Source organism: Candoia aspera, chromosome 10 (assembly GCF_035149785.1).
Source record: "Candoia aspera isolate rCanAsp1 chromosome 10, rCanAsp1.hap2, whole genome shotgun sequence".
Taxonomy (NCBI): domain Eukaryota; kingdom Metazoa; phylum Chordata; class Lepidosauria; order Squamata; family Boidae; genus Candoia; species Candoia aspera.
In genome coordinates, this window is record NC_086162.1 from 23,204,655 (window position 1) to 23,262,915 (window position 58,261).

The following is a 58,261-nucleotide window of genomic DNA, read 5'->3' on the forward strand; positions in this document are numbered from 1 at the left end:
ATTAGTTCAATTCACACATTGCAGTAAGCCATGGTGTGCTGGATTTCATTTCGTTCATTTAGTGTATTGCACAACCCCAGTCATTGTACAGCAGAACCACCGTTTAGGTCTTAAAGTGATGTACAGTATCAACTAGCCAGTTGTGGTTTATTAATAAATCATGGTTTAGTTCAATGCCTAAATCTGATCAGTGTGAACCCAGTCTAGCCAAAGCTACTCTATATTAAAATTCCATTTTGTTCAGTGGGAGAAATAAACTCTACAAGGTATTTAATTTTGGCTACCTTTTGCCCGATTTGGGGATGATATTACCTTCACAATTACATAATTCACCTTAAGCTCTGTTAAAAAGAAAAGCAGGATATATATGATATATAAAACAAAATATTATATAATTATATATTATAATATTTAATAATATTTAAATGTTATATATCCTTATATATATTTTATATAGGATATACATATAAAGAGATTAAAAAAAAACCTCTCGTTTTGGCCTGACTCAGCCTTTCTTAATTTGTTGTCCTCCAGATGTGAACTTCAACTCCCATCATCCCCAGTAAACAGAGGGAGGAGACCGGGCTGGGGGAGCTTACGCAAGCCTCAGCCAATAGAAAAGAGAGGGAAAAGTCCCTCCAGAAACAAACAAGCCCGCATTTCAGCCAATGAGAAGTTAGGAAGGGAGAGGCCTCGGGATTCGCCTCCAGGAAGATAGTCCAGCCTCCCTCCTTCGTCAGTCAGTTGTTTTTCCTCCTCCTTTCCCTGGCCAGTTTCAGAGAAAGTGAAGGCGGGGAGGAAACGAGCCATTTTTAGCCAATGGGAATGCTCTTTATAGATTGACCCTTACGGTTGCCCAATGGGCGAGCTTGTTTCACAGGCCGGGAATGAGCGGGAGACGGAGGGAGAGAGAGGAGGGCGCAAAGGCGGGGGACGCTTCGCCCAATCAGGGAGCGCCTCTTATTCCTCTGCTGCCGGGCCGGCCAACCGGAGAGCCCGTTGCATGGCGGGGGTTCGGCGAGAGCGGCCATTTTGAGCCGAGCCCGGAACGGAGCCTCGATGGCCGGGCAATCGCGGGCCTGCGGCCGGGACTGAGCGCGCCATGGACGTGCGGAGGCTGCGCGTCAGCGAGCTGAAGGAGGAGCTCGGCCGCCGTGGCCTCGACACCCGCGGGCTGAAGGTCGAGTTGGCCGGGCGGCTGCATGCGGCGCTAGAAGCCGAGCAGGCCCGCGGAGCGCCGGGACTGGGCTCCGGCGGGGAGCCGCTCTCCGACGGACACTGTAAGCGGGCCGGGGGAGGGTCGCGGCCGCCCTCGCTGGGGAGGATGGGTCTCCGGGGAGCCTCAGGCCGTGGAGCATGGGCCGGGAGACGCAGCCCCTCGCGGGGGAACGCGGGCCTGTGAGGAGACACCCCTCGCTCGGGAGGATGGGCCTCCGGGGGGGACGTTATGGCCGTGGAGCGTGGGTCCACAGGAGGCAGTCCCTCGCTGGGGAGCATGGTCTGGGAGAGGACGCCTCCTAGCTGGGAAGCATGGGTCGCCGGGGAACCTCTGGCCTTGGGGCATGGGCCGTACGAGGCAGACCCTCGCTGCGGAGGATGGGTCTCCGGGGAAACCTGGCCGTGGAGCATGGGCCGGAAGAGGCAGCCCTTCGCTGGGGAATATGGTCTATGAGAGGGTGGCCCTTGCTGGGGAGGATGGGTCTCCGGGGAACCACTGGTCGTGGAGCATGGGCCATAGAGGCAGCCCTCGCTGGGGAGCATGGGTCTGCGAGGAGACGCCCCTCGCTGGGGAAGGTGGGTCTCCGGGGGGACGTTGTGGCCGTGGAGCATGGGTCCACAGGAGGCAGTCCCTTGCCGGGGAGCACCGTCTGGGAGAAGACGCCCCCCGCTGGGGAGCATGGGTCCTCGGGAGGTAGTCCCTCGCCGGGGAGCGCGGGCTGGCGGGCGGAGAACCCCCGGCCGAGCAGCCCGGCCTCCCGAGCCTCCTCTGCCGGGCGGGATCTGCCCCTGCCGGCGGGCGGCGTCCTCCTCCTGGCGCCGGCGCGGGTGGCCCGTCCTCGGCGGAGATCCGGGGCGGCGGGCGGACGCGTTGCCGGGCCGCCTCGTCCGGCTGCGGGGGTCCGCGGGAGGGGCCTTGGGCGGCCGCCGCTCCTCCCGCCGCTGGCTCCGAGCTGCTCCCGCAGTCTGTCCGCGGAGGGCGACCCCGGGCGCCGCGCCGCCCGGCCTCCCCGCCGGGGGTGAGCGGTGCGCTGACTGGCCGTCTCGCAAGACCCGTGGGGCGGTTTCCACCTAGCAGGCTTTCCGGCCCGGAGGCCCGTGGGCGAGCCGGGCCGCGCCTTGGGAAAAGCCCGGGGCTTGCAGGGATTCCCAGCGCGCGGTGTTCTTTCTCCAGCAGCCCAGCACTTGTTTTCCGTGCTGCGGCCCTTTGTTGCCAGGCGACTCCCTGGCCTGGGCGCTTGGGATCCCCTTGCCGTAAGGGAAGCTTTAGCACCGCTGCTGCTTCCCAGGCGAGGGGATGAATCCCAGGACAACCAAGGAGCACCTGGCAGGTGCTGAACGGTGGGTGTGAGGGGAGTGCAGTTGACACTTACGGATAATTCCAGTGATTTTGGCCGTTCACTGCATGTTTGTTCTAAACTGGCCAATTCGTTTCTCTGTTCAACATACAGATATTATAACAAGAGATAATATTATTCCAGCCATCAAAACAAGGGAGACGAAATAAGTGTGCCCAGTCTGAGTGGGGAGATTTCTGCCTCTGCTTCACTGTGGGTTTAAAATACAGGGTTTTTCTACTTCAAACACAATTGGTTTGTGTCGTGCAGAGGACGTGCTGCGCCCTCTGGTTTCCTGTGTTGTTTAGCCTTGGCATTCATCCTTGACATAATCAAGGAGTGAACCCTCTCCTTAGCAGCACTATTTTGATCCTCCCCTGGGGTGGGAGGAGGGCCTCTTGTATCCAGAGGAAAGCAGCATTGGAAAGCAGAGGTGCGTAGAGTAATCTTCCTGGCATTTCAGTTTGCTACCCAGTGTAAGCTGCTTCTCAGGATGGAGCTTTCTCACATGAAACCCTGCCACTTGTCTTCCCCATCTGCCTTCTGAATTGTGTTACAGGTAGTCCTCGCTTAATGACCACAACTGGGAACCAGAATTCCGGCTGCTTAGTAAAGCAGTCGCTAAACGAATCCAACCCAATTTATGACCTTTTTTGCAGTGGGTGTTAAGCAAACCATATGGTCGTTAAGTGAATCATGCAGTTCCCCATTGATTTTGCTTGCCAAAAGCTGGCTGGGAAGGTCGAAAATGGCGATCACGTGACCACAGGACGCTGCAACAGTCATAAATGTGAACCAGTTGCCAAGCACCCAAATTGTGATCACATGACCACGGGGATGCTGGAAGTCATAAGTGTGAAGACTGGTCATAAGTGTGAAGACTGGTCATTTTCAGCATTGTTGTAAGTCCAAACCATCACTAAACAAATGATTGTTAAGTGAGGACTACCTGTACTCCGGAAACAGCTTCAGCCACTTAATTGTGCTGAAGGTATAAACTGATCTGCAGTCATCCAGGCAAGGGTGGGTTGACTAGCTGGGATTGCTGCTCACTCCATTTGGCCCATCTTTCTGACAGCGAAGGAAAATAAGAGCATTTGCTGCTGCTTCAAAATAGCATGAAATAGTGACACTAATCCATCTTCTTGTAATTCCTGTTTTCAAGATGGCATCCGTGACAACACTCACCAAGACAACCTGCAAGGATACCAGCCTTTTGAGCATTTCAATATTAAACAGGAGAATGAATTGGGTTTTGAGCGGGCACCTCTAGGCCAAGATCGATCAGGTAAAAACAAACGTTGGAAAAAGAGCCTTTGTTATTTTGTTGAGTGGATAGCATTTCCAATGGTCTGATAGGAACTTTTGGAATAGCACTTACTAGGATGCCTTAGTTGTTTCTTGCATTAATGAACTTTAGAGGTTGGATATGCAGAGTGATACTTTTTACTGGAGAAATGCACCAATATGCAGTATGTAAAAGACCTGCACATGGTTGAAGTCCTGATAGATTTCTGTTCATTTTTCTTTGAAGGGAATCATATCGTTAACTAATTGTTTTCACTTTGCTTTATGTCTATAAAGCAGTGTTTCTCAACCTTAGCAACTTTGAGCGTGGCTGGCTGGGGAATTCTGGGAGTTGAAGGCCACACATCTCAAAGTTGCCAAAGCTGAGAAACACTGCTATAAAGGGAAATGTAATGGATTTTTCTTGTGTGCTGTTGATTGTGAACCTATAGCTTCTCCCTTTTTTGAACCCACAGTTAAGGTGAGGGACAGATTTTGTTTCCTTTTGGCTCCACTTGGGATCACTGCCCCTCATTGATTATTCCATTGTTCCTCTTAGAATTCTCTGTCTGAATATCCCTTTCGTTGCTGGCTTAATCATATCTCCGTGTTATTCTAATAGAATCTGCAGATCTTAAGAACGGAAGCGAGAGAATACTGGGGATTAAATAGATACTTCAGTCGTTTTGGTTCTGGCACATAAATCCGAGCAATAATGAGAACATTTCCTTGCAAGTTTATTGCTGATCATCTCTTCCATAGTACTTAACTGTTGGCTGGCTTAGAGCCAAGTCATTTGGCAATGAAATTGAAAGAGAGCTTTCTTTTTGGGGTTAGCGCAATGGATGCTGCTTTTTCAGAATAAATAGTAGCAGCAGTTTCTTTTTCGTGTGGACTTCTTTACCCAGTTAAATGTGTATATTGTGTTTAAATGCAGAAATGAAGACAGAATTAAAACAGGAGGAGTCAGCTCCCAGCCACAACATATCAGCATCTGGTTACGCGGCGCCCCCCTCCAACTACAGTTCTTCCGGTTCTGGCTACGGTGCCTCTGCTTCATTTTACAATCCATCCCCTTCCATTTATAACACCTCAGACTCCTCTCAGCCCTGGCAGCAGCAGCAGCAGCAGCAGCAAGGTCACAAGAGGTCATTTGAGGATTCACGGGGGCGCGGGTATTATGAATATCGCGAGGATAAAAGGTATGTTCAGACAAGGATCTGGTGCATAAGTTGTTCTAGCTTGTTTTGTATTTCCAGAACACTCTGGAAAGGAACTGAGTTCCTAGATGTCACTGAGGGCAGAATCTGTCTAGGGGCATCTGGGAATTTGCCCTGGGCAATTCCTTTATATATTTCTCCATCTTAGCAATACACTGGATTTTACTAAGTTGTAAAGTTGATAAACTTCATTGGATGAAACCTTGGGCATTAAGAGTGGCTATTTCTTAAACCTTACAGTAAAATGTCTATTTGGTTGAAATGAGCAGCTTGTAAATGCAGATTGTCATCTGGTATACTGCTTCTTTTTCATTGAGGCAGCACTATAGAACCTACACGGTGTTCCTGAACTACAACACCCAGCATCCCTCCCTGTTGGCCGTGTTTCCCAGGGATGGTAGGAGTTGTAGTCCAGACAATTTCTGGAAAGCTGAAGATTGCCTATCTCTGAATCAAGGGCAGCAGTAATGGGAAAGCCATTTGTTGACTTGGAGAGGAGCTTCCAAATTGTTCCCAATTGCATGCTGAGGTAACTGGGGGGCGGGGGGGGGGCAGGTTTCCTGGAATTAGTCATTGCGTTCCCTTTCTCAGACTGCCTTGCAGGCCACATCTCAGTTGCCTATGGAACCTGCATTTGCTGCATCTCTTCCAGGGGTCGATCTCCTCAGCCACCTGCTGAAGATGATGAGGATGATTTTGATGACTCGCTGGTGGCCATTGATACGTGTGAGTTATGGAGATTGCTGCATTATGCTGCCCTTGGAAAGGCTCCCCCTTGCCTGACCTTGTTCATTTGCAGAGTCAACATATAGCAGACTTCCCCTTCAGCTCTATCCCTGTGTCCTCCAAGAATGTCACATCTGCGAGGTGTAATGAGATAATAGCAGCTGGGTCAGAGGGATGCTTGGGCATCAGTCGTCATATTTGTAATTCAGTGAAAGGAGTCGAGGAAAAATCCTGTTAGACCAGTGTTTTGCAACCTCAAGCTGTATGGACTTCAGCTCCCAGAATTCCCCAGCCAGTTACACTATTGGTTCCCTGCCCAATAATAAATATTGCAAATCTGACCCTACTAACAGGAAGGCTTAAATTCAGTTTTTTTGCAGTTGCATATTTTAGTTTGGATCATGAGTGGGCCACCCCCACCCTATTTGTAGCCCCCTGAATAGGTGAGGTTTGAATGTTTTTATTTTTGGATTTTGTGTGGGGATATTTAGGGGTGGTTGCTACGTGGTTTAAGTGGTGAAATAGGTGCCTTAGATATTGGAGAGTTTTAAGACATTGATTTCTCCCTTAAAAAGTACAAGCCCACAAATGGGCTGATTTAGTAGTCCTAACTGAATCGAAGAGCCATCTCAGTCTCACTCTAAGCCAGCTGCCATCCTGTTACGGCAAGTGGTGAAAATGACCCAACAGAGGCTTCTTTTGGCTAGCTTGCAAGGCAGAAGTGATTTTTTTTTTTCAGGAGGAGTTCTCCATTCCTATTCCATTTCAGTTCTGCCTGCTTTAATACAGCCATTTGCATGCAGCAATTTTGCTACCAGAAACGAGTGAGCTAGCTAGCTCTTGCGTGTTTTCCTAGCTTAACACCCCTGAGAGTCATTTCCCCTCAAAGAGGGCATCACCTTAATCTGTTGGCAGTGATCCGTACTGGGTTTTAGCCTGCAGGTGCCTTTACTGTAAATCTGCTTTGGCTTTCATGGACTGCTTCATTTGCTTTGCTTTTCAGACAATTGTGATCTCCATTACAAAGTTGCCCGTGACCGATATAGTGGCTACCCTCTGACCATTGAAGGATTTGCTTTCCTCTGGTCAGGCGCACGAGCGACATACGGTGTGCGACGTGGAAGGGTGTGCTATGAGATGAAGGTGAGGGAACCTGCATCCCCACTGCAGAGTTGCAGAGAAGTTTATATGAAAAAGAGGATTGCTAAAATGTCTGTGTCAGTGTTTCTCAGCCTCAGCAATTTTAAGAGGTGTGGACTTCAACTCCCAGAATTCCCCAGCTGGGAATTCTGGGAGTTGAAGTCCACACCTCTTAAAGTCGCTGAGGCTGAGAAACACTGATCTACATTATATACAGGCAGACTTCTGAGCGTAGGAGTCTGCTGGTATCTGGGGACAGAGGGAACAGGGAGGTTGAGGGATAGCTGTGGCAGCTGCGTAAATGCTATTAACCCTTAATTCCCCTGCAAGATTTTTGAACCTTTTGGTATTTTCTGGGAGGACAAAACTAGTGGCATCCTGAGGGTTGATGTTTGCTCAGGGCAGTTAAAATTCTCATTACCTGGAATTCAGCCTGCATTCAAACATTTTGCTCGTTCACACATTACTTCTTGAAAGAAACTTACTTGTAGCTCCATGTTCTCAGCAACCTGCATTTATTTACCAGGCCATAAGAATACAAGTAAGAACCAATAATTATGACTCAGTTTATCATAACAAAAACAGGGATAACCCTTTTTTTCCTTATTGTTTAATTTCATTATTGTAATGTTAACGGTTGCATTACAGAGGATTAATATAGGGGCAAAGATTATCTATGACCTTATTTGCTGATGGTATGATTATAATCCTTGCTAATGAAATACAGCTTATTAAAAAAAGAATTCAAGAATTCACTTGAGTCTCTGGCTTAATAGTCAGTTTTAAAAATTGAATTCATAGTGCTATAAACAAAAAATAGATATCCAATATTTTAGAAATTCCTCTTGAGCATAGAGCCTTTAAATATCTAGGAATTAATATATTGAAGAATTTAATAGTTGTTCCTGAATAGTTTATGTAACCAGCCCCTGGTCTTGTCATCAACGCTGGCAATCTTGTAATAAACAGTCTCTCCTAACCAGGTGCTTTCCTTTTGTCTTCAGGTCAACGAAGAGATCTCTGTCAAACACCTTCCTCCCAGTGAACCAGATCCCCACGTAGTGCGTATCGGTTGGTCACTGGATTCATGTAGCACTCAGTTAGGTGAGTAGCTTTAATTGCTAAACCTAAGAAGAGCTCAGGGTACATACTGCAATCTTTACTTTTTAGTATCCTTTGCTTAAACAGGAGCATTTGAATTAGGAAGCTTCTGCGCTTAAGTAAAATCACACTGGGGATATCGACAGTGCTCTGCCCCACTAAAGCCACCTGGATCTCCCATGGCAGATGTGGTGGATTTTAATAATGCTGCTGGTTCTCAGGAAGGAGGGAGCACTTTCCAAGGAGGTGGAAGAGATAAGTGGAGGCACAGTCCGGGAGGCGATGGTGGGAAAACTAAGAGGTTCAGGATAGTCTCACCCTAGAGCCTTCCCAGGTTATTTCCCCTCAGGTTAGGTAGGGGAGCTTTAGTCTGGCAAGATTCTGTTTATCCTGTGTGAGCAAATAAAGAACTGGAGTTTGGCTGGATTGATTTGTCATTCTTTGGCTGGGCCTGGCAGCAGTGATGCTCAGATCTCTGACCAATTATCATTAGGCGAAGAGCTTTTCTCCTATGGCTATGGAGGTACTGGGAAGAAATCCACCAACTGCAAGTTTGAAAATTATGGTGAATCCTTTACTGAGAACGATGTCATCACTTGTCTTGTGGTGAGTGCAGCCTTTGTGGTTTCAGAAGCTACACCTCTGCCTTTTCCACAGCATGGCAGCGATTCACTTAACTGAACCGTGGTAGTCCTATGTGCTCAAAATGCATGCTGTGGAATAATCTTTTTTGCATGGAGTTTTCTCACTGTGGGAAAAGGGAAGGTTTTAGGCCTCAGTTAGCCTCAGTTTTCTGCTCTGATTGATGATTCCTTCCCTGTTAGGACTTCGAGTGCGGTGATGATGTTGAAATGTCCTTCATGAAGAACGGGAAGTGGCTAGGGGTGGCCTATCGCCTGCGGAAGGAGATTCTGGGAGGCCAGGCCCTTTTCCCCCATGTCCTAGCGAAGAACTGTGCCATCGAGTTCAACTTTGGCCAAAGGGAGGACACCTTCTTTCCAGTTCCACCAGGATTCACCTTCATCCAGCACCTTCCCCTGTCCGAACGAGTTCGGGGCACAATTGGACCAAAGAGCAAAAAGGAATGTGAAGTAGGTGCCCCAGATGAATAGCAAGCAGTGGCAGGTTCTGGAGCTCAGTAGACAGGTTCCCTCGCCAATTGGTGACTGAGTGGGTCAGGACTCAGCCCAGAGCAGTTTTTTTTCCCTCACAAGTAGTATTGCATCAACCGGGTTTAAGATCGGTGCCTTAACTTTGCATATAGAAAATTCAGAGGTTAACCCCCATCCTCTCAATTTGTCAGTGGTAGAAAGGGCCAGTCAGAGACTAAGAGATTCAAACACTATGACCAAGATGGTTATCATCGTTGAGTGGATGTTAGACTGATAAAATTATATCTCTTGAAAGACAGTATAAAGGTTAAAGATGTTGGTTCTCTGTACCTCTGAGGGCTAGGAGGTGCCTGTAATCTCAGATTTCTGTATCCAGAGTGGACTGTCCGTAGGAGGGTGCCACCCAGCAGAGCAAAGTTACTATTTTTCTGACTCGGTTTGTAAAGGGGAGATTGCCTTTGGAAAACTGGTTGGGGTCACATTATTGGTTTGCAGCAGGCGTTAAAACAACACCATGTGTTTCAGATCTTGATGATGGTGGGGTTACCTGCCGCTGGGAAGACTACGTGGGCCATTAAGCATGCTGCAGCCAATCCAGGCAAGAAGTATAATATTTTGGGAACAAATGCCATTATGGACAAAATGAGGGTAAGCTTTGGAGGCAGAGAATGCCAGTTTCCCCGTCTGCTTCCTCATTTGTGGCCGGCCTCTCTATTTTCCTTGTCTGTCAAACTTAGATTGGTTTGCTGTCTTTTTTTAAAATGAAGATTTTTCTGGCCAGGCTCTCACAGAATAGGCTTTCTTTTGTAGCAGGTGCGTCTTTCTTTAATAAGGGAAAATTCCAGTTCTCCAAATGGCTCCAGTTACACGTGTGTGTGTGTGTGAGAGAGAGAGTTTGTGTTACAGATTCACAGCAGCACCCAAAGTTTGGATCGCTGACAGGCTTTCCAACTTGCCGCCCTCCAAGTGGGTGGATTGCAGTTCCCAGAATTTCTAGCCAGCCCTTCCTAGCTGGGGCTCCAGGGGATCGCAGTCCCAAAACATCTGCAGAGTGGCAGGCTGGAGAAGACTGCAGTGTCCTCCTTGAGAGTTGACTGTAGAATTGCTGCCGTGCGGCGGCCTTGGTACAAGAAGCTCCTAGTTCCAGGCGTTATGGGAGGGAAGCCAGCTTATTCTCTGGCAGCCAGACATCAGGAGAAGCCTGGTAGCGCCTTTCTGGCTAACAGTACTAAAAGGCATCAGCTTTTGTGAGCTTCAGTTGGAAAAGGCGCCACCAGTCTCATTCCCAGTGTCTCCTTAATTCCCGTTGCTAAATAAGCATGGGCAATTTCATCCTCTCTCAGCTTCAGCCTTTTGCCTGTGGTAAGAAGGCACTCGCACTCACACTAGCTAGCCCCTGCCTTGCAGGGCTGCTGTAAAGGTTGAGGAGCAGTGGAAGCCTTTTAAAAAGCCTTCGCAAGACAAAGTCTTACCACCTATAGCTGCTCCATGAGCTCCCAGGAGAGGTAAGATTTTAGCTCCAGATTTCCGGGCTCTTTTGATTATATAGACCAGCTGAAGGCAGCTTATGACAAGCTTCGTCCAGTTTTGGGACTCGTCAGCTGAACCTAGCCAGACCTTACAGGTAATCCTTGGTTAACGGCCACTTGTTCAGTGACCATTCGAGCTTTTGACTGGTCCTTAAAGTTCCAGCTGTTGCAGTGTCCCTGTGGTCACGTGGTCACGATTCAGGCGCTTGGCAACCAGCTTGCACTTATGGCGGTTGCAGCGTCATACGTGCAACTTATGCACTTATAAGTGCAACTTATGCACCATTTGCGACCTTCTCTGCCGGCTTCTCACGAGCAAAATCAACGGGGAAGCTGGCCGGGAAGGTCGCAAGTCGCTCGGGTAAGTCCCCTCGGCCTTCCTGCGCTTGGGCCTGCCGCACCATCCGTCTTCTGGCCTTCCATGCGTCTTGGGGTTACAACAGCAACTGGGATTGTCGCTAAGCAATGTGGTCACATGATGTGCTTTATGACCACATTACTTAGCGATGGCAATCCCGGTCCCAATTGCCACTGTAACCCAAGGACTACCTGTATTCTAGGGGAGTCAGGCCCTCTGTCCGTACATGGAGATTTGACATGATGTGACCTCTGTCTGTCTGTCTGTCTGTCTCTCTCTCTCTCTCTCTCTCTCTTTCTTTCTGAGACCTTAAAGGAAGTGGACTGCCTCTACCATTCTTACAGTCTCCTTTAACAACCCTTCCTGTTTCAATCACCCTGTGACACCCTTCAGGCCAAATGCCAGAAGCGAGGCCTACTTCAGGCCAGCTACTGGGGGGGGGGGCGCTATTGCTGTGGCTTCCCCCAGCCGCCCTAACCACCCTGCCTTTTCTCAGGTAATGGGACTCCGACGGCAGCGCAATTACGCTGGCCGCTGGGATGTTCTCATCCAGCAAGCGACACAGTGCCTGAACCGCCTGATCCAGATTGCAGCACGGAAGAAGCGGAACTACATCCTGGACCAGGTACTGCACACCTCCCTCTTCTTCACCGGGACAGGCAAGAGGGGTCTGTGGGATTGCATTTGCAGCCAGAGTTGTAGCAAGCGGGGCCGGCCAGGGTGGGTGGACGGGCATGCGCTCTGCCCCCCACCTTTTCCACCCAGACCACAGAGATGGAAGGCATGTAATGTTTTCAATGGGTGCAGCAGGGTAGAAGCCCACTTAACACATCATTCAAGAGAACCAGGTGTGCCTTTGGCAGCTGGTCTTGAGACTGGTAAGTTTTATAGGTGGGCGGCTGGTACGTGCTGGGTTTGAAGTGCTCCCAGAAAGGGTCAAATGAGGTTGCTTCAGGCGGATTCTCAGAAATTGGTGACTCCCTGGTTGGTTTTTGAGGATGCTGATACACGCGCATAGATGTAGATTGGTCATACTTAAGCTCAGAAAGAAAGAGAAAATAATACAAATGAGAGGTAGCCCTGTTTTCCACATCCTGCAGAGCAAAAAGTAGAGCTTAAAAAACCTCAAAACGTCATATATGTAAAATACTGCTTAAACAGCCACCATGTAACTCAAGCGTGTGTAGAATGTAATGTAAAGTTGGCCTGGGTGAGCCAGGTGATTAAAGGCATGATGGAATAACCTGGAATGCTGCTGTAGCCTATCCCTTTCCTGTGGGCTCCAACTCTGGGGACCAAGAATGGTAGTTGGATTCCCTGTGAAATACCTTTCTGGTCACTGGAAGATGGACCCAACCTCCCATCCTAAGGGACCCAAGGATCCAGCTTCTTCTGTGCCCATTGCCTTACAACTGGAAGTTCGTTGTTACCGTGGAGTGCACAATAAAGGAGGATTTGAATCACGCTCAGCTTAAGTTGCACTCAGTAGTGCAATGGAAGGGAGGAGGCTTCCTCCACAGGACAGGAAGAAGCCTTGGCATCTCCTCCTGGGCCATCTTCCGGTGACCAGAAATGCGTTTCCCAGTAAGCCCAACTGCCGTTGTTCAACCTTTATTCTAAAATCAAAGCAAACCAACTATCCTTGCTTCAAATTACAGGAATGGCATGATTTGATCAGGTTTTTTCCTTCTTCCTTCTTAAATCTAACCAACCTTTCTGAATCTGATGTCTTTCAAGCATATTGCATTCAGGTTGTTTCACCCTCCCTGCCCCCCGCCCCCGCAAAAAAGTCTGGAGCCCACTTACTATTAACGGGAGTGCTTAGATGGCTGTAATATGTAAACAGTGCGTCTGAATGAATGGATTCTGAATATCCTGTTGCTTTGTTTCCCACTCACAAGGTAAACTGCACTTTTTCTGAACAAAGCAGCCACTGTCCTATTAACCTAGCATTCTAGGAGATTTCGTTTGAATTGCAAAAAGGTGCAAATTACCGTTGGGTCTTGCTGTTTTCATCCTTGACAACTGAGTAACTCTTCAAGGTAGCTTTGTTGTCAAGGATGGCTGTCATCCTTTTCCATCCGTGGGTGGGCAGGAAGCCAGTGCTCCTCTGACTGGAAGTCCTTGTTCCACGGGGAGGGGGAGTCCTAAAGTGGTGAATAACAACCAGCTTTTTTTTTTTTAAGCTCTTCTTTATTACCATTGCTAGACAAATGTTTATGGATCTGCCCAGAGACGAAAAATGCGCCCTTTTGAAGGTTTCCAACGCAAGGCTATTGTAATTTGTCCCACGGACGAGGATTTAAAAGATCGGACAATAAAGCGGACGGATGAAGAGGGGAAAGATGTGCCCGATCACGCAGTGTTAGAAATGAAAGGTAGGATCCTAGAAAAAAGGAAACCCAAACACTGCACAGGTCATAAGGGGAAAACCCAGCATGACTCTGTGGACTTTTGCTCAAGGACTTTTTAAAAGGGGTCCTTTAGATCTTCCTAGTGCTCCCTTTGTCTTCCTCCTCTCTTCAATATCCTAAGCTCCCACCACTCCCATACCTACGATGCTTTATGTCCGCCATTGTCTTGGTATGAAAATCCCACCCATGTCCAAAGCCAGCCCCCAAGTTCATCCTGGCTCACAGCTGCTGTTCTTCCCTGGGGGAAAAAAACCTGAACAGCAAAGAGCTTGCAGCTTTTATGCTGTGAATGTTCATTTAAAAGTAAGCCCAGCTAAATGCAGTGGGGCTTGCTTGGAAGTAACTGTGCCTTTACTCTGGAGCCTCAGAAGCAAAGAGCAGGCTGGCTCTGCTCTTTCTTGCTATGCCAGAGCTGGAGAGAAGGTGTTTTCTCCAGCTTTGGCAAGAAGGCAGGCAAAGTCTCACTGCAGCCCACTGTGGCACTGGCTGGCCAGGATTGCCAGAGCTGGTGTGAATGTTTGGCATTTGGAATCTCTTCTCAGCTTTACAGAGCCAGCATCTTAAGGAGGAGCCTTAAAAGCTGGAAAAAGAAATATTTAACGATCCTGTTGGCTAGATAAGCAGTTCTAAAATGTATGCCCTGTGTGAGTTAGGTTAGGCTGAGAGAAAATGACTTGCTCCGCATTAACCAGGGAGTTTTTCAACTGACCACAGAACCTGGGCATGGTTCTCTGGTCCCAAAACCTGGCCAGAGGCCGACATGGCCTTTGGGTGGCCTGCTGGGGGCTGCAATGGAAAAAGGAGTGGATGGGACAAGACAGAAGCTGAATTTGGTTGGACATACCTTTGGGTGTGATTAATTGGTTACTCCCCCCGACACATTTAACACTTTTCCCTGTTCTGCCACGTTACGAATTTGTTCATAAGTTTACAGGCCTCTGGGAGCCACCTGCTTCCCAGGGCCTCCAGTTGGGCCCCTCTGGCCTAAACACAGTTCCTTTTTGCAAATGCCGAGATGGACGATCTCTCGATTAGGGGAAAACGAAGAGGCTTGGAAAACTGTGTGACGCGGAATGCAGGTTAGGAGCAAGAAACCGAACTGATGATGATCACTTGCACTGCTGCTAGCCCTGTGCTTTGGTGAGGGGAGCTGAGAGAGAGAGTGCTGTTGGCTGTGTTGCAGTAAGGCCTTCTGCTTGAGGCCAGTATTATGCTCCCTGGCTGTCGAATGGCACAAAGGGAGGAATCCCCCTCCCTGCTTGTGGTTTAAGAAGTGTTCCTGTAATGGTATGTGAGAATGGCCTTGGGAGACGGGGAAGGAGATGCTGCCTAGGGAGCAGTCAGGTAAGAGGGGGCGTAGCCCGCAGCTGGATAGTGGGCGGGGCAAGAGGCTTAGAAGGGACCCTCCCTGGTTTCTCGGGCTGTAAAGGAGACGGGGTGGGGTGGGGTTGTACTTCCAGGCTCACAAGCTTCTGTTAATGTAGCTTTACAGTAAAGCAGAATTAGCTCATCTGGTTGTGTTTCCTGTCTGGTCTACCTGGGAAGGCTGACCGTTCCTCCTTTATCTGCCCTCTTGTTGCTTTTCTCCTCCCCCTCCTCTCTGCCATTCCTGAATCCCTGGAACTCAGCCCCATTTTGTCCCCTCCGCTATACCTCGCGGTGTCCCTGCCCCACCCCCGTGAGCAGCGACTGACGGGCCTCCTGTTTTCTTTTCCGGCAGCCAATTTCGCCCTGCCGGAAGCTGGCGATTTCCTCGACTCGGTGATCTACGTCGAGTTGCAGCGGGACGAGGCAGAGAAACTGGTGAGGCAGTACAACGAGGAGGGCAAGAAAGCGGGCCCGCCCACCGAAAAGCGTTTCGACAGTCGGGGCAGTGGGGGCGGCTTCCGCGGCCGAGGGGGCGGCGGCGGCGGATTTCAGCGCTTTGATAATCGAGGCCCGCCCATGGGCAACCGAGGCAGCTTCCAGAACCGAGGCGGTGGAAGCGGCAGCGGCAGCGGCGGTGGTACCGGTGGTGGTGGAGGTAAGGCTGGATGAATGGCCTCAACGAGATGAGAAAACTTGTTGCCCCGGTTATCAGCACCTGCTAGAAAGGAAGCTGAGCCTTACTGCACGAACCTAAAGCCATGTCAGGACAGGAACCCTGGTTTGGGATCCTGGTTTCCCTTAACCGAGGTGGAGCCCGGCATTTGAATGCCAAGTAGTGGCTTTGAGAACGATGACATTCCGTGGCTTTGATCTGGATTTTTTTTTCCCCCCGGGATCGGCCCTCTCTTGTCAGCTTGAATGCTTAATCTATCGCAGCAGGGTTTTACAGCTGCAGTAGAGGACGTCCAAATCAGGAGCCTTTCTCTCTCTCTAAAGCAGCCCACACCCCACCCCGATCACGACTGTGGAGGACTGACAGTATTCAGAGCAGACTGCCAGTGGGCAGCTAAGGGAGGGAAAAAGTTCACATCTAACCCAGCTGGAAATCCATTGGGATCCATACAGGTAGTCCTCGCTTAACCACAACAGGGACTGGAATTTCAGTCACTAAGCGATGTGGTTGTTAAGCGAGGCGCCGTGTGACCTGACCCAATTTTACAGCCATTTTGTGGAGGTTGTAAAGTGAATTGTCTTAAAGCAAATCAATTGTTTCCAATTGATTTTTTGGGTCGGAAGCCAGCTGGGGAGGTCACAAATCGTGATCACGTGACCGCAGGATGCTGCAAACGGTCATAAACGTGAGCCGGTTGCCAAGCTCCCAAATCACAATCGTGTGACTGCGGGGGTAGCACAACAATCGTAACTTTGAGGACAGGTCGTAAGTAACTGTTTTAGGCCCATCGTATCTCCAAATGAATGGTCATTAAGCGAGGACTACCTGTAATTTGAAATACACTTCATTACCTTGTTTCCCCAGAAGTTATTTCTTGCCCCCTGATCTTACTGTACACGGTGGGTGGGGTCTTAATTTTGCCCTTCCGCGCTTGGGTTGTTTCTTTCCTTCCAATCCATTTCAGTTTTACTAACACTTTAGTACACCTTTGTAGGGAGGGGAACACTAGGAATTAACTGCCCGATATTTTGGGGTAGCTTCAGCGGGAGCTCCCAACTGTGGCTTTCCCATTCAGGCTTCAACCGAGGCGGCTACACCCAGAATCGCTGGGGAAGTGGAAACCGAGACAACAACAACAACAGCCGGGGCAGCTACAACCAGAACAACCAGCAGCAGAGCAGCTACAGCCCGGCCCGGGACCAGAACCCGTACAAGGGCAGTGGCATTGCCCCTGCCCCCCCGGCCCTGGCCCCGGCCCCTGCCACCAACCCCCCTCCAGGCTCATACAGTCAAGGGCCACAGGTAGGGAGTGCTCAAGGTCAGGCTCAGGGTGCTTTTTGGGAAATGCTGAAACCCCTCCAGGCAGGGGGAAGCTGCCTTAAATCAGGACTGGGCGCCGCTCTCCATCCTTCCTCTTCTGGTGCTTCTCGACCAACCCCCACGCAGAGGGTCCGTCTCCCTGCATAGGGGTTGGCCAAGGTGTGATTCCTGGTTCTGGGGCCCACAGAAGCTCACAGAAGAATAAATGTATCTGGCATTAGTGAATTTTAGGGAATAACTTCAGGGGCTTTTATTTGGGGGGTGGGGCGGAGGGAGTCCAGCCGAGGGTGGTGCATCTTGGCTGCCTGCTAGCTGCTTAATCCTTCCCTTGTTTGGAAAGCGTTGACTCCATCTCCTGGAGCTGATAAGTAGAGTTTATGTAAATCAGGTTTGTGGGCTCTTCTGGGTTTGTAGGGAAGTCCCAGTTTCCATTCCTTGCCTGGTTCCAAGGCCCTCTCATCGTTTCTTCAGGTTGGGGTCCTGTTTCCCCCCAGAACGACCACACAAGATTTAGTTGGGGTAGGGCAAGGGAGAGAAGCCAGGCAGGCTCAGAGCAGTTACGGTTTCACTGTTCCCCGTGGGGGCAGTCAAGGTCTGCTAAGGGCAGTAGGTAGCCCCAGTGAAACATTTTTCAGAAGCCTTTTGGCAGAGGACCATTTTACTGGATGCTTGCAAATGCAGGAGGTGGCCGGGCTGAAGCCAAAATAAAGGCTCTGGGGCAAAAAGGAAGCTTTTCTGCAGATGATCAGGGCAGCCGAGGAAGCGTCCCCAGGCGCAGCTTGGGGGATGCAAGGAAAGTTGAGGAACAGCAGGATAGGCGGGTTTGGCACAGTTGATACCTATCCATAGGACATCTTTTTAGGCCCAGTGCTCCGTTAGCCCTCAACACAGCAGTGTGTTTCAAACGCAGCTCTCTGAAGGCACCTTCTGGGCCAAAAAGGGTGTTGGGTAAGAAGAGAGAAGGATTTCATTCTGGCAGATTGTGCCTATGAGCCCAATAAGGCTTTAGGTGTTTGAGGGGCCCACTTCTGGGCGGGTCCATTCACCAGTTCCAATGGGATTTTTGTGACTTTGTAATCCACAGCAAAGCTACAGCCAGCCCTACAGCCCCCCCTCCAGCTACGGCCAGGGGGGCTACGGAGCTCCCAGTTACAACTATGGAAGTTACGGCAGTTACAGCCAAAGTTACACCCAGCCTCCGCCGCCGCCGGCCCCCACCCCACCAGCCTACAATCAGCCCAACTACAACCAGTACCAACAGGTAGGTGTGGCAAGCAAGAGTATCCTTGTGCATTGAGAGGATGCCGTGGGATAGATCTAACAGCTTTGCTTCCTTCCGTTTTATGAAGGAGAGGAGCGGCTTCTGTTTTTGTACTTGTAAAAGATTAGTCAGAGGGGCAAGAGCAACTGAATCGACCTAGGAAAACCAGGACTCAGAATATTGCTCAGTCAAACTAGGAAACTTTGTCAGGTCTCAGTTACTCCTGGTTGGCCAACTCTGAAGAGTTGATTGCAGAATGAATTTACAAAGGGAGCAAATGAAAACTGAGCAGCGGGGCTGTCTTCAGGCAATACTCTACATGTTCAAGTGCCGACACTCTCTTTTTGCATCCAGGAAAGGGGTGTCAGCTTAGCTATTCCCCAGCCCAAGTAAGATTCCCGCTGGAGGAAAGGCAAAACTGTTAGCACCCTCCTTCTTTTTGCCCCCCCCCCCATTGGCAAAACAGGATGAACTCAGCTCAATTCGCATCATTTACCCTGATCGTGGAATTCAGCACTCCAGAATGCAGTTCCGGGTTCCTGCAACAATTGAGTTTGTAAAAATGGGGTGGTGTCGTTTGTGCGTCAGCTGGTTGTAGGAATCCAGTCCTCGTTTTAGCAGTTAGTGTGAATTAGGCCACAATGCGGTTTCTTTGGGCATCGTACAGTGTTTCTCAGCCTTGGCAGCTTTAGGCTGGGTGGACTTCAACTCCCAGAATTCCCCACCCAGCTTAAAGTTGCCAAGGCTGAGAAACATGGCCTAGTGTGTTATAAAAATACAGCAGTTGTTTCCTCCTCCTCCTCCTCCTCCAGATAGATGGTTTAATATGTTGCACAAACACAGCTACTTAGTCTGCATAACATCCTGTCTTGGTGGTTTTGCCCCTAGCAAGGAAGAGTTTGCCAGTCAGCCTTTCTGTGAAGAGGGACCTCAGAGGGGAGAAAACAAACTTGTCGCACAATCTGAGATGGGTCTGCAGGGCCTTAATGGCACTGCAGGGGGGTGGGGGTGTTACCCGTCCGCTGAACGGTTTCCTCCTTTTCGCACAGTACACCCAGCAGTGGAACCAGTACTATCAAAACCAGAGCCAGTGGCCTCCGTACTACAGCAGCTACGACTACGGGAGCTACACGGGCACCTCGCAGGGAGGCTCGAGCACGCAGTGATCGCCTGGGGTCGTTCCCCCCCCTCCCACCGGGGAAGGGAGCAGCAAGTTCTTAACGATGACGGGCATTTCTGAGTCTCGAGGGATCTGGGAGGGAAGTTGGTCGTCAATGCCCTGGTTCCCTCTTCATAGTTCTTGAGGATGGTTGCATTTTTACTTGTACAGCTAGGCATGTTTCCCCACTTTGTACCATCCCTCATGAGGAAGTTACATGGTTCCTTGTCTCTCCTTGTTGAAGACCATTTTACCCCCCCCCCTTTATTTTTTTAGATTTCTTTTATTCCAAAAGAAGCGAGCGTCTTCAACGTCATACCCTTGTACTTTTTAGGCCAGGACCCATCCAGGTATCTAAACTTCCTACAGTAGTTATGGGCAGCATCGGAAGGGGTGTGGTCAGAAAAGTCAAGAGGGCAGTCACACTGCACATAAAAAAATCGGCGGAGCTTGGATCACGTTGTCGTGGCCACCCTCTTGACCTTTTGGACCACGTCCTGCCAACCCTCCCAACTCTCTCTTTTCCACCCCACCTCACACAATCTGCTAGTGACCCTAAATTTCAGACATTTTGGAAACTTCTTGCAGTTTGGCGTCACCTGTCTTTGAGGTGTTTTTATCTGTCTTTTTTGCAAATAACCATTAAAACCGGAGAGGAGAAAACATGGCTCTTATGATAATTATGATTTTTTTTTAAAAAATATTTTTTCTGTAACTTTTTACTGTGGGTCAGTAGCTGTTAATACCTTCATCGAGATAACAATTCTTTTTGTTCAATACAGGAGAGGAAAAAACAAACAAGGGGGGGAAATCATCTTAAATGTGTAACTTTTTATACAATGTTTCAGTTTCTGTAACTCTGAACCTGCTTTGTGTTGAGTTGAATTGTAACAGCTTTTTGTATTTGAAGAAAAAGAATGAATATTGAACTTTACACTGTGGGGTGTTTTGTTCTTTCCGTCTCTACCCGCGCGTTGTAGCATTTAAAAACAGTCCACCCCAACATTGCAAGAGCTTCATCTTTAGATCCTTTGCTTTGTTAAAAAACTGTTCTCTCACCTGCTGCAATAACTGAAGTAATGCAGACTGTGTAGAGGCAGAATGGGATGAGAATGCTGCTGAGCTTTTAAAGACACTGCCCCTACCTATAAAGAAAGGCCTAGAAACCTTTTTTATACCTTTAATTACCAGTGCTTTATTGCTGGAACTATCAAGGGAACCGTTTTTTCCATTTATGCATTCTAAATGAAAAAATGCACAATATTATATCACTTCAGATTTCAGAACAACATACAGTATAAAAGTTACTAATACACAAGAGAAATTACTATGATTATGATTACTGTTATTACAGGCACTCCTGTAAATGTGAGCACAATTGGGACCGGCAACTCAGTCGTTAAGCGAAGCAGTTGCTAAGTGAAACTGCAGCTGTGCTTAGGATTTTACTTCAGCTTTCCTTTGCTTTACAGACCTGCAAAGGTTCTAGATGTGAGGATTGGTTGTAAAGTTACTTTTTCATTATCCTTGTAACTGCAAACAGTTGCTAAATGAGGCAGTTGCTAAAAGAGGACGAACTGTGTTAGATTTTTATCCCATCTTTTATAACTCAAGGTAGCAAACACATAATATCCCTGCCTCCTATTTTCCCCACAACCACTATCCTGTGAGGTAGGTTGGGCTGAGAGAGGAGGACCGGCCCAAAGTCACCCAGCTGGCTTTCATAATAGACATCCTACAGTTTATTTTTATTTTATTTATTTTTCAAATTCCTATTACCACCCATTTCTCCCAAAAGGGAGACTCTGGGCGGTTTACAATAAAATCAAAATTAAAAGCATATAAATTACAATTTAACAGACCAATAAGTAAAGATAAAATAGATATAAAATCCAAGAGGTGAAGATCTTATTCATTGGGGAAAGATCTATGGTACTAGCCACCCCCAAGAAGAACTGGTGCCCCTCCCACCCCAAGCGAGGTGGCAGAACCAGGTTTTCAAGTTCTTCCAGAAGCCTGGGAGCGAAGGGGCCTGTCTCACCTCCAGGGGCAGAATGTTCCAGAAGGTGGGTGCCACTGCAGAGAAGGCCCGCCTCCTGGACCTGGCCAGGTGGGATTCCCTTACTGGCGGGCTTCGTAGCATGTCCTCTCTGCATGACCGGGTGGGATGGGCTGATGTTAATTTCCTCAACTCCAATAATGTCTGTGTTTTAGGATCATCTGTCAGGGCTTTTCTTTATGCACTTCTGTTCCATCAAAGCTACTAAAATTATTTCCAAAGGAGGGCATTCTTAAATTTGCAAAATGCCCTCCCAAAGAGATTCGGCCAACTACCACTTTGTGATTGTCTTTTTCCCCTTTAAAAAAGTCTTGTCCACGTGACACCGGCGCTTTCTCCCTCTCTTTCATTTCGTACATCAAAGGCCAAATTTTCTTGTTACTCCAGATGTTACTACTACTACCTACTTTAGCATTCCAGCAATCCATAACTGGGCATCTTTTCTAGTGTTGTGTTGACAAGGGTCTGTTCATGGGTCTGTTCATCTGCTTTCCCTGCCACTGTGGCTGGAGCATAGTCTTGGATCCATGTAATATTGATCGGCTTCCCTTGGATTCAAACCGAGGCCATTCTGTAACCTTTTGGGTTAATGGCTACTTCATTTTTTCAATGGCTTATGCTCATCTGGTATGGAACAATCCATTGCAGTTTGCTGATTCTGAGAATGACTGTAGTGTTTGTTTTGCTTCATGGATATTCCATGGACTAATGGTATAGATGCCTTTACAGGTCCAGACTTAATTTTCAGCCTCCGGAGACATCAGAAGCTGGATGTCCTTTTGGCTTTCAGTCAGCCATTTCATAAACACCAAAGCTACTCATACTTCCTCTCTGCTCTTTCTCCATTGGATACCTCCTGACTGCCAGATTTGGGGGGGGGGGGCAGGGTGAACATACCTAATACTCCTTGCCTCCTATTTTCCCTACAGCAACAACCCTGTGAGGTAGGTTGGGCTTATATTGACCAGGACCCAGGGAGCTGAGTCCCTACTTTATCCATGTTGTTAAAAATAGAAAAACTGATCAGGAAATAATCTTCCTGTAATGTCCTCCAGCTAGGGTCCTGTCTTTTTCCCCTTTAAAAAAGCCTTGTCTTTACGTGACACCCGCACTTTCTCCCTCTCTTTCTCCCACTTTCTCTCCTGCCTCTGCGCTGTAACTGTTCGGTTGGAATCCTCCCGGAACCAAAGTTATTGGAGCCACGATTCCCACCCGGAGCGCCATTCCCTTGCCCCGGCCAGGAACCGGAAGTTCCTCGGTGAGGGCCTGTTCGCCTTGATTTACGTTCCCCCGCGAAGGCGGTTGGCGGGGAGGGATGGAAGAAGTGCGGGGGATGAGCCTCTGGAGCCGTTTCCACCGGTGAGGTTCCGTTCTGGCGCGCCGCCTCTGCGGGGGCGGGGAGGTGTGGTTGCCCCGGAAAGGCTTCCCTTCGTTTGGAAACGACCCCGATCTGCTCTCCTTTGGGTCCTCCCTGCTCCAGAGCGCCTGGGGTGAGACGTAGGGCGAGGATCGTGGAGAGCCGCGTTGGAGGTTTTGTCCAGCCACCGACCTCGCTGGGGCTCTCGGGTCTGCAGGGTGGTTGGAAAAGCTGGTTGGATGGGGTCCAGCGGCTCCTGGGTGGGGTGGGGTGGCTCGCCATATCAGTAGCACTGGGGAAGGGGGAGCCAAGTTCTCTTTCCCCCCGCCCCTCACAACTCCACTGGGTTGTTATCCTGCCTTTTTCATGCCCTTAAAGTCCCCATTTGGGGATTTTGTTACCATCTTCATAATCTTGGGTCCTCCTTCCAACATTTGTGGCCATTGAAACAGTTTTGAATCTCTCTTCTCCATAATTTAACTATCCTTTACTGTACAGCTCTTGGGGTTCAGGCCATAGTGCCACGGCATATAGTTGCGTTTATTTCTGAGGAACAGGCCTGTGGTTGTCCTGTAGATATTACTCACTCTCTTGGTGACATTGGGTATCTGCTTGAATTAATGCTGCAAAAATGGCTTTCTCTTTCCAGGCATTAATTCCATAAGGAAAAAGGAGAAACCAAACGGTTTGCCACAGTTTTCCAGACAAAATCGAGGCAGCAAATTGGTTCTCCTCTGCAGAAGAAATTACAGTATGGAAATTCCAGCAACCAAAGGTTGCCCTTCTCAGAGCAACAGAGATTCTGATGGGTCTATTCAAGCATCTCATGATGATGATCAGCAGCCTGCAGCCTCAGATATGTGCAGCTTTAGGACAGTTGGCGGCTCCCCTTTGCGTCAGATGTATTGGGGAGAACAAATGTCAGGAGTCCCAAATTCACACAGTTGTCTCCTGAGCAGGATTGGGGCATCTGAAGAGCATCATTCCTCTCGTAGGGAAGAGAGTTCTTGGAATCCAGGCCCAAATTCCTCTCTTGATAGACATGAGTCCAGAGAGTCCCTTCCTCTCTCTTCCTGCTGGGGTGAATTAAAGACAGAAAACCCAGCTGCAAAAAATGTCGGTAGGGCTACCCAGAAGTTTAACCAAGGCACTGAAAAACTGGGGGACTTGGATACTGAAAGTGGCACCCCCAACAGAGAAGAGACCTACCATGACAAACAGTCACATTACGATAATGGAAATTTTAAGTCCCTTGGTTCAAACATGGTGACTGATGGTCCCACTGAGGACGACGACACCACTCTCCTTGCCATGTTCCACGCTGTGGCCAACAGCTGCTTGGCAGTCCGGAGCCAACAGAAGGATGAACCAGATTTCACACCAGCTCAAAAGTTGGCCATTTTACGGGATTTATACCGCACCAAACCTCTGGTCTTCCTGGAGCGCTTCCGAACAGCCCTGCGGGAAGAGCACTTGCCCTGCTTCCGCCATCTCTCTGGCAATTACGAGGCAGATTTCTACTGTGCCGAGGTGCGCAGGGCTGGCCTGGGCAAAACCCGGCACACGAGGGTGAGGAACAAGCGCTATGCAGCTCTGCAACAGCTCATCAGAGGTATTGGGGCCTGAATTCTTGGGGTTTACAGTTTGTTTAAAAGGAAATCGTAAACCTGTAGATGAGCAGATTTCTGAACTAAGGGTAGAAACGAAAGCCAAGAGTCTTTTTTTATTCTTGTCTCCCACTTATTTGGTCTGTTTACTCAGATAGCTACCATTTTAGCAGCATGACTTGCAGGTGTCAGTAGATGAAATTGCTGGTATAGCCTAGCGCAGGGTGTCTCAACCAGGGTTCCGTGGCACCCTCAGGTTCCACAAGAGGTCTCTAGGGGTTCCCTGGAAGGTCATGATTTATTTAAAAAATTATTTGAAATTTGGGCAACTTCACATGAAAGAGGTAAGTTTCATTCTTTAGTTTAAGAACACTGTTAATGCATATTTGCAGGCCTACCCGTGAAACGCATATAATACTTTTGTGACTTCTGGCCTATCTTTGAGCCTGAATGTGCAGGGGTTCCCTGAGGCCTGAAAAATAATTCAAGGGTTCCTCCAGGGTCAGAAGTTTGAGAAAGGCTGGCCTAGTGGCTAATTGCAATAATATGGCTGAGTTCATGCAACACAGTTATCCAACTTCGTCAGAGACATAATGCCCACAGTGGAGCAATGTGCTAAGCTTAGCTACTTTAAAACTTGTTTGGCTTCTTTGTGGCTCAGCTTATTTGGCTAGTGATAGTTCAGTTGTGCAAACCCAGAAATTTGAGTTCGTTCCGTAACCCAGCCAGTTGTGTTATGCAAAGGGTGGAGAGCCCATGGCCCTCAGATGTTGTGCTACTACCTGGACTGCATACGATGGATGTGTGTGTGTGTGTGTGTGTGTGTGAAAGGAGCAATTATCATTTGTTTAGTCCAATTTGTCTGTTGCGCTGCCATTTCTGGCTCCAGGATTCTTGTTGCAGACTCCTCTGTCCCTGTTCTTGTAGGTGGGGAATATTTCAGCGATGAGCAGATGCGTGGCCGGGACCCCCTCCTTTATGAGCAGTACATTGGACAGTATCTGAGCGATGAGGAGCTGCAGGCACTGGGCAACCTGAAGTTGGAGGCGTCCTGCTCCCTCTCAGGAGTCCTCCTAGACTCCTACCAAGAGCAGGTCATCCAGCAGCGGCTGCAGGTCCAGCAGGAACAGGAAGAGGCCTGCGAGGAGGAGGAAGAAGACAGTGACCATGGTAGTGAAGGTTGGTGAAGCAAGGAAATGGGATCTAGTGGTTGGACCTGGGTGCAAGAATCCAGCCCCTGCAGAAGATTGGGAGCGTCTGAGTTTGGTTTGAAGAGAACAGGTGGGCGACTTTGGGCCGGTCCCCTCTCTCAGCCCAACCCACCTCACAGGGTTGTTGTTGTGGGGAAAATAGAAGGAGAAAGGAGTGTTAGGTATGTTCCCTGCCCTCAGTTATTTATAAAAACAATAAAGGGATAAATTTTTTAAAAAATAAATAAGAAGATCAATTTCTTACTCTCTCATAAACTGCAGGGCAGGATTTCTGTCTCCCTAAAGATCAGGGGAAACCACCACCACCCTCCTGAGATTTGCAAGATAAGGAGAGATTTTTTAGGATAAGGAAGCAATATTTTAAAAAAAAACAGAGAAGGGCATCTTGTCCCCGACTCTGGAAGAGGCACTGAGCATCCGCCCTGTGTCCTTCCCTCTCCAGGCAAGGCTTTTGACCCTGATGCAGACGAGTGGGTTCCTGATGATGGGGAGAAGGCTTTTCTGCGGGAAGAGTTCACGAGCCGTATGTACCAGCGCTTCCTTGATGGCAAGGATCTGGACTTTGACTACAGGTAAGGACAGCTGATGGATCAGGACAGGACAGATCTCTGCTGCAGGAGCTGCACGCCCAGCCAACACCAAGCAGGATTTAGGGTGATGCAAGCCAAGCCAAGGTAACTGAGCTCATGCTTTCCCCACTTCTGAAAGGCTAGCTGTCAAAAAGTCATGGGATGAAAAGAAAGGCCTGGAGGGAAGAGAAAAAATGCAGCACAAGCACCTAGTAACTTTACTACTCCATCCTCCAAAGCAGAGGGGCCTGCTGTTTCAGGTTGCTTATAGCTGGACAGCAGGTTTTCCCCAAACGATCTTGCATCCCAAGGATAGATCTCTTCCCATTGGGGAGTTGGATGCAGGAATGTTTTCTGAAACTCTTGCATTGCCGGCTAATGTAGCATCTGCAGGACGGATAACGAAGCAGGAGGACGTTAGAGGAGCCAGGACCGAAATAACAGCATCATATTTATTTAAATTGTCCCCGTTAATTCTTTACAGCCCTGGGAGTCCTTCCCCAATTGCCATGGGGAGCCCAAGTGGCAGGGGCAGTCTCCAGAATCCGACTCAGGAAGGGGTGGCTTTCATTGGGCAAGTTCTACGGCCCTGCAACCTCTCTGCCCCCCTCCACCCCCAGAGTTGCTCAGGTTAGCATGAGCAAGAGGAGGTTACATATTAATGAGGATTAAGTGTCTAGCAGGCACTGGGCTCTTGCTATGACGAAAGAGGGAAGTAATGATCTAATTGGGGCTAGAGCTGGAAGTTTTATTATCTCACATCTCGCAAGAGCAAACAGGAAAAGCCAGCTTTTCTAAGTAGCCTTTGTTCTGGGTGTTACAGGTAGTCCTCGCTTAACAATTCATTTAGTGATGGTTCAGACTTAGAACAGTGCTGAGAAACCGACTTACAACCGGTCCTCGCACTTACGACCATCGCAGCGTTCCCATGGTCGCGTGATCATGATTTGAGCACTTGGCAACCGGTTCACATTTACGACTGTCGCAGCGTCCTGCAGTCACGTGATCGCCATTTTCAACCTTCCCAGCCTGCTTCCAGCAAGCAAAATCAGTGGGGAACTGCATGATATGTTTAACAACCATGTGGTTCGCTTAATGGCCGCTGCAAAAAAGGTCATAGAATTGGGTTGGGTTCACTCAATGACCACTTTGTTTAGCAACCAAAATTCCCATCCTAATTGTGGTCGTTAAGCGAGGACTACCTGTAATTGAAAAATGCAGGTCAGTCACAGGACAAGGAGCTTCTAAAATGATATACTCTGTACGTGCCTTGTTGGAAGTAATGAGTGCCTAATGCCTTTTCCATTCTTTCCTTTATCTCCTGGCTTCCCACTCCCCCGGCAGCGAAGTTGATGAGAATCCAGATTTTGACAACCTTGACATTGTCTCGAGGGATGAGGAAGAACGTTATTTTGATGGGGAGGAGCCTGAAGCCGCTGACACTATGGAAATAGAGGAGATGGATCTAAGATCTTAGTTCCTGTGATGGAGGCGAAGGCATCAGGGCATCCTGCGCTGCTGGTGGCAGAGCAGGGAAATGTACATTTGACGCCCCACCCTAGGTGGCATTCATCTTGCTGAATTGGGTGGACGAATTGGCTTCACGTTCACCTGGATGGAGCGTCAAAATCGGAAGTGGTTGCTGAGGGAAGTTTGTGGGGCCCACGGCATCTTTGGTACCTGGTAAGAGATCACCAGATCTCTTCCTGAATTCTTCTGAGTCCCCAGTAGGAAAAGATTGCTGAAAAGAAAAAGACCAGACAATGCCAGTGTGTGTTTGTCATGCCTCAGTAAATCTAATCCCTGTATCTGGACAATACAATTTCCCACAATACAGTCACGTTCCTTTCTTGAGTCTGCATTTTCCCCTTGGCCTGTAAACCAGTGTTTCTCAGCCTTGGCAACTTTAAGAGGTGTGGACTTCAACTCCCAGAATTCTGGGAGTTGAAGTCCACACCTCTTAAAGTTGCCAAGGCTGAGAAACACTATTGTAAATAAGCAGTCTCCATTAGGAGCAGAGCTAACCTCAAGTCTGGACACACCCCAAGTCAAACCTCCCTCCACCCCCACCAGTGTTCTGTTCTTCAGTGGCAATTTGGGTCTCAAGGGCTTTTTCCAGCATTTGGAGGTGAACAATAAAATTGCTAAATAAGAGTTTGGCATCATCCAGCGGTTTCTTCAGAGTACCTAGAAGTGCCCCACTTCCACAGAAGCTGCCTGTAGGACCCAGTGGCTCCCGGTTATTGAAGTCAAGTATTCTGCACGAGGAAAGATGTAGCCCCTGTCTCTAAAGGGTTACAGTTTAGGAAACAGAAGGAAGTACCTAATAGGAAGTCACTTCTAGAGTTCATACTTGCGGATTCTGCAATTAACTTAGGGGAGCCGATTTTCTGCTTTGGGAGTGGGGAACTTGCCCTTACGGTTGAAAGGGGAGGCCTGGCTAGGATACAGATTGTACCCTGTTCCCTTTTCTGGTGAACCAAAGTGGCTTGCGAGAGTGGATCTTGCATTTTGATCTGGTTTGGAGGAAGGGGGGTGTGGGTGTGAGAGAGTGAGAAAAGGGAGTTCTCAGCTCTTTAGCTAGCTAGCCATCTGCCTACGGAAGATGCACCTTGGAGTCCCAAGGAGGGCTGGCGAAATCTACCACACTTCTCTTTATCAGCTGAGAACGCAGCTTTAAATGTAGGCTAGGATGTGCTGATCTCTAAATCCCATCATTGTCAGCTGCTTTGGATGGCTAAGGCCAGGAGGGGGCAGCAAACCTCCAATAAACGGGTGGCCTGGATTCTTGGATTCCTTTGGAAAATAGCAGGAAAAGGCGCCTTCTCACTTGGCGCAGGAGGTCGGATGCTCTCTGGGACGATGGGGCGGCCACACAGCATCTCCCTTCCCTTGGCCTTTCTCCGTTGTTTGATTGCTGCTCTGCCGACCTTTCCTGGGATTTGGGGGCGACCGTAACTTTACGATTAAACCGCAAATGTAACCCTAACGCTTGGAGCCAAAAGTCAGAGGAGATGAACATCTTTTAAAATACAGAACTGAAGGTGCCTGAGAATGTGGGAAGCTTTTTGATACTAGAAGGATAACCACATAAGGGCCACCCGAGAACTGTTGACATCATCTCCCAGAAGGCCTTTCCTCCTAGTTGCCACTGACTTCATCTTAGGCAACAAGTCAGCCTGAGATGTTTTGGTCACATCAGCTTGACTCAAGAGCTTCCCCTTTTCTCACTTCAGAGGAATCTGACACTCAACACTACAAATTTATGTTATGGTTATTGCTAACTGGGCTTGCGTTTGCAGGAACTGCTGCCCCAACCTGCAAGAAGGTGCAGTGGCGCAGCTGTGGGTTGTGGATGCCATGGCCTCATGAGATGCTCACAGACAGACTTCCCAAAGTGGAATACTTCACCCAGAGCATCTCCACACAGCGTAGAAATGCCTTTAAAAGTGAAAAGGGTAAAGTTGACAGGGTTGACTTGTTTCAGCCAGAGCATTGTTTTCCAGACTGGGCAGCTTTAAGATGTGCTGACTTCAACTCCTGCCTTTTTTAAAAATAATGGTAATAAAAAATAATAGTATGTGTAGATGCCTGCTAAGTTACCTGGGTAAGGTTTTTATCTCTCCGTCTTAGCTCCCCTTCACAAAAAGTACAAATAAATAACATCTATAACACTCTAAAAAACATTAAATAAATACGTATTTTATTATAGTCTGGATTGTTGATGAATGATGAGATTGTTTAATGTTCTAGAGTTGTCACCTAGAGCAGGGTTTCTCAACCTCTACAACTTTTAAGATGCATGGACATCAACTCCCAGAATTCTCCAGCCAGCATGCTGGCTAGGGAATTCTGGGAGTTGAAGTCCACATAACTTAAAGATGCCAAGGTTGAGAAACACTGACCTAGAGTATTAAAACTGCAGAATTATACTTTTCCTGGATAGCACTGTATAGGTGAGGTTCAAAGTAGAGGTGTTTCTTCTCCAGCCGCTTCCATAAACACAGTTTTTTCTTTCTCCGTGGCTAATCTTTGCGTACTAGATTTATGGAACCTCTGGCCTAGGATGGTTCTTGTTCCTGTGGAGAATTTAGCAAGGAGCATTGATTCTTTGCCATCGACCCCTGGCAGATTTGCTTGTTTGGACTTAGTGACTTTCTCTATCTATGCACGCCTTTCTCTTACACAGCATGGCTGTGTAACTGAAATACATCCACACGTTGCTGCTTCTATCAATCCAGAGTAAGAATGCCTGTAGCTCGTTTGGCATGGTCCTGTTGAATAATTGGGAGAAAAAGATCCTCACCAGCCTGCCCCAGGACCTTGAAACTTTCTGCGCAGAAAAATCTGCGCCCGTTAATTACATTCTCAAAATCACCAGCCCATGGGGTGCGGCGTTCCTCAGCAACTGACAGACAGAGAGCAGTGCATCTCTAACCCAAAGCCTCATTTTGCAGCGTACAAATTTGAGTTAGAAAATAAAAGGCTTTCCAGGTATATTTCACGCGCATGTTGATAGCTGTCGGAAAGCGGCAGAGATGCGTAGATCAGAGCTAATCTGGGCAGAGATTGGAGCTGGGTTTTTTTTGTTGATGTTGATGTGCCTTAATACATGTGGTTCCCCCCCACCCATTGCCTAGGAGCAAGTCAGTGCCAAATTGGGAGTTTCTTCCCCCTACGGACAGCGTTGCTTGACTAGCTTAGCTCCAGCGTGGCCTGTGCCCGTGCCTGTGGCAGCCACCTGGTTACAATACCTTTTTGCCCTGAAGAATGCCAGATATTGCCTGTAATGAACTCTACATGTCAGCCAGCCCTTGCTCCCAAAATGCCAACAGGCAGCATTTCTGTATCAGCTCAGGAACTGCTGCCTCTGGAAGTTAACCCACCAAGCCAATAGTTGGCAGGGGAGGTTAAACAGCGAGTGTTACCTGCGTGTCGGAATCGGCTTCAACAGAAGCGTTGCAAGTCTGATGGGAGGTTCTGTTTTTGTTTTTTTAAAGAGCATTTGCTCAGCATATTCCAAGCTGAGCTGAACTTCTTTCCTAGGATTTTATTGCCAGAAAAGGGGCCAGTGGGGAGTGGGGGGAGAGAAATCTGCTGCTGCTAAATTCAATCCTCTTTGTGGAGAATATACGGTATATTTAAGGCTGAAGTCCTGGGGATTCTGTGAATTGCAGTCCCAACATTGCTGGAGGGTGCCAGGCTGGGAAAGTCTGGCCCAGAGGGTATTTGTATCACAAACCCTACTCTTAAATTAACCCAAGACTCAGATTTTATAGAACACGTTGCACTCCTGCGCTGTAATTTGTCTAGTCCTCCAAAATCCCAGATTCCATCCTCTTTCTTGCCAGTGGCAGACTCACAGAGGACTAGCAGCATGGCACGGCTCTCGGTTGCCTAGCTACATCACCTGAATTGGCAAAGGAGGAGGATGCTTGTGAGTCACCCCCCAAACTCCCCTGTCGGGTTTCCAGTGTGTCCCCCAAGGTCCCAACTCCGAGCGATTGAGTTTCTGTAAAAAAAACAAAAACAAAAACAACTGCCTGTATGTGGCATTCGAACCTGCATTCCGGTGGGAGGTCCCTTCAGGCCAACAGGGCCGCCTGCCTGTTTCCAATTGCTCCCCTGAATTCCGCAGGCGTGGGGCGCTGGCCTGGCCCTCACGGCAAGCTGGAACCGAGCACCGTGGGCGCTTAGACCCAGCCCTATCCTGCTGCCCCAGGGCAGAAAAATGGGCAGCTCTTGCCAGCTCACAGCTGGATCTCACGCCACTTTCCCTGGAGACAGCGAGCTGGTGGGGAGACCCAAGGGGAACCCCCGCGTGATTAATCCCTTGCTCGGCAACCGTCAGGCCTCAGCCTGCCGCTTGGCTGGTACGGGGCCTGACTTCCCACTGGCTCTTCTTCACTGCCGGCCTGGTGTGGATTACTTTCCAAACAGGATGCTGTCTGGGCCCAACGGAGGGTATTCCCGCCACCACCCCCTCCCGTGGGCTCGGAGCGTTTGCCTGATTCACCGATTTTGGCAGAACCGAACAAATGGAGTGCAAAGCAACCCTTGGTTGTCCCACAATCTGGGCTAGAGATGCAAAAGTGGGCTGGAGGCTGTCTGCGGCCCCACCGGCAGCCCCTTTGGGGGGATGGATAGGGTTGAAAGGTTGGGCAAAATGTCAGGAGGACCCTGGTAGCTGTGACTCGCGGGAGCTGATGCCTCTTAATAACATTTCTGAGTCGGAAAAGATGCTACCGGGGTTCTCTGGATTTTGGGCCACTGGAGACCGACGTCTCTCCTTCCACAAGATGGTTCCTGTAAGCCACGGAGATGCCCAAGATGGTTCATTTCACCCTGGATCTCCTGGCCATTCCTTTTGGAGGGCAGCATGCCCCACAAAGGCTAGCACAGCCCTGACCGTGATGCATCCCTGGTCTAAGCAAAGGTGCATTTCTGCCATGGGAATGTGTGCAGGGGACTGGCCCCTCTGCCAATACACTCCACAGAGCATGCTGGGCTCCATCGCATTGCGCAACAGAGCTCTCTCACTTGTGTAGCCAACTTGTGGCCTTTGGCTCCACTCCTTGTCTGTAGTGCTGGCCAACACAATGGGGACAACTGACTATGGAAAGAGGATCCCGGCAGAGGGGAAGGTAGGAAGCGCTGGATGGGGGCGGATCAGTGTCATGTCTACTTGTGCTTCCAAAGAAATCAGCTTTGGGTGGGGAAGGGGATGTTGCAATCCTGTAAATTATGCAAAATAAGGCATGTTTGCACAATTGGTGTTTCAGGTAAGGAAAGCTGCGGAGGTCTTGTGCCCTTTACCTCTCGTTCCCACCTTTTCCTGAAGCTCCTGAAATTAAGCTGTTGCTCACACGTCCCGAAGCCTATTTTGTATTGGAAGCGAGCGCGGACTCCTTCCGGAGGCTGAGCCGTCTACTGAATTCTGCAGCGGTAGAGTGAACAAATGCACAAAGCCATGGCAGAGAAGGTCGCTGGGCAGAAAGTTCAGCCAGCTGATATGCCACGTTCCCTCTGGGAGCTGCAGGTGGCATCGATGACCCTTCCCCACCCCTCCCCGCTGTGTCATCCTCAGTGCAGCTCTACGAAGTGGATTAGCTCAAAGGAAGACTGACCCAGAGTCGCTGGGCGATTTCTGTGGCTGCGGGGGGATTCGAACCAAGCTCTCCCCCGTCCCAACATTCTTAACCGTGAAATCCACAGTTGCTCATGGCAAACCCTGAACGGGATGGCCCATGTCGTACAGTAGCCCGTGCCCGTGCTTCTGGACTTAGCAGGAGCGAGGCAGAGCAATGTTTCTAGCACGCTGAGGTCACAGCTCAGAAGATTGCAGGGTACGGTTGGCCTGAAAGACGCTTGTGGTTTGACACGACTGCTTGTTTGGCCCTCTTGTCGCCCGGTTTCCCAGGAGTATGTGGGAGTCAGGGTTGGCGTGGGTCCAACTTTCAAGGTCCAAAAAACTCCCCCCCACACCCCCCCCCAAGATGGCCTTTTCTGTGCATGTGGCTCAGGTCATGATAAAGAGAACCATCCGCTGAATCCCTCCTGGAGACCCTTCTCCACTCCTGGGCTCTTATTACTAATCACTGTAAAACCTTGGCTGCGTTCACACAACCCAGTGAAAGCAAAGCAGGTATCTTTGGACAGACTTCTAAGCTTGGTAAAGTGCATGTGAACCAGGTAGCCTACTGCTGTCTCCTCTTAACAAACAAAGCTGTTGCGTTCTTCACCTTTCCCAGGCATTTTACGACAACCCTGAAAGGCAGGCCAAGATTATTCTCGAGTTGCAGATGGGAGAGATGAGAAAGAAAGAGCCACCTCTTAAGGGGCTGAGGGGGGCCTCTGAACTGGTAACAGTCAATCCCACCATTCATTCACTCTGCGAGTCAGCTCTCAGCTCCCTAAGTCGGAAGATCCCCTCCTTTGGGACTGATTGCTGAGTCTGCAGCCGTTTGTGTGTCCCCCTCTTGAGAAGAGGGAATCAATCAGGGTTTCTCAACCAGGGTTCTGCGAGAAGCCACTGGGGGTTCCCTGGGAGATCACAATTTATTTAGAAAATTATTTCAAATTCGGGCCACTTCACATGAAAGAGGTAAGTTTCATTCTGGATTTTTAGTTTAAGAACACTGTTTGGGCATATAGATACAGGCCTACCCATGAAACGAATGTAATCATTTTGCAACTTCCGGCCTGTATTGGAGCCTGGATGGGCAGGGGTTCCCCCAGGCCTGGAAAATACGTCAAGGGTTCCTCCAGGGTCAGAAGGTTGAGAAAGGCTGGAATAAATGCTCGATGGGGCGGTGAAGGGCCAGACCGTCTTGTTTTTCTGTCTCTGCTTCTCCCTTCCTCACCTGATTACTCATTTTTCCGAAGCTGACCTCACTCCCTAACCCTTTAATCTGTTTACCTGGGCCAAATCCTTGCCAAGCCAGCATTGCTCAGGAGCCGATTGTCACACCCTGCGTAGCTGCTCCGACATAAGTTGAAACTTTGTTTTGCTCCCTGATCTTAATCAGGAATCGGAATGATAACAAGTGGGCCTTGGAAAGAATGGCCAACAACTATTAATAACAGCAAAATGCGGGGCTGTGGTTTTAAAGCAAGGGACAGCACCTGATGGATTCCTTGAAGCCAAGATGGGAGCCAAGCTGTTGATTTTCCAGCAGGAGGGTCCGCAGGGTGTGATCAAAAAAGTCAAGATGGCAGCCATGGCAGTGCAATCAAAGCTCCACCTCTTTTTTGTATTCTGGGAAGTGTTTTGCCTCCTCTCTGCAAGGCATGAGACTTAAATACTGAAAGCCATCCCTTCAGCAAAAGTTGCGGAACAGTTATGCAGCTCTGTTAATAATTTGCATCAGTGACGCAAGAATTCTGCTTGCAAGAGCACAGAAAATGTACAGGTAGTCCTCACTTAGAGGTGATGGATTCGTCCCTGGGGGAGCTGGGGGTGTTGACGACCGACAGGAAGCTCTGGCGTGGGCTGGTCCATGAAGTCACGAAGAGTCGGAAGCGACTAAACGAATAAACAACAACAAAGTCCTCACTTAATGACTGTCTTGTTTAGTGACTGTTCGAAGTTATGACAGTTGAAAAAAATTGCTTTGTGACCAAACCTTAAATGTATAACTGTTGCAGTATCCTGCAGTCACATGATCACCATTTGTGAGCTTCACAACTAGCTTCCAACAAGCAGAATTAATGGAGAAGCTGGCAGTAAGATTGCAAGTTGCAGTCATGTGATGTCTCGCTTAACAACCAGGGTGATTCGCCAAACAACAGAAGCAGAAGTGACGTACATCTGGCACGGTCGCATGATTTTTTGCTTAGTGACCATGGCTCATGGCTCTTAGCAACGGTGTTGCCAGTCCCAACTGTGGTCGTTAAGTGAGGACTACCTATATACTGTATCAATGTTTCTCAGCCTCAGCAACTTTAAGATGTGTGGACTTCAACTCAGGGCACTGGCTGGGGAATTCTGGGAGCTGGAGTCCACCCATCTTAAGCATGCTGGCTGGGGAATTCTGGGATTTGCAGTCCACCCATCTTAAAGTTGCTGAGGTTGAGAAACACTAGTCTATACGAAGAGAGAACGAAGAAATCCACGGAGCCTTGGTGCTTTATAAATTTTACTCTTCCAAACGAGACTGGGGGTGGGGGGAGGAAGGTCCTGCCCCCAGGAGCTTACAGGTTGGATGAACATAAAGAGTTGAAGTTTTGGAGTAGGGTTGCAAGCATCCCTGACCGAGGCGAATGGCTCAAGGCGACTGCCTCGCCTTGACCGAAACCGGACCAGTAGCAGGAGGCGGGCGAAGGGTGAAGGCAGCCAGAGGCGAGCTGGGAATGGCAGGGCAGCAGTTGGAATTGTCCATGCTGGGTTATCCGAGGGCTCGTTCTCCCTCCCATCCTTTTGCTTGCTTTTGTTTAGGCCCGGCTGCAAGGCTGGGTCAGGGAGGACCCTGGGGCTATTTCGATCTTCCGTGGGCAGTTTTAATGATACCTCTTCACGGCCTGAAATTACACCATCCCATCAGCCCTTGAGTCACCTGCCTGGTCCCAGCCCCTCGCCCCACCGGCCGGCCGGGCAGTGACTCACACCTTGGAGAGGTGGTGCCAGGCAGGAAGGCTGCCCAGCAGCTGAGTAAACACTGCAGATAAGGCGGGGGCATTGGGGGGCGGGGGGGCGCCTCCCACGCAGGCAGAAACGGGGCATCTATGCCCAACGTGGCAGTTCCCCGGCGGGGCTGACTCAGCCACGGAAAGGCCCTTTTTTAAATCCTGTGCCTAACCCTCGCCCCCCCAAACCCTTCAAGATAATCCATGCAAAGTCAAGCACACACAACTGCAAAGCCTTGTCAGTTGAAAGCCAGTTGTTCCTCTTGGGCACCAAGGAAGAGATTGCCACCTCCTGTTATTCGGAATTTCCTGTAATCGCGTTGGCCCACAAACCCATCTACAGAGCCTCAGCGGCATCTCCTTTGGGCAATTTCTGGGTTTTTGAATGCGCCAAGGAGTGCACCATGCTCAAGGATCTAGATCGGTGTTTCTCAACCTTGACAACTTTAAGAGGGGTGGGCTCCAACTCCCAGAATTCCCCAGCCAGCAGAAGGAGTCCACCCCTCTTAAGGTTGCCAAGGTTGAGAAACACTGATCTAGAGAGTTGGGAGTTTGGGGTTCTCCATTCCATTCCTGATTATTGATCTACTGGCTGGAACGGAGAAAAAGAATCCGGTTGATGTGAAAGGCTGCTGGGGGCTCTAGAAATGGGGTCTGTAAGGAACCATCTGCCCTTCCCTCCAGGGTCTCTCAGGCTGTTAAAATGGGCTGGTTTGGCGATTTGGGGGGTGCCAAATTGGGGGAGACTGGAGCAGTAATTCAGACCGCATGAGCACAGCATAAGAGACCTTGGTGGGAAAAGAAAGGGAGTTGGGAATCAGTCCACAGAAAGACCTTCTGCAGATGTTTTGTGGGTGGGTTTTTTTGGGTGTGCGGTGAGAGTGTGCGTTAGCTGCCATTCCTTCCTGCAAATGCATCAGGCACGCCGCACCAAGACCCTTAGTCAGCTTTTAACCTATCCCCTAAATTCTGCTGAACCCCCAAGAGCTTTTCTTTGAGGTGGCTGGGTCTTGGAAGGATCCTGCTCTGGCTGACTCTCCCCACTCCCCAAATAACGCTCCCTCCAAGAGGGTCTCTAATGTGGTCAGTTCCAGCAGCTGGTCTGAGATATTCTCCATCTGCCTCCCACAACCTGTTCCAGGAATTACGGCATCTCTCCCAGGCTGAGAAACAGTTCTTTTTTTTTCAGTTTTTATTTGATGGGGTTCTTTTAATGAAGAACCTCCAAAGGTTTCCATTAAACTGTAACAGAAGTGGCAATAGAGATGAATAACTCAGTAGGAATAATTGCATTAGCTGTATTTAACTGCTTCTTGTTTATTTGTTTATTAATTATTCAAATTTAATTACCGCCCATCTCCCCCAAAAGAGGGACTCTGGGCGGTTTACAATAAAATCAAACTATAATCATAAACGTTAAAATCTCATAAAACCAGACACATTACAATTATTATAAAATGCAATAAATAAATATAAAACCCAAGAGGCTATAAAATTCCAAGCTGGTGGGAGGGCCTTTAGGGTGCGAGCCACCCCCAAGAATGGTTACCCGCTGCCCCGCCCCAGGCGAGACGGCAGAACCAGGTCTTCAGGGCCTTCCGGAAGGTCAGGACTGAAGGGGCCTGCCTCACCTCCGGGGGCAAGATGTTCCAAAGGGCGGGGGCCACTGCCGAGAAGGCCCGCCTCCTGGACCCCACCAGGTGGAATTCTCTTGCAGACGGGGTCCTCGGCATGCCCTCTCTGCCTGACCGGGTGGGACGGGCTGATGAAGCGGGGAAGAGGCGGTCCCTCAGGTAACCTGGCCCCATGCCATGTAGGGCTTTAAAGGTGATAACCAACACCTTGAATTGGACCTGGAAGCAAACTGGTATCCAGTGCAGCTCGCAAAGCAAAGATGTTATATGTGCCCTTCTAGGGGCACCAAAATAGCCCACGCAGCCGCATTCTGAACCAGCTGAAGCTTCCGGATACTCTTCAGGGGTAGCCCCATGTAGAGTGCATTTAAGCTTATGTTAAAGAAACTTAAAGAAAGTTAAACTAAATCTGTTGGGTCCCTTGTTGGTGGGTCAGAAAAGATAGTGCAGGTAGTCCTCGCTTAACAACCATTCGTTTAGTGATGGTTCAGACTTATGACGGTGCTGGAAAAACCGACTTGTGACCTGTCCTCACACTTAGGACTGTCACAGCATCTCTGCTGTCATATGATCATAATTTGGGCACTTGACAACCAGTTTGCATTTATTTATTTTATTTATTTTATCAAACTTTATCACTGCCTATCTCCCTCCCAAGGAGGTACTCTGGGCAGTTTACAATAAAAACCATTTATGACCATCATAGCATCCTGTGGTTGTGTGATCACCATTTTTTGACCTTCCCGGCTGGCTTCTGGCAAGCAAAATCAGTGGGGAACCACACGGTTTGCTTAATGACCATGTGGTTCACTTAATGCCTGCAGTGATTTGCTTAACCACAAAAAACGTCATAAAATTGGGTTGGATTCACTTAATGACTGTTTTGCTTAGCAACTGAAATTCCTATCCCAATTGTGGTCATTAAGCAAGGACTACCTGTAACCAGTCCAAGCACACAGCTGAGTGCCTTGTCCCTACTCACTTTTGGAGCAATTTTTCCAGTCTTTCCACCGAATACTCTGGTTCTCAAAAATTGCTAACAACAACATAAATGAAATTGATAAATGAAATTGGACCTGGCATTTTTGAAGAGCAACATCATATTTCACTACCTTCCGAAACAGATGACAGGGAGGATGAAAGTCATGAAAATAACGAGCGAACGAATGTTGAACCTCAGCTTCCTAACAGAAAGATAGAACTGAAAGCAAAAATTATTTAATAGATTAGAAACTCAGACCCTAAGGCAGTGTTTCTCGGCCTCAGCAACTTTAAGATGGGTGGACTTCAACTCCCAAAATTCCCATGCTGGCTGGGGGATTCTGGGAATTGAAGTCCACCCATCTTAAGGTTGCTGAGGCCGAGAAACACTGCCTTAGGGAAAAGCTTTCATCTTCGAAAGTTCTGAAAAACGCAAATTTGCTAGTAGAAAATACCGAAACAATCACATTGGCTGAAACGAAGCAACTAATTTATTGGCCAGCAGCAGTAATAACGTCAGAGCTGGGATACAATGCTGAAAACAAAAGGAAGGCAATCAACCACCAAAATGGAAAATTTGATTGGAAAGAAAGTCCAATAAATTAGAAGCCAATAACAGCAATCTGAAGAATGTAAAAGAAAGAAAATTGAAAAATAAAAAGGTCAAGGGAAACTTAGAGAAAAGATATAATCTTGGCACTAAGACAAGTAAAAAAAAAATCTCAGAAGAATTAAAACGAGTCCCCGCTATTTCAAAGAAAATGAAAGGCTATGAAGGTAAAACAAATCAGTTCTGACAAAATCAGCAGTTTTGAACAAACCAGCATTTGTTTTTTAAAACACTGCTAGGAAATGCAATCAATATAGATGCTTGCCTTGAAAAAAATGAAACATCAAACATTTGAGTGACATTTGGCCTAACCTAAAAGAGTCCCTTGTGGGAGATGGGCGGTGATAAATTCGATTAATAAATAAAATAAATAAACATCATAAAGATGCAAGAGATTGAGAGAAGAACATTAGCTCAGTTAAAATGGATGATAGGGTCATTAAAAAAAATTAAAAATTAAAAAGCAAGCAAGAAAGGTTAAGGACTGGCACCAGGAAAAGATGAAGTATGTGAATTTTGGCTGGAACATTGGATGACTCTCTGTGAAAGAGTGGCTACTCAGTTTAATGAAATGCTACCAGCTGGAAAAGCTGAAGCATCGGTGACAACTGGTAGAATCTTTTTAATAATAAAACAGAAGGACAAGAATGTAGCTGCAGAGCCTTTACTTGCTACCAGCAGTGTTCAAGCTGCCAGCTGGCATATTAGCAACTGCAGTTTCGGTCACATACTCAAAAATTCATTGTATCCACCTGAACAAAAAGGAACTGCCAAAATTCAGGAGGAGCAAAAGATCAGTTGCTGATAGATAAAATGATGCTAAGAAGTTCCCAGTGAAGAAAAAGCAACTTTCAAATGGCTTGGATTCATATTTTATTCATATCCTGAATAAATAAAACTTGGATATGAACTGTCAAAGTGGAAAAATATTCTGCCTATGATCTAGATGGATGATTAGAAGCTATAAGGAAAATCTAAAGCTGAAATTGGTAATACGTTAAGGTTATACATACATACCTACATACATATAGAGTGATAACATCAAAATGGAATTTGGATTTGACAGTTGTGTAATGCTCAGCATAAAGAAACGAATTCAATTGAACAAAATGATGGTGTAGAATTCAAATATGGGAATCTCATAAAAAACCAACTTAGACTATTTAAATGTATGAAACTTCTAAATTCAAAGTTAAATAATGGAAGTAGAATTAAAGCTGTAAACACATGAGTGATACCAGTAATCAGATATACCGCTGGTATAGTAAATTGGACATAACTTGAATTAGACCATTTAAATTGGAAGAATTGAAACCTGATGACAGTGTATCATGTACTGCAGTGTTTCTCAGCCTCAGCAGCTTTAAGATGGGTGGACTTCAGCTCCCAGAATTCCCTAGCCAAATCCATGTGTGCTTTTCAACAACATTTGGATATAGTATAATAAAACAGATGATTCTTTAGGCCAGTGTTTCTCAGCCTCAACAACTTTGAGATGTGTGGACTTCAACTCCCAGAATTCCCTAGCCACCATGCTTTGAGATGTGTGGACTTCAACTCCCAGCATGCCCTAGCCTGCATCAGTTGTTATAGGCATGTTATATCTTACGAAGTTTCTTGGAAGATTCCTAGGTTCCTGGCTGGAACTCGCATTTCCAAAGAATACTAGTCAAAATGTGATTCTTTTCGTTTGTTCTTTGTACTGTATTATTCCTGGATGAGATGACGATGATGATGGATTATACTCCTAGGTCCCAGGAATGTGATATTCATTTGGATGAACAGAACCATCATAATGGAATAGGGTGCCCAAATTTCAGTTCTGGAAGGGAATGACAAAGAACTGAATTCTCATCATGGCAGTGCCACCCCTGCCCTCTTGTAGGGACTGGCCAACGAGCGAAAGCAAGAATTGGCTCCCTTTCCTGCCCGCAAATCATCAACCCTCTCGCCCGCTCAGCTCCACCCTGCCGTATAATCCATCACTGTCTGACCCAGAGAAGGATCCATTCATCCCACAGGGAGCCCGGTGTCTGGTCTCTGCCACTCTTGGTGTGTGTGGGGAACACCCTGGCACAAAAGAGACACTCCACCCATGCAGACCGGGGGAAGCAGGTGCCCGCCTCTTCAGCCCGGCTGCGGGATCAGTTTGAAAACAGACCCAGACTTTGCCAAAAGCAGGCTGGCTTCCCTCGGCTGCTGCAATTTTAAAATATCCCAGCTAGGCCTGTCCCACCCTGCTCCAACACCCACATGGGCCTGGAGGAAAACAGATCCTTTGGGCAAAGTTGGATCCCATCAAAAGCAGAGGAGGGGAGTTGGAAAAATGCCATCTGGGCATCCTGATGCATTCCCTGTGGCCTCACCCCTCCATGTCTTTTATCCCATTCCAAGAAGATGCATGTCTCCTGGAGGGACAAAGAAGAGGGAACATCAGGGCAGAAGGAGAAGAGGCTGGAGGTGCTGACTGGGGCTTTTGAGAAGGAGGACAAATGGCTTGGTTCAAGGGGACTCTGCCACGCCGAGATCAGCTGAGGAGTGGGCACCCGCACTCCTCTTCCTGTTCCCGTCCTACCTCTTTGGCACAAGCCCTGGAGCGTTGAGTAAGGACGGAGGGTGGGGAGAGGCGGAAGAGCTGGCTGAGATGCCAAAGGGACTGTTAAGAGGAGCGCCAAGGAGCTCCCACCAGGAGTCAAAATCGGCAAGATGGCAGGTGCAGCGTGATGAAGCTCTGCCCCTTTGGGGCATGCTTGGTGAAGCTGCACCCACCACCTTGCAGGTCCCCTGGTGATGCTCACACCCACCTCGGAGGTACTTCATGGACAATTCCAGGAATAGAGAAGGAAGTCTGAGGAGGAGGAGGAGGAGGAGGAGGAGGAGGGAAGGGAAGGGAAGGGAAGGGAAGGGAAGGGGGGAGGAGGACTTTCTACCCTATAGTAAACTCTGGCAAGAACAGTGACTCATGCAGAGACTTGACAGCTCCTTCCATAGTTTCCATCTTTTTTCTTGAACCCACATACACGCCCACACACTTCATTAAGGAAGGAAGCTGGAATAGCTGCCCAGAGTATTTTGACTGGGGGCCCTCTCCCTGGCAGCCCCTCAGATTCCCACCACCGGCATCATCCAGAGAGGCAACAGGCCACCTCCTCCAAGCCTGCAGCTTGGCATCCACGTCCTGTCCGCTGCTGCCTCTGCTCTGGTTGGGCGAGGGATGGGGAGTGGGTCTGATCTTCCAAAGGTGGTAATTTTGAACGGAGGTTGGTGTCAGGAGTTGCCGGAAACAGCCACCCACCCACACCTCTCCTCGGCTTGTTCCTCTGACTCCTGGCTTCTGTGCGTCCCCCAGACTAAACAGACAACTCGGGGGCTGCTTAGTAGCCTTGCTGCAAATCCTGTTTTTTCTGCCTGATTCATTTGCTCTGCTGTTACAAAGTTCCTTCTGGAGAGCTCCTTCTCTCCTCCTCCTCAATCTCATTTAAAAAATTTTTTTTTTAAAATCTGGGCTCGATGAAACACCCATGAATTTAGGGTTATGCAAGAGCCAGTTACGTTGCTCACCATCAAGTATTTTGCTGACCTTCCTAAATTATCTTTTTTTCGTTCGGTTTTCACAGTCTGATGCCAAATTCGGTCCAGGAAAAGGAACAGAATGGGTTTAATTTACTTCTAAATGGCGACACAGGAAGCCTTCTTTGATCTAGGACAGTGTTTCTCAACCTCAGCCACTTTAAGATGGGTGGACTTCAACTCCCAGAATTCCCCAGCCAGCTGGCTGGGGAATTCTGGGAGTTGAAGTCCACCCATCTTAAAGTGGCTGAGGTTGAGAAACACTGATCTAGGATTAGAACAATTGGTCTTCTGAGCTTGGCATGTGGGCAGTTGGGGGGCAGTGAGGCCCTAGAAATTTTTCCAGGTCCTCACTGGAGATGCTGAAGAAGACTAACCGGAGACATTTCACCTGTCCTCTCTCAACGGTCTCTTCCATGCTTCCATTGGTAGAAGAGAATCGCTGGTGCTGGCCCTGAAAAAGAAGGATGGAGCCCAATTTGGCTCCTGAGCCTGAATGGGCAGAAAACAGAGAAACATTTTTCGGACCAAGCAATTTCTTTCCCTTGCACTTGGCTGCACAGGTCAAGCTGCTGCAAAAGGCAGAGCAGCAGGGGCTGATTTCAAAGATGACGAGTGGTAGAAGAGAACAATTCCCCGGTTCCAGATAAATTGCTGGTAAGACATAATTATGCCTAGACCTGTTGAGAAGGTTGGGAGTGATTTTTCTGATTCTTTTTGTGGGTTCTCATTGTTATGGGGTGCTTCAGCAATCTCTCAACAACCTTGCAGGATAGTCTTGAGCTATAACCCCCGTATTATGATCCCTTTTTTATCTTCTTCTATTTTTGTATTTTTATAATGTTTTTTATAACTTTCATTTGTAAGTTGCCCAGTGTTCACTTTTACAGGGAGATGGGTGTTGTATAAATTTAATAAGGAGAGGAGAGGAAAACAAATATTATTGATTATTGGTTAGATTTCTCTCCCTCCTCTTTTTGGGAGCTCAAGGCAGAATGCACAGCACGCCTTCCTCCCCTTTCCTCCCCCAACAACTGATGGAGTTTTAAAGGTTACTACAAGAACTCCAAGCAGCTAACAACAATCTTGCAGAGTAGAAGCGTGAACCAAAACTTGCACATTAAGCTAAATTACATTCAGAAAAGAATTCAGTCTTCATACAGTAGTTAGATGAAGAGGAAAAAAAAGCTTACATTTATTCGGTAGATCTGGATACAAGTAGCTTCATAGTAGAAAGCACTTATTCATCACTGGTTCTTTGTAGATATTTTTATGGAAATAGAAATGCCTGCGTGTGAGCAAGATGAAAGGACCAGAGCTGCATTCTGCAGCACCTCCTGCTTGCAGGTGTGCCCAAGAGGTAATGGAGATTGTTAATCCCCAAACCCAAGGAGGAGGAGGAAGTGGAAATCAGGTGACCCATGTGACATCCCACAAGCGCAATAGAGATGTGTTTACTAGAGAACCCCCCTTTTAATGCTTATGAGACAATACTGAGTGGACCCCCTGATAATTCCAACAACAACAACCCTGCAAGGTAGGCCAGGCTGAAAGGAAGAAACTGGCCCCAAGTCCCCCAGGGAGCTTCCATGGCTGAGGGTGGGCTTCCCAGTGCCAGCCCAGCCCCTTCACCACAACACCACGCTGCCTCTTCATGTTGCAGGCGAGGCCGAGAGAGCATATCGCTAGGAGGAATCTGCCCTGAGTCTCCAGCTAGCGCTGAAGAGGAAGCAAGGCCTTCTCCTTTATCTTTGCAAGCTGCAGAGAGGCAGAACAGACCAAAGGCAGGACAGTATTTTTTTTGCAGACACTGACTTCCTTCTGCCTCCCAAGTCATAGGGATCTTATATTCGTCCTCCCCAACAGGGGCGTCCATATTGGGAGGGCAAAAGAGTCAAAATGGCAGCCACAACCAGGCAATTAAAGCCTCATCCCTTTGCATGTGCATCAAAGGAGCAAGGCTTTGATCAGATACCCCATTCCCCAACCAGATGCCCACTGAAGGCATTGGACCCCAATGCCCGTTGCATTTCAGCAGTCTTAGCTATTGGCCAACCTGCCTAAGAGGTGGAGGGAGTTGGCATCTTCAGCTATCACCAGGGAAGGCAAACTTGGTTTAATGCATTTAACAATTACAGCTACCGAGTTTGAGACACCACCCCAAAGATATGGCCTGGGCTGGGGAAAGGTTGGAGGTCTTCACCATTGGGGGCAGGGGGTGGGGTGGGGAAGCAGGCAGAAAAAGCAAATCCAGCCATCCTTTTTGTCGACGTGTAGGTACTAAGGTTTGACCACCGCCCAGAGTCGCTGGGAGTTGGGCAGCATTTACATTTAATAAATTATTATGGTTGGTTGCACAGTCGGCCAGGTGTTTAGACTGGATTTGGCATTCTTGTCCACCTATCGAGTCCTTCTTCAGCAAAGGATCATTATCTTGTCGTGGTGCTGGAGCTTGAGCACCTCAATGATGCCATGAGCTAAACCATGAAGGGCCACCCAAGACGGGAAGGTCATGACAGGGAGGTCAGACTAAATGCGATCCCTGGGGAAGGTAATGGCAACCCACCCCAGTATTCTTGCCGTGAAAACTAAATGGATCAATACAACCAGAGATATGTCAGTATACCATCGGAAGATGAGAGCCCCAGGTCGGAAGATGGTCAAAATGCTGCTGGGGAGGAACAGAGGATGAGTCCAACTAGCCCCAGACGTGATGGCGCAGCTAGCTCAAAGCCGAAAGGATGGCTAGCGGCCGACGGTGCTGGTGGTGAACGGCGAATCCGATGTTCTAAGGACCAACACACCGTTGGAACCTGGAATGTAAGATCTATGAGCCAGGGCAAACTGGATGTGGTTATTGGTGAGATGTCAAGATTAAAGATAGACATTTTGGGCGTCAGTGAACTGAACTGGACTGGAATGGGCCACTTCACATCAAATGACCACCAGATCTACTACTGTGGACACGAGGACCACAGAAGAAATGGAGTAGCCTTCACAATTAATAGTAAAGTGGCTAAAGCAGTGCTTGGATACAATCCAAAAAACGATAGAATGATCTCAATTCGAATTCAGGGCAAGCCATCTAACATCACAGTGATCCAAATATACGCCCCAACCACAGATGCTGAAGAAGCTGAAGTAGAGCAGTTCTATGAGGATCTGCAGCACCTACTGGACAACACGCCTAAAAGAGATGTTATTTTCATCACGGGAGACTGGAATGCTAAGGTGGGCAGTCAAATGACACCTGGAATTACAGGTAAGCATGGCCTGGGAGAACAAAACGAAGCAGGACATAGGCTGATAGAATTTTGCCAAGACAACTCACTCTGCATAACAAACACTCTCTTCCAACAACCGAAGAGACGGCTTTATACGTGGACTTCACCAGATGGACAACACCGAAATCAGATTGACTACATCCTTTGCAGCCAAAGGTGGCGGACATCTATACAGTCGGTAAAAACAAGGCCTGGAGCTGACTGTAGTTCAGATCACGAACTTCTTCTTGCACAATTTAGGATCAGACTAAAGAGATTAGGGAAGACCCACAGATCAGCTAGATATGAGCTCACTAATATTCCTAAGGACTATGCAGTGGAGGTGAAGAATCAATTTAAGGGACTGGACTTAGTAGATAGGGTCCCGGAAGAACTCTGGACAGAAGTTCGCAACATTGTCCAGGAGGCAGCAACAAAATACATCCCAAAGAAAGAGAAAACCAAGAAGGCAAAATGGCTGTCTGCTGAGACACTAGAAGTAGCCCAAGAAAGAAGGAAAGCAAAAGGCAACAGCGATAGGGGGAGATATGCCCAATTAAATGCAAAATTCCAGAGGTTAGCCAGAAGAGATAAGGAATTATTTTTAAACAAGCAATGCGCGGAAGTGGAAGAAGACAATAGAATAGGAAGGACAAGAGACCTCTTCCAGAAAATTAGAAACATCGGAGGTAAATTCCAGGCAAAAATGGGTATGATCAAAAACAAAGATGGCAAGGACCTAACAGAAGAAGAAGAGATCAAGAAAAGGTGGCAAGAATATATGGAAGACCTGTATAGGAAGGATAACAATATCGGGGATAGCTTTGACAGTGTGGTCAGGGAGCTAGAGCCAGACATCCTGAAGAGTGCGGTTGAGTGGGCCTTAAGAAGCATTGCTAATAACAAGGCAGCAGGAGACGACGGCATCCCAGCTGAACTGTTCAAAATCTTGCGAGATGATGCTGTCAAGGTAATGCATGCTATATGCCAGCAAATTTGGAAAACACAGGAATGGCCATCAGATTGGAAAAAATCAACTTACATCCCCATACCAAAAAAGGGAAACACCAAAGAATGTTCAAACTATCGAACAGTGGCACTCATTTCACATGCCAGTAAGGTAATGCTCAAGGTCCTGCAAGGTAGACTTCAGCAGTTCATGGAGCGAGAATTGCCAGATGTACAAGCTGGGTTTAGAAAAGGCAGAGGAACTAGAGACCAAATTGCCAATATCCGCTGGATAATGGAAAAAGCCAGGGAGTTTCAGAAAAACATCTATTTCTGTTTTATTGACTATTCTAAAGCCTTTGACTGTGTGGACCATAACAAATTGTGGCAAGTTCTTAGCAGTATGGGGATACCAAGTCATCTTGTCTGCCTCCTGAAGAATCTGTATAACGACCAAGTAGCAACAGTAAGAACAGACCACGGAACAACGGACTGGTTTAAGATTGGGAAAGGAGTACGGCAGGGCTGTATACTCTCACCCTACCTATTCAACTTGTATGCAGAACACATCATGCGACATGCTGGGCTTGAGGAATCCAAGGCTGGAGTTAAAATCGCTGGAAGAAACATTAACAATCTCAGATATGCAGATGATACCACTTTGATGGCTGAAAGCGAAGAGGAACTGAGGAGCCTTATGATGAAGGTGAAAGAAGAAAGTGCAAAAGCTGGCTTGCAGCTAAACCTCAAAAGAACCAAGATTATGGCAACCAGCTTGATTGATAACTGGCAAATAAGGGAGAAAATGTAGAAGCAGTGAAAGACTTTGTATTTCTAGGTGCGAAGATTACTGCAGATGCTGACTGCAGTCAGGAAATCAGAAGATGCTTAATCCTTGGGAGAAGAGCAATGACAAATCTCGATAAAATAGTTAAGAGCAGAGACATCACACTGACAACAAAGGTCCGCATAGTTAAAGCAAAGGTGTTCCCCGTAGTAACATATGGCTGCGAGAGCTGGACCATAAGGAAGGCTGAGAGAAGGAAGACAGATGCTTTTGAACTGTGGTGTTGGAGGAAAATTCTGAGAGTGCCTTGGACTGCAAGGAGATCAAACCAGTCCATACTCCAGGAAATAAAGCCAGACTGCTCACTTGAGGGAATGATATTAAAGGCAAAACTGAAGTACTTTGGCCACATAACGAGAAGACAGGACACCCTGGAGAAGGTGCTGATGCTAGGGAGAGTGGAGGGCAAAAGGAAGAGGGGCCGACCAAGGGCAAGGTGGATGGATGATATTCTAGAGGCGACGGACTCGTCCCTGGGGGAGCTGGGGGTGTTGACGACCGACAGGAAGCTCTGGCGTGGGCTGGTCCATGAAGTCACGAAGAGTCGGAAGCGACTAAACGAATAAACAACAACAACATCGAGTCCTTTCTTCTGGGATAGGCAGATGTTGTTCAATAATATTACAGGTGTCGTTGCGGGATGTCAGATGTTCCAAGTAAAGGTGCCTTCTGCAAGTGACTGGTGGTGATTTTGCTGATGCTGATGGTGTTCAAGCGGTGCTCCAGATATTTTGGGACTGTACCCAATAAGCCAATTACTATTGGTGCAATAATAATAATAACTTTTAATGACTGGTTAGTTGAATTGACCTTATCAATACAGCAAGATAGAATTAAAATATAAACAAATATTATTATGTTACTATTGGTACTATCTTTGCTTTCTTTTGCCACAGTTGTTCTACTTCTATTTGCAGGTCTTTATATTTTGTGATTTTCTCCGGTTCTTTCCATTCTATTCTGCTGTCTCCGGGTATTGCAATGTCCACTATCCAGATTTTTTTGTCTTTCTTATCAACGACTGTTAAGTCTGGGGTGTTGTGTGGCAGGTGCTTGTCCGTTTGAATTCTAAAGTCCCAGAGCATTTTAGCTTCTTCATTTTCTACTACTTTGTCTATTTTGTGGTCCCACCCGTTCTCACTCTCAGGCAAGTAGTTTTTCTATTATTAAGCTTGGTTGCACAGTCAGCCAGGTGTTTTGACTGGATTTGGCATCATCATCATCACCACCACCACCATCATCATCCCCCTTCCCCAACTGTCCAGTGGGAATGGTGGTTGTGTTTTGGACTACAGTGGATGCACTTGGGATCCACCCTCGACTCTAGTTTCATAGCACACCCGGGGAAAGCGTGTTCTATACGTGTGAAGGAAAGAAGTTGGTTCTTCGGCTGGCTGGTTGTTAAGTTCTCTTTCCTCCTGGGTAGGAGGGCACCTTGCTCGAGTCGTTCGGCTGCTGGCACCAGGAAGCATCAGGAAACAGAAGCTGCCAACTCCACAGAAGCTTAGCTAGTCAAACAGTGACTTCACACTGACTGGCACAGTTTCTGTGATTCCCCCTTCTTTGCCCCCATTCCCTACCTGGGTTGGGAAACTTTTGGCAGGCAGTGCCTTCTCGATGGTGGTCAAGTTTTAGAGCAGTGTTTTTCAAACTTGGCAACTTTAAGATGTGTGGACTTCAACTCTCATGCTGTCCAGGGAATTCTGGGAGTTGAAGTCCACACATCTTAAAGTTGCCAAGTTTGAAGAACAGAGTTTTAGAGGACTAATGGGCTGAGCAAGCAAATCTTGGTCCTGCCAGAAAGGATGACCCACCAGGAGGGCCTGTGGGAACACTCATCCCTTACCCACATATACACACGAATGTTCTCCCTCGGTGGGCATGAGCGAGTGTCCTCCTCTTTGACTCACAAGCCATTCGGGGTTACTCGTATCCTGTGAGTGGAGCTGGCCTGCAGAATCAGCAATGCCTGGCTCTGGTCTCCAAGGCGAGGCCAGGAACGGTGTCATTCCTGACTCCTTTTGAGAAATTCAAGAGGGACCGAAGGGTTCTCCCGCCCATGGTGCCAGGAAGAGCCTTCCCCCACCAGGCCTAGCCTCTTGAGCAGTGTTTCTCAACTTTGGCAAGTTTAAGATGTGTGGACTTCAACTCCCAGAATTCCCCAGCCCCATGGCTGGCTGAGGAATTCTGGGAGTTGAAGTCCACACATCTTAAACTTGCCAAGGTTGAGAAACACTGCTCTTGAGGGTCAACCTGACACAGGACCGAGCCCTGCTGGGAAAGGAGGACCTGCGCTGGTTCAGACCAAGGGGTCACCTAATCCCCCCTTTGGGTCCCCACAATGGCCAGCCTAGGAAGCCGGCCAGCAGGCGGAGGCATCAAGGCATCAAGGCACAAAGGCACCTTCCCCATTCCATCAATGGTGAGAGTCAAGATGGATACATTGGTGGATTTCCCCAAGAGTGCTCCTCTCTTTCCTGCTCCCCCCTCCCCACAACCCCTCTGTTGCCCCCCATCGCCCTTCTGCAGGGACCCAGACCTCTTCTCCTCCCATCCTAATTCTCGACCGTCTCCATATACAGCCTTTCCTCGCAGCCATGTTCCGTGTGGCGCATGGAGCCAAATTTCTTCATAGTGACCTCATTCCACTCGGGTGCATTAGCCAAAGCCTCCCTCCAGCAGCCTCGGTGGCCTCTATCACCAGCCCTGACCCTGGGGAAAACTGGCGCAGGGGGTGGGGGGGTGGGGAGATCTGTTCCTAGGCTGGGCGGGATGCATCATACATGCGGCCAAGCCTGGATTTTAGCTTCTAGTGCTCCATTCCTCCTCTGACATCTCCTTGGAGGACCGCCAGGAACCCGTTCCCTGACCCCGTTCTCCAGCGTCTTGGGTGGTGGCGTCTCAGGAGCATGACTCCAAAGGCACTGTCTCCCTCCTCCATTCAGACATGTTGCAGAGAGACAAGGGATGGAGGCCTGCTTCAGTACCCCAGGCAGAGCTAGCAGCTCAGGGCTCTGCAAGACAAATGGATCTGTATTTGAGAAGGGACGTTCAAAGGCCACATGATTCTCAGCAGAAGGAATTGCTCCAAGTTTTGCACGGGGTGGGCCAAACGGTAGTGCTATCTCCCCATCATCCTCAGCGCAGGCATTCTAGCTGATCTGGGGTTGGCCCCAACCCACTTCAGATCTTTATTGTCTGATTGAACTAAATCAGGAAGGAACAACCGGTATCCGCAGATGCTCCTTCTGTCCCCAATTCTTACCCTGCTTCCACGCACGACTTAGACTAAGGTCCTTTATTTCGGTCAGTGACCAGCATTAAATCATGACAAGAAAAAAACGAAAAACAGTAAAGTAATGGGGCAAGCGATGAAGCAACAAATACAGAGCAGAGAAGGCCAAATCCAGGTGTGCTTTTCAACAATATTTGGATATAGTATAATATAGGTATAATATAGTGTAATAACACAGTTGATTCTTTAGGCCAATGTTTTTCAACCTCAGGAACTTTCAGACGGGTGGACTTCAACTCCCAGAATTCCCCAGCCAGCATGCTGGCTGAGGAATTCTGGGAGTTAGAGTCCACTTACCTTAAAGTGGCCAAGGTTGAGAAACACCGCCCTAGCAGCCCAAACAGGGGTGAGATTGAGGAAGAGGACATCACAGTGACAGAGGGGGAGGTTTTGTGTTTGTGCATGTGTACGGACATGTGCATTAACGTGGATATGTACGTGACCAAGCACAAGTAGCCACTGAAGCCTAAAAGGTTTCCCATCCTCGAAATAAAGATTAAGTTTGCAGAGATTCACCCCTGGGCTGTTTTGAAAATGACTCAGTTCCGCCAGAACTAATGGTTTGATAAGTCCATCCATGTTTCCATTGAATCTTAGAATGTAAGGCTGGAAGGGACCCCAGAGATCAGCTAGTCCAACCCTTGTCCGGTGCAGGCGTCAACGCGCACAGCATTCCTGATTGACAGCCCCCGCCTTGGGCCCAACACCTCCCGTGAAGCAGAGGCCACATCTTGTTCGAGGCAGCTCCCTTCTTGAGCAACTCTTACGTTAGGAATTTTTTCCTGATGTCCAACCAAAACTGACTTCATCGTAATGGAAACCGACTGTTCCTTCTCCTCAGCCCTGGAACACTTCTGAACAATCCTGCCCCATCTCCTACATGACAGCTCTTCAGATAGTGGGAAATGGCTATTCCGGTACAGCTTGTCTCCCTGCAGCTTCGTTTCCTCAGGCTAAGCACATCGGAAGCCTCCATCGCTGGCTCGTACGTTTTTCCTTCCAGCCCCCTTTATCAGCTTGCCTGCAGCCCTCTAGCAAGTCCCAGTTGCTCAAAGTCTTTGCTAAAACATGATGAGAACTGGATGCAATATTCTAAGTGCAGACTGACCAGGGCAGAATAGAGAGGAGCCACGATGTTTCTCCATGCTCATTCGTTCGATTAATTTCTTGGTCACAGTTATATTAAATGAGCGTTCTCGGCTGCTATGTCATTTTATGGGATTTCTGTTGTTTTTAATTGGGGTGGTTTTTCCTGTGGTTTTATCCTGTTCTTAACGGTCAGCTGCCCAGAGTCGTGCATACGAGTTGGGCGGCCATATAAATGTATTAAATAAGTCAATCGATAAAAAGAATTTACACTAATGCCAAATGGTCAGTGGGGAGACCTAAAGCCCAGTCTGTGGAACCGTTTTGCATATCAAATTCTCCAAGGAAAAATGCTGCAGAGAAGGAACAGCTTTAAAAAGAAGCTTCTCCATTACAGAGCCTGGAAAACACCTCCCAAGGCTGCCTGGCCAATGGGGAAGAGCCTGTGACGCCATGAAGCCTTGCCAGTACCCTCCTGGTGCTGCAAGGCCTCATGGGACTTCCAGGAGCAGGAACTGTGAGCCTTGACTGGGTTAGAGTGATGGTCTGCTGCCAGAACCCAGCTAACTCAATTTAACTGGGTTAGTGGCTGACTGGGTCAAACACTGTGGAAGCTGGCCAATTGCTTAAGCATGTTGTGTGCACCAGGCCCTCATCTTAAGCCAGAATTTGATGGGTTAGTTTAGATCAGTCCATACACTTTAAGATGTGTGGACTTCAACTCCCAGAATTCCCCATCCAGCATGGCTGGCTGGGGAATTCTGGGAGTTGAAGTCCACACATCTTAAAGTTGCCAAGGTTGAAAAACACTGGTTTAGATATAGGCTGTTACGTTAACAGAGCGGTTGCATTTTCTTAACCTGGGTAGACAGTTGAGTGGGTTGTGTGAACCCAGCCAGTGGGAAAGATCTTGGAAGAACGGTCTGTAGGCTCAGGTGCAAAGACAGGTCCTCCTGGAGAAAATCTATCTATGTGTTCATTAAAGAGTTGACCCCGATTTGACAGCACATCATCAAAAATCAGGTTTGATGTGCATTTTGGGTTGCATCTGTGACCTTATAAAGGGAGCAAAATGAGGCCTGCATTTGCAAGGGTGTCCATGGGGATGGGTCAAAAGAGTCAAGATGGCGGCCACAACCATGCCACTGAAGCCTTGTCATCTTGGCGTCTTTGACCTCTCCCTGTGGACGACCCTGGAAGCCTGGGTGCCATTTTCCTCCCTTTCAAACTATCTTCCCCATCCCTGTGTCCTCATCCCAACAACCCTGTGAGGTAGACTAGGTTTGAGGAAGAGTGACTCCCTCGAGAACACCCACTGAGCTTTGTGGCCAAGGGAGGATTTGAACTGACCTCTTCCTGCTGCTATCCACCCCACCCCTGGCGTTTGCAGTCTCTCAGGGTGCCTCGGCCACCCCCGCTGCCCAAGAGGATTTCGATGCTCTCTTTGGGGTCACCAGGCCAGACAGAGCATTGGATCATTTTTCCAAACTTTATGACCAGGCCTTCCTCGGGGGGCTCGGCAGCCAGCCCCTTCCCATGCCTGGGTCACTGATCATCTACAGCTCGGCCTCTCCTTAGCCTGGGAATGTTGAATTGTGGTTTCCAGATTCCTTTGAACTTCTCCAACTTTCACCCCCTCACGGCTGGTGTGAGCAGGAAATGCCTTCTGGATGGGTCAGCAGAAGCAGCCACCAAACACACATCTCACACCAACACACACAGTGGCCCTGAAAGGCCAGCAGAAGGCTACTTTGGACAGGCAAGCCTTCTGCGTTCAGGACTCTATGCTCCATCTGCAGGGCTAAAGGTGGATCAGATGGTCCCTCTAGCCACCGGTCAATCCATCAGGACCGGTTTCCCCCAGTTCCGCACACTCTCCGAAGGAAGCCGCGGCAATGCTTCCCTGGTGGGTGGAGAACGAGGAGATGGCCCTGGCTCAGCAGATCCTGAGCTGGCCCTGCTGTGAGGCAGGGGGAGGTGGGGTCCCGACCACCGCCATGGAACTGCTCTTAAGCTTCTTCGGATGGGGTTGAGGATCAGCAATGCGGAGAGGCTTTTGCAAAATCACTCTGCTGGCTCGGACACGGCTCAGGAGCAGAAGGGGACGACAGAATCCCTTGGAGTAGGGGACAGCTGTGATTTAAGACAGATTAACAAAGCGGGGAGAGAGCGTCAGATAGATAACCAGCTTTTCTCTCCCTGGGGTGTGGTACTACACCTTCCGTCATCTTGGCCAGCAGACTCTGATGCCTCTTCTCTAATCGTGATTGGACCTTCCCCTTCAAAGGCATTCTTGAGAGAGCTGTCAATCAGTGGAGGGGTTTCTTCCCCTTCGCTGGAGGTTTTCAAACAGAGGCTGGATCGTCATCCTCCAGGGATGGTGTAGCATATCCTGCAGTGTTCCAGGGGTTGGACTGGATGACCTCTGAGGTCCCTTCCAATTCTGTGATTCTATGGAAGGGTGGTGGAGAGTCTGCAGCTGTTGTATAAGTCTGGTGGGGGGGGGCGGTGCTGCCAGGCCTTGCACGGAAGAGGGACTCCCTCCAGCCACAGGGATGGGGGGGGGCATCCAGGGAGCATGCAAGGGAACTGCAAGCAAGAGAGGTGGGGAGAGATGCTGGGATGGGAAAAATGCTTGCAAAGTTGTGTCACTTCTGGAGGAGTGAGCCGTGGCCCAGAGCCTGAAATCCCCACCACAGAAAAGAGACAACAATGTACGTCCCAGCCAAGCAGGAGAAATTCAAGCTGACTGGGAAGAAAGATGGCTCCGAGAATTGGCCTTGGCCTCCATGTTAAGCTGCCCAGCCCAGCCCAGCCCAGCCCAGCCCACCCTTCACTTTCCAAAAATCTCCCCTTGTTTCTCCACAGTGGCTGGTCTCCTAAGGTACTCTGCCCCTAAACATGGAGGTTCCCCTTTTTCCCTGTCCAGGGCTCACTGCTTTCTTTGGTTCCTTACTCATGAAGAAGCCCATCCCAATTTGATTTTTTAAGGAGGAAGGAAAGAGAAAGGACATTTATTCCAAGCTGGGGAAAGTGGCTTCAACACAGTCTGAGCCTTGGGATTTTTACTTCTTCATTTCTGCCGGTATTCCATTACTGGAAAAAGAATATTTGTTTTCCTCCTTCCTACAGAAAGAAAAAAGACTTCCCCCCTTCCTGTGCTTGGTTCTCTTTGGAGCCCTGCCAGATACAGTGCTGGACCCTTTGCAGCCAGGTTTGTACCTAGGCAGTCAGATCTAATTCCTCCCAAATTTCTCCCTGCTTAAAGGCCCCCGTCTCCCATGGCAGTGTTTTTCAAACTTGGCAACTTTAAGTATGGCTGGGGAATTCTGGGAGTTGAAGTCCACCCATCTTAAAGTTGCCAGGTTTGAAAAACACTGCCTACCTGTGCAGCAGAGAGGCACGTCATTCCCAGGTGCTTCCAGGCCCTGAGAGCTGAGTCAGGTTTCCGTGAGCGCTTCCTGGGGAATTTACCTGCATGCTTGATTGACATTATCTGTGGACCATTAATCTCAGCAGGGCAAGTACTCAAAAATGAATAAAATCTATATTCTGCCTCCAGGCAATCAAAGCCCTCTGCTAAAATATTCTGGCAGGTCAATTAAGAATATTTGCTTACACCTCTGTCCCAGCTGAGAATTGCCAGCTTCCGCCTTTAATGAAAGAAGGAGGCTTGCTAAGGAGAAATACAACCGGTCCCATGCCCATTGACTTATTTTTGTAAAATACATTTTACACAGCAGACTTGGTACGCTGCTGAGTCACATGTGTAAGATGGGCTGCAATATAAATAAATTAAATAAACAAACAAACAAACAAACATCGCATCTTGCTTCAGATTGAAATGCCATGCATGGGTTCCTTGCCGGTAATCACCCATCCAGCCTTTGACCAGACCTAACCTTACTTAGCTTGAGCAAGGTGGTTGAGTGGCTCTGTATACCTGGCTGACAGGTATTTGCTTGTTTCACTAAAGGGGAAGGGCCACTTGCAATGGCTCCGCCGACGAGCTCTTTTTTTTTTTTAACTCTTTCCTTCCTAGCATAACGTTGGCATGAGTTACGGAAAGATTGTGTATGGGGTGAATATGTTACGATTAAACCCCATACTTGCCTCCAGTTGCTTAACCTGCCCTGGATTCACACAACACACTAGCTAAGTTGGGCAATCTGTGGTCCACCATACCGGAGGAAATCTAGCCTTTATCTGAGCGTGTTTCAGAAATAGGGTGGCAGTATAACCTATTTGCTTTGCTATGTAGTTGGGCATTGCATATTGGAGGAACATAGCTAGTGTGATTTGTCAACTCAGGTTTCAGGTTAAGGGTGTTGTCAGAATCCAACAACCGTTTGTGTGTGCCAGGAACAGGGGGCAGTTTGGTGATTGCGTGTACGTGTGTTTTAAGTGTCAGGTTCCTGTTAGTCATCAAGGAGTTGGGGTTAAGCACATGGTGTAAAAACAATCCATTAAAAAACCTCACTTACCCCCAGTTTCCCCCGTTGGGTGTCCTCCAGGTCCTCTGGATTATAACTCCCATCATCCAGAGTCAGCCCATCCAGGCTGAGGGAAGATTATGAGAGTTAATTCCAGCCACCAGAAGCCTACCTTTTCACGAGAGCCAGAAACCTCTTTATGTTCCTTAAAAATTGTTTATTATGATAGAGAATTCGCAGTTCCCTCTTGCAATCATCCAGGTCCAGCACACAGTACTAAATTTCATCTTTTCCTGCCGTGAATCACTACCACACATGAGATAAATCCCCGACATCAAGATGTATCAAAGAGGCAGACAAACGCAGACTTTGAAATTTACAGTTCAATGCACTGGAGTCAGGGAGGAGGGTGTCAGCCCAGCCAGATAGTGTCTCGGATGCTCCTGGGGGGGCTGCTCCACATCTGGATCCAATAGTACCCATGACCATGGTGATTGGGTGGGCGGGAAGAAGAGTCACTCCAGACAATGACCCCATCACTAATTAGGTCCCAGAACACCTCTGGCGTGAGATCTGGAGATCTTGCTTCTTGGCAGTTAGCTGGCCTAGGAAAGGGGAGGATGCATAGCCTTCAATTGATCTGCTGGGGGCCTTAGTCACTTTCCATCTACTATCCACATCAAAGGGACTCAGAAGCTGCTGATGTCGACCACAGCATGAGAGGCCAGAAGGGAAACAGCTTGGGAGAACAATATTTTGGCAGGTGAGTCTGACTTTGTTCCACTACTGGCAGGGTCTGGCTAAGAGTTACAGCAAAAACTACACCGTCAGCTTAACTTGCTAGTGCGCCTTATAGAAGCTGTTCCCAGATTGGGGCCTTCTGGAAGCTCTGAACTTCAATGCCCAGCATTCTCAGTCAGCAAGACCTTGGGAATTCTGGGGGTCAGGGTCCAACACACCTGGATGGCACCAACTTAAGGGATTATAGTGTAAAGTCTGGTGAAGTCATGGATATTATTTACTACGGCAATGACACTGATCACCAAAGTCAGGTTGACATCTTGTCCTCCACCCCTGCCATCACTGTGGCAGTGGGCATTGTGAAGCCTTCCAGATGTTGCTGTACCACAAAACCTAGTGTCTTTCACCATTGGCCATACTGGATGAGGCTCCTGGGAAATGTAGTTCAACAACATCTGGGGGCTTACAGATTGCCCAAGTCTGCATATAGAATAATCCAATCCTTATTAATTAAGTTAAGCACATGAGTAGAGTAGAGTAGAGTAGAGTAGAGTAGAGTAGAATAGAATAGAATAGAATAGAATAGAATAGAATAGAATAGAATAGAATAGAATAGAATAGAATAGAATAGAATAGAATACTTTATTGGCCAAGTATGATTAGGCATACAAGGAATTTGACTTCGGTGGAAGAGCTATCAAT

The 58,261-nt window shown here is 48.4% G+C and overlaps 2 protein-coding genes across 2 annotated transcripts; both read left to right on the forward strand.

The window, feature by feature from the left end:
- Positions 1-1,011: 1,011 nt before the first annotated feature.
- Positions 1,012-20,157, forward strand: HNRNPUL1 (heterogeneous nuclear ribonucleoprotein U like 1). Its single transcript, XM_063312230.1, has 15 exons — positions 1,012-1,280; positions 3,721-3,843; positions 4,780-5,044; positions 5,715-5,788; positions 6,792-6,931; positions 7,933-8,032; positions 8,523-8,635; positions 8,854-9,120; positions 9,667-9,789; positions 11,525-11,653; positions 13,238-13,406; positions 15,163-15,465; positions 16,559-16,785; positions 17,888-18,064; positions 19,114-20,157. The coding sequence occupies exons 1-15, from the start codon at positions 1,103-1,105 to the stop codon at positions 19,228-19,230; spliced, it is 2,505 nt and encodes an 834-aa protein (XP_063168300.1). The 5' UTR covers positions 1,012-1,102; the 3' UTR covers positions 19,231-20,157.
- A 2,375-nt stretch (positions 20,158-22,532) lies between these two features.
- Positions 22,533-28,180, forward strand: CCDC97 (coiled-coil domain containing 97). The gene is made up of 6 exons (XM_063312231.1): positions 22,533-22,641; positions 23,289-24,251; positions 25,174-25,425; positions 25,900-26,029; positions 27,371-27,912; positions 28,001-28,180. Exons 2-5 carry the CDS (start codon positions 23,393-23,395, stop codon positions 27,501-27,503), a joined length of 1,374 nt encoding a protein of 457 aa, XP_063168301.1. The 5' UTR covers positions 22,533-22,641; positions 23,289-23,392; the 3' UTR covers positions 27,504-27,912; positions 28,001-28,180.
- The last annotated feature ends 30,081 nt before the right edge of the window (positions 28,181-58,261 follow it).

Coding starts and splice junctions, on each gene's coding strand:
- CCDC97 (XM_063312231.1), top strand. CDS start 23,393: ATGGAAATTCCAGCAACCAAAGGTTGCCCTTCTCAGAGCAACAGAGAT. Junction 25,426..25,899: donor CAGTGACCATGGTAGTGAAG/GTTGGTGAAGCA, acceptor TTCCCTCTCCAG/GCAAGGCTTTTGACCCTGAT. Junction 26,030..27,370: donor GATCTGGACTTTGACTACAG/GTAAGGACAGCT, acceptor CTCCCCCGGCAG/CGAAGTTGATGAGAATCCAG.
- HNRNPUL1 (XM_063312230.1), top strand. CDS start 1,103: ATGGACGTGCGGAGGCTGCGCGTCAGCGAGCTGAAGGAGGAGCTCGGC. Junction 8,636..8,853: donor ATGTCATCACTTGTCTTGTG/GTGAGTGCAGCC, acceptor CTTCCCTGTTAG/GACTTCGAGTGCGGTGATGA. Junction 9,790..11,524: donor CCATTATGGACAAAATGAGG/GTAAGCTTTGGA, acceptor GCCTTTTCTCAG/GTAATGGGACTCCGACGGCA.